The sequence below is a fragment of the Spea bombifrons genome, chromosome 5 (assembly GCF_027358695.1).
Source record: "Spea bombifrons isolate aSpeBom1 chromosome 5, aSpeBom1.2.pri, whole genome shotgun sequence".
Classification (NCBI taxonomy): Eukaryota; Metazoa; Chordata; class Amphibia; order Anura; family Pelobatidae; genus Spea; species Spea bombifrons.
Genome location: NC_071091.1, coordinates 93,007,798 through 93,079,886, shown reverse-complemented (window position 1 = coordinate 93,079,886; position 72,089 = coordinate 93,007,798). Strand labels below are relative to the sequence as shown.

General features: G+C 39.4%; 3 protein-coding genes across 8 annotated transcripts; 1 reads left to right on the top strand and 2 right to left on the bottom strand.

Annotated features, from left to right (window-relative positions):
- Positions 1-11,572: 11,572 nt before the first annotated feature.
- On the top strand, positions 11,573-24,220 carry LOC128497470 (cytochrome P450 2D20-like). Its single transcript, XM_053467562.1, has 10 exons — positions 11,573-11,839; positions 15,666-15,828; positions 17,837-17,989; positions 18,517-18,677; positions 18,927-19,100; positions 19,774-19,915; positions 20,021-20,208; positions 22,334-22,475; positions 22,918-23,107; positions 23,738-24,220. Exons 1-9 carry the CDS (start codon positions 11,639-11,641, stop codon positions 23,094-23,096), a joined length of 1,503 nt encoding a protein of 500 aa, XP_053323537.1. The 5' UTR covers positions 11,573-11,638; the 3' UTR covers positions 23,097-23,107; positions 23,738-24,220.
- Positions 24,221-25,440: 1,220 nt separating this feature from the next.
- On the bottom strand, positions 25,441-37,311 carry LOC128497248 (Y+L amino acid transporter 2-like). Its single transcript, XM_053467216.1, has 9 exons — positions 36,807-37,311; positions 34,201-34,326; positions 30,956-31,100; positions 30,199-30,322; positions 29,010-29,113; positions 28,302-28,398; positions 27,481-27,630; positions 26,190-26,373; positions 25,441-25,771 (listed from the first exon to the last, which is right to left on the bottom strand). The coding sequence occupies exons 1-9, from the start codon at positions 37,309-37,311 to the stop codon at positions 25,689-25,691; spliced, it is 1,518 nt and encodes a 505-aa protein (XP_053323191.1). The 3' UTR covers positions 25,441-25,688.
- Positions 37,214-53,753, bottom strand: RIPK2 (receptor interacting serine/threonine kinase 2). Of its 6 annotated transcripts, none has more exons than XM_053467221.1 (11): positions 53,410-53,753; positions 51,977-52,130; positions 50,752-50,907; positions 49,390-49,547; positions 49,254-49,303; positions 47,740-47,901; positions 47,271-47,350; positions 46,277-46,333; positions 44,678-44,726; positions 44,113-44,184; positions 37,214-37,333 (listed from the first exon to the last, which is right to left on the bottom strand). In XM_053467221.1, the coding sequence occupies exons 1-11, from the start codon at positions 53,655-53,657 to the stop codon at positions 37,314-37,316; spliced, it is 1,206 nt and encodes a 401-aa protein (XP_053323196.1). In that variant the 5' UTR covers positions 53,658-53,753; the 3' UTR covers positions 37,214-37,313. The 6 variants fall into 6 exon arrangements, with proteins under 6 accessions (XP_053323196.1, XP_053323197.1, XP_053323192.1 ...); XM_053467222.1 differs by having other exon boundaries at positions 44,690-44,726; XM_053467217.1 differs by lacking the exon at positions 37,214-37,333 and adding an exon at positions 42,063-42,515.
- Positions 53,754-72,089: the final 18,336 nt, after the last annotated feature.

Below are 72,089 nucleotides of genomic sequence, written 5' to 3'. Positions count from 1 at the left end.
AGTCAGCTGGCCAGCACAGCTCATTGACCTTCGTGTGCGATGCCAGCCCCGTTCAGTGAGGTGGGGGGAGCAAGTATGGCAGAGATCCACGTCTAAGAAGAGCTCTCAATCCGGGACAGTGCATTGTCTAGGATTGAAACTGCCTGGGACGTGGGACATGTAGTCCCATTCCGGGACTGTCCCGGGGAATCCAGGACGTGTGGTCACCCTACCAGGACGTGTGGCTCCAAATTTGGCGGGGGGGGGCAACAGTGGGGGAAAGGAATAACCCCCCTGTAGCGACGCCACTGCCGGCAACACCAAAGGCTAAACTTGGCAGTGGTTTCTATAACTTTTTCACATTATATATATTTTGAGAAGCATTCTACATGCTGGGCTACAGAGAAGGGATATAGCACATGTGAAATCCTTAATGCAGGAGTGGGAACAGGTAATGACAGTAGAAGAGTGATGCAGATCATGAGAGGAACGAAGAGGGGGGGTTAGGCGTGTATTTGGCTAAGAGAGTAGAGATGTAGGTGGTGCAGAGTTGTCAAGGCCTCTGTGGGTCAGGACCATGAATTTCATTCTGGAAGCTATGAGTAGCCAATGGAGCGATTGGCACATTTTGTGCCTCGCCTTCTCTAGGTTTGCAGACAACTTAAAAGAAATTTATAAAACCTGCTGGAACACCTTGGTGAATATATCTGGAGGTTAAGGAGATAGTGTTGGGGTAATAGTAGTGATTGGTGATAGTGTTAGTAGTGCTTACTGTTGGTGATAAGAATGATGATTAGATTACGCCAAAATGGCGTTACTTCTGGTGACGGACTCTTGCCTGATCCTCCAATCGGGAGGAGAGAGGGGAGTAAGAACATCACAGAAAGCGCCATGATTTTGGCAGAAGTTCACCTTTGGCCTAAATGGTGGTGCTTTCGGTGAGGTCCTCTCACCTGATCGAAGGATTGGACATAATTTAGTACAAACTTCCTCCAAAATGGCGGAACCCTAAGATGTGTTCATTATTTACTAATGTGTGCATGTTTTTACCTTATGCTTTGGATGACTCTTTTTGTTTTCTTAACAGTTATCACATATGGGAGGGGAGGGGGGGACATCCAGTGGCTGTCATGATGATCAGATCACACGTATTGGTCAGGAGTGATCTGATCATCCCCAGCTTGTATTTGGTTCTGCAGCAATTTCAACAGGTCAGTGCTGATGAAGGAGTTTTTCTTTTTTTTTTTAGTAGTAGTATTTCAATGCTGGTGCTCCATGGTATGGAAGAAATCCATGATCGCAACACTGAAAGAGTTAAGGGGAATTTTTCCCAATACTCAAGCCACAGTTTGAGCAGAAAATATATGTTTTTGTCCAAGGTTGGAGAGGAAAAGTGTCACCACATGTGAAATATGTTGTTGGCTACTGGGGTCCACTTTTCCAACCATCTATCACATACGTTGTTGGCACTTAATAAGTTAAAGCCCTGGCAAAGCATCACTAGGGACAAAGCCCGCAATTCCACAAATGAGGGCCAGGGTGACATAACGTGACCCTGATACGTTCCTGTCTCCCCGTGTCGGTTCAAAATAGTTTAGAAAGGGCCCTTCCGACCTGGATCACTGTTTTGAATTGATATGAGGAGACAGGAACAAGATGTCGCACCGGGCTCCCTAAAAGCATGGTAGTTACGCCAGTGATTAAGAATTATCATTTTGTTTATGATTAATGGAGGGATTATGCGGTAATCTTAACCCTTTAATGACAAAGCACATAAATGGGTTTAGGGACCGCCCATTGTCCTTAAGGGGTTAATGGTTCATACAAGTTTTTGTTAAACCCCTTGAATTAAAGCAGAAAGTTTTTACATCAATCACATATTGATGGCTTCATTTAAAATCAATTGTGGGGGCATACAGAACCAAAATAATGAAACTGACCACACTGACCGATTATGTCACTGACCAAATATGTATGGACCTGACAGTATCTTTTTTTTTTTATTTTTTTTTATCGCCCGGTATATTTTACAATTAGCCACTACATTATATTGTTACTTACAGACTTTGGAACATACATAAAAGTTTTACTTTACTTTTTTTACTTTTTAATGCTGAGTTCTTAATTTGCTGAATGTAGGTTTTTCTATAACCCAGTTGGCATCTAACATTTTCCTTTAAAATATTACATAAAAAATTTTATAACCTCATACACAGCCCACATGAAGTTGTTCTCATCAAGGAATTTATACAAGGCAGGGAACTATAGCGTGAGAAAGAAGATCTAGGAATTAAATTAAGTCCAGATGATTGGCCAAATTGTTGGAAAGCAGCCTAGGTGAAAACAAATATTCAAACAAAAGAAAATAAGCTTATTCATGGTAAATTTGCTTGTGCGTGGATCTGAAGTTCAAAATATAGTAACGCAGTTATGCAATAAATACAGTCGTGTGAAGAAGAAAGCACACCCTATTTGAATTCTACGGTTTTACATATCAGGACATGAAACCAATCATTTGTTCCTTAGCAGGTCTAAAAATTAGGTAAATACAACCTCAGGTGAACAACACATGACATAAATGCATACAATAACCCCTATTGCATCTAATATAGAACCTCTTTCTATGATTTATGAAATTGCATATGATTGCATTGCAACTATAAGGAAAAGGCATCTTACACTCCAATCATCAAAGTGAGGAATCAGTGAAATAAATACACACAAACACAGTGCAAGCAGGTTTTAACCCCTTAAGGACCAGGCTGTTTTTTTTGTACCCTTTGGGACCAAGGCTCTTTTAACACTTTTGCGGTGCTCGTGCTAAATAGAAACTACTATTTGTCCTGAGTTTAGAAATACCCAATGTTTTTTTTTTTTTTTGCTTTCTTCTGCAAGTTATTGGGAAATAAGTACAACTAGTGTTTTACTATTTCAAAACCAATTTTTTTCCAAATTTGGTTATTCTGCCCCTTGTGCTATTTCAGGTATCTTTGAAGCCAGCCAATGTATTTTAACCCTTTCCATGCATTAATTCTACTACCACCCTTAGTCAAACTTTGTGGTAGTAATTTATTTTGTGTTTTTTATCACAAAAAATGCACTCCAGGAATGGATATACAGCTCCTGGTTTATGTCACTGGGAGGTAAAATGCCACATTTAGGAAGTGCGCATTTTTTAACTTGGAACTTTGAAATCTGGTCCTACTGCCCCATGTCCTATTTGGGACTGAAGCCGGCTAATTAAATTTACCCATCAAACCATATATTTTTGAATACTAGACACCCCAAGGTATTTCAAATGCTAGTATGTTAACCCTTTCCATGCATTAGATTCTACCACCAGACCAACAAAGTTTTTGTTTAGTTTTATTTTTTTCACACAAATTGTACTTTAGGTATAAATGTATTGCTCCAGGTATATGTCACTATCAAACAACACCCAATATGTGTTCAGCAACATCTACCGAGTACAGTGATACCCCCCATGCATGGGTTTGTCGGGTTGTTCGGGAGGTAAAATGCCACATTTGGGAAGTGCACATTTTTCAACTTGGAACATTAACATCTGGTCCTACTGCCCCATGTCCTAAGTGGGTCATCTTTGAAGTTGGCTAATTCAATTTACCCCATCAAATCATATATTTTTGAAAACTAGACACCCCAGGGAATTTCCAAAGTTTTTTAAAATAATTTTTTATCACACAAATTGTACTTCAGGTGTGAATTTACAGCTCCTGGTACATGTCACTGTCACACAACACCCCAATATGTGTTCAGCAACATCTCTTGAGTACAGTGGTACCCCAGATGCATGGGTTTATCTGGTGTTTGGGGGCTAAAAAGCTTCAATGCTCACACACACACACACAAAATTACACATCCACGCTCATACAAACACACAATTACACCTGTTCTATCCAACTACTTCTATCCTGATCTACATTCCTAACTTCCCCCCAATTCAACAGATTTCCCTCAAGCTGTCACACCCATAACACATTCTCATACTTTTTAGCATTTCTACATACATTTTGATTCATTCACACTTATATGAGGTTTGCATAAAATAAAATAAACCAGGAAGTCTCATAGTGTAACACATTGGTTGTAACGAGTGGTTATTTGAGTTACTGTTTCCTTTCTGTCATCTTGAACCAGTCTGCCCATTCTCCTCCGACCTCCGATGCAAACATATATCCTGCCCCCGCTTACCTTTCATTGCTCTTTTCCCTCTGGCTGCTCGAGCACAGTGCGCTAACAACCTCAATTTCCCTGTGAGGACCCTGTGAGGTCAAGTGATGTCTCGTGACTCCTAAACGCCCCGTGCCGTTTCTAAATAGTTTAAATTGTAGTTAACAGAAAAGATTAAGCACTGAATTTTATGCTTACAAGAAAAAAATATTGCCATGGGCTTCCCATTTTAATGCTATTAGTAATTTTGTATTCTCTCCTTTTGTAACATCAATTTGCAATAAAAGGCAACGTAAAAATACTTCCCAACATTGGATTGGCTCCTTGTGAACAATTACCGATAGAAAAAGGGAAGGAGTATGTATGAATGTATGTAAGTTAGTCTAGGTATGTGTAAGCATGTGTATGTGTGTTAGCGTAAATATGTATGTTTGTGTAAGTCTGTACTTTGTGTAAGCCTTTGTGTACATATGTGTACCAATGTGTATGTTGGGGCCAAGGAGCCAGAAGTTGCCAGCCCTCCCCATGAACGTTAGTAAGACATTTTTTGTGGCCTTGTCATAGCTATTTTGTAATTGGGTAAGACATTTTAAGTTGCATTGTGATACAATTATATTCCCAAAGTATTCTGAGAACAAAAAAGTAAGGGGGTACAACATTTATAACTAAAGAAATCAGAAAAACAAAAAACTAGCAGTGACAGGAGAATTGTTCCATGGAGATTCCCTTTTCAGCTCTACGCCTTTGTTAAGGGTGATCTCAGATAACCCTTGAGAAAGACATAGAACTGAAATGTTGGGGAAACTCCATGGAACAGCTCTCCTGTCACTGTGTTATACTTACCTGGTACCCATTCCCACGATTCTCATACTCTGTTAGGTCTGCTGCGTGATGCGGTGGTTCTCAGCTGAGACAGCAGAACCGGGAGTGATGTTTTTAGTACCTTCTATGGGCGCCCCCATTTTGTTTGTGAGTTATGGTATGATGTTCCGGATACTTGTTTGGTGCCAAATTTGAGTATTTAAACCCCTGACTTCAACCTTATGATAACCAATCGTTAAGCTTGTTTGTTGGGTTCGTTGTTTTGGTGATTTGTTAATTTTGACCTTGGCTAGTATTTGACCTCACTTGACCACTGCCTGCCCTGTCCTCTGCTGTTTTGGACTTTGTACCTCACTTCGGATCTGGTTGGATCCTAACCTTGTGTCTTCACCCTTCTCCTGAGTCTGACCTGGCGCCTGATGTATGCTCTGCTTGTATCCTTCTCCTCGTTCTGTCCCTTTGTGTTCAGTCTGTTAACCTGTTCTATCATGCTAATGGTTTTGGTGGGTGCAGCTATGTCCTGGCGGCCGTGGAGTACTCTGGGCTGCAACCCTAGAGGAAAAGAGGTCCTGACTTCACATAGAGGGTCCAGCAGGACTTGTCATAACATGGTGCTTATTTTTCAGTTTTTGGTACTTTTTCATTTTTAGCCCTTGGCTTACTTTATGTATAAGTTTTAGAAGTGTTTTTTTGCTTTAAATATTACTTTTGGAATAAATAGTACATTTTATTTTAATGATTTGTTTTGTGCATGTCTTTTTTGTTTGCTATATATTCTTTCTTGTTGGGGTTACCTTTGGATTGTTTACTGTTTAATCTAATTTATGTATAGGCTATTAGAGTTTGTAGCTAGTATGTGTCTCTTTGCAGGTTATGTAATTTGGCCCACTCTGTTGTTAACCCTGCCTCTTCCTGATCATTGTCTATACCATGTTCTGCAGAAGCTCCGTTCTTCACCACAGAATGGGCAGGTTTGCCATGTGTTTTCTACAAAAACTGCTTTCTACTCAGTTTCCATGCAGTAGGATGATCAATGAGAGGGCTCAATGGTGTCATCACAAATAATTTTATTTTTACATAAAAAATGTGAACAAAAACATTATGTTTCAACATAATCGTATCAGACACACATAATCAAATATATGTTTTATACTAATAACCCCAGTGTCACTATGAACTACCACAGACAAGCAAGTTTCACGTGATTAATCTGTTTACAGTCCGTTATATAAAATGGTTGTTATTTCCAGAAGCTTGTTGGATCAGCTCTGAAAGCTCTAAACATCTGATTCTGTGCTGGACAAAACATGTTTAATTCCAAAGTCTGAAGCTGTCAGATGCCAGCTGCACACTACATAAAGATCTTTGTTTTAGTGATCTATGAATGAATCTCTGTCCGGTGCTTCAGCCGCAAGATATGTTGATTGTGTGTTTATTTGTTAAATAGTGCTACATCAGCAGATATTTGATGGCTATGAAAGTACATTTTATTAAGAACAAAAATGGACAAATATTACTATCCTGTATGTGAGACAGGGCCAACCACTGAATAAGTTATGAGATTTTCACAGAACAAAAGAGTGAGGACAAGACTGAGTGAATGCTTCTTAGCTGCTGTCAAATTCTCTATTTCTATGTTTTTGAATTTGCGACTTGGAACATTGACTTGCCCTTTCAAACTTCCCTCAACTGCCAAGTCCCTCTTTTAATTAAAACAATCACTCAAAACTATTTCAGCAACTGGAAAAAAAGTACAAGCTATAACAAGTTTCAGTAAATCAACTTAATTACATATTGAATGCTTTGTTTTTCATTGCTGGTTAGTCATTTTTGGGTTTTCTGACTAGATCCTCCCATAAATAGTGATATTCAACCTGGGGCAGGTCCAAACAGAGCTGTACCTTGGCATAGGCCGACTAGGCCAGAACTTTATAGGGGGTAGTATAAAAAGCGCCCTCATTGCCTGTTTGGACACCCCTACCCAAAGCCGGCCCTTACGTGGGTCCCAGGGGTTAATTCTGGATAGGGTTGTGGTAAAAGAGAAGTTTGGGCACAAAGAGGGTACTGTTAGGCTGTTTGGGCACAAAGATGGCACTGTATGAATGGCGCAAATCGTGTGTGCTGCCACAAATATTATGCTCACATCATGGACTGACAACAAACTAATTCAACCAATTTGAGCATCTTGTAGCATAGTTGAAATGGTTGAATTTACAGTCTTTGTTATTTTAATTAAGATTATTATGTCTTATCGTTATAGATAAAACATTTGAAATTGTGCACAAAACAACAAAATATACAAGTAGGTACTTGATATCCTTGCCTAATATACAGAAGAAGTGGAACTCAAAGAGGAAAAGGTGGAGCCTAATAAGGAGGGGTGGGGAAAAAAGAGAAGGGTGGAGATTACAGATGAAGAGGTGTGGCCTTGGTAGGAAAGGGTGGGGCACATTAAGATTAGAGAGGGTGTGGGTTTAGTCAGGTCTAGGGATGCACAAAATCTAAATACAACACTGAGTAGAACACAGATTTAGCCTTTAGCCCACAACAACTAGGCTTGCCACCCTGCTGGTAAAACGGAAAGAAAGAAAGAAAGAAAGAAAGAAAGAAAGAAAGAAAGAGAAAAAAAAAATAATGAAGTGATAAGAATAAAGTGAATATATGATGGGGACAGAAAAAACCAGGTATGAGAAAAAAAGCTGGAGAGACCAAGAAAGAAGAAGACAAAACAAAAACAGAGTTGCAGAGTGAAAGGGAAATAGAAGGTGGATGAGGTGACTGGATGGAATGGGCAAGATATTATGGGCGTGAGGGTGCGATGGCTGGTAGGGTTGCCGCCAGCCGGAAAGAAGAGAGAAACCCTAACGAAAGGAGACAGAAGAAGAAGAGGCAAGAGAAAAGGAGACAGGGATGTGAAGTGGTTGGTGGAAAGGGTAGGGAGACATTGAGAGAGAGCAAGTAAGTAACCATGTGAGAGTGTTTGTAAGAGTGCGTGAGAGTGTGAGAGCATGAGTAAGTGAGATAACGAGAGTAAAAAAAAAAAAAGCAACAAAAAATGATGATGATGATGGGAAATGGGAGTTATGCTGTACCACCGTCAATGTCTGGCTCAGCATGTAGTGATGGGAGATATGGCGTACCACCGTCAATGTCTGGCTAATGATGGGAATCATGCCATGATGGCAGAGTTCTAAGTAGCTTAATTAGCGTTTTTTTTTTGCCTTCTTTTGGATCAAGAGTAGGAAGGTTAGGTAGAAGGGTTGAACTTGATGGACTTAGGTCTTTTTTCAACCTTATGTACTATGTAACAATGCTGTACTACCCGCAGGGTCTGGCTTGGTATCTAGTGATAGGAATCATGCTGTATCACCCTCAGTGCCTGGATCACTATATAATAATACGAGTCATGTTGTACCATTGTCTGTGTGTGGTTCACTATATAATGATGGACGTTGTGGTGTAGCACTGTCAGGGAGTATTTGTACCGAGTACCCTCAAGCACAATCTCGTAGGGGCATGTAACATTGAGTTTCTCTGCCCTTTTTGTGGCTCCACCCTCACAGTACCACAATCATGGCCGGTATCTCCCCTCACAGCCCTCTCTCTGCAGAGTCAGGCTGGCAGCCTCTTGTGCTTGCCCAGGATCCAATCAATATTAAAGATGGCCCTGCGTGTAGCAAATTAAATTATATATATATATATATATACCGTATTTGCTTGATTATAAGACAAGGTTTTTTTTCAGAGCAAATGCTCTGAAAAATATCCGTCTAATATTCGTGGTTGTCATATAATCAGACCTCAAATAGAGGTCTGACAACAAGACTAAGATCCAGATTCCCCGCAGTGCTTCAGGGGACCTGGATCCTCCTCTCCAGCAGCCGGTGGAGGTCTATGCGATGCACGCAGACAACCTCCGCTACTGCCAGCACTCTGGGGCTTCTATAACGGAGCACCGGCATCACATGACCTTCCGGTGCTCAACCATAGAAGCCCCGGCGGAAGTACCGGCCAGCAGCAGTGGAGGTTGTCTGCGCACATCGCACAGACCTCCACCGGCTGCCCCCACTAGACACCAGGAAGTCTGACGCACGAGGGACAACTCTAGGGATGCATCGGTAAGCCGGGGCATGTGCAGGGTAAGAGTGGCATGGGAGGTATAATGGTTTTCTGAAGGCAGAGTGGCATGTGCAGGGTAAGACTGGCATGGGGGTATAATGGTTTTCTGGAGGCAGAGTGGCATATAGGTGGTTAAAAGGCATATCAGGGAGGCAGAGTGGCATATAGGGGTGTATAAGGAATATCTGGGGGGCAGAGTGGCATATAGGGGGTTAAAACGCATGGCAGGGTGGCATATAGGGGGTGTAAAAGGAATATCTGGGAGGCAGAGTGGCAAATAGGGGTTTAAAAGGCATGTCAGGGAGGCAGAGTGGCATATAGGGGGTATAAGGCATATAGGGGGGGTATAAGGCATATCTGGGGGCAGATGTGTATAACTGGAGGCAGAGTGGCAAATAAAAGGAAATAAAATGTTTGTATTAAATATGAAAAAATAGTTTACATGTGAATTAATATTTACTAGTAAAACTTTTTTCCTATAGGCTTTTTCTTTTTTTCCTAAATTAATATTCAAATTGTGGGAGGTCGTCTTATAATTGAGCAAATACGGTATATGTATATATATTTATATATATATATATACACACACATATGATCTAGTCAGTAAATACTATTATGTTTTTTACTTGCTTTAAGTTAAATTACAGTGAAGCTTTCATGTTTTACAACATTGTGCTGTTGACACACCAAAGACATTCCAAGTCAGAGCGGTAGATAACTCCTTTTGCACCTGAGGCAAGAATGGAAAATTGTGCCCCACAGCTATTTTTTTTTAGAGGTTAGTTTATTTACACTGCCCTTACACACTGCCTTTACACACATTTACACATACATGCTGCCTTTACACACACCTGCCCATTAACATGCATACACTGGCCTTACACACAACTGCCCATAAACACACACATACACTGCCCTTACACACTGCCTTTACACACACCTGCCCATAAACACACATATACACATACACTGCCTTTACACAACCCTGCCTTTACACACACATATACACACACACCAGCTTACATACAAATACCTATAATGCTCTTGCACACACACACACTGCCAATACACATACACTGCCCATACATACCAGCTTACAAACACACACACACACATATATATACACTGCCTTTATACACACCTGCCCATTAACATGCATATACACATACACTACCCTTTCACACACGTGCCCATAAACACACATATACACATACACTGCCCTCACACACACGTGCCCATAAACACACACACACGTGCCCATACACACACGCTGGCTTACAAACACACACATATATACAACCCTTACACCCCTTTCTCCCCATCTCTTACTTTTCTTATCTTCCATCATCTTCTAGCCTCCATCCTGTCATGGGAGTGCGAGGTCTGTGACCCCAGGCTTCTGCTTTAGTGCTCCCTCATAACTATGCGGCAGCTATTCATGCAGAGCGCTGGGGTGACGTCATATCCCGGCGCTCTGCAAGATGTACCGGCATGTAGTGATTAGGGAGCAGGAAGCCGAGGTCTGAAGTGACAGACCTCGTGCTCCCTAATGTTGGGCTGGTTAGAGGGGGATTGTTATCTCCCCAACCAGCTCTGCTCATCGAGCAGGCATTGCCCACGGGGGCGCCTGATGAGCAGGGTTGGTTGGGGAGAGCACAATCGTGCAGCTGCCTCGGCAACTCCCATGAATACCGACCCAATTTGCTCGCCCCCTCCCCTATAGAAACACTACTTTTTTTTTTAGGGACTTCATAGTGAATCACATTGCTGGCTACCCTCATGGGGGCATGGGGGGCTCCAAAAGGTGGAACCAGCGGGAGAGCATGGGTAGTACTAGACAGGGCTACTAACTACCACCTGGAAAAAGCCCAGCAATCAGCTACCATACCTGATTCCTCCAGGCCACACACCCCCTCTGCCAGGACTAACTCATTTAGGAGACTAGTTTATGAGCACATTGCTGTGGACACCATCACAGATAAAACATTCTGATGGGGGACTGGTGGATTCAAGGATGGACAACCTCACCTCACCTGAAGAGAGGAAACCAATGTGTACCCTGCTGGTGTCTCGTTGCTGATTGGTTCCTTGTTCTTCCTATGGGAATTTAGTGTTAATAACACACTAGTTAACTGGTTTTAATATAAAGGGCCAATCATGGACAATTTCCCCCATCGAGATGGAGGGAGGGTCTATTCCAGCTGCTCGAGTACAGGCATGGTGCGTAGACGAGTGAATGGATTAGTTGGACTGGACGGCCATTGCTTGCATTAATAAAGAACAAGCAGATGATCTGCTTGCAGACCTCAGCGCGCCAATAAGACGATTCTTAATGCTTGTAACGTTTAGCGTCTGCTATGTAAATATTTATATGAAGTGATAAAAGGAAAACGCCCGGCCTTACTGTGTATAAAGTATCAAGCGGCTGGGCTCTGTAATTCTGACCAATCACGGTTCGGGGAGTCTGTGCTTACGACAGACAACCGATGTAGATACGGCGAAGTTTGGGAGAGGTCCCGTCTAAACCATGGAGCTTCTCTCCGCGTCACTGATGTCCCTCTGGAACGGCTGTCTCATAGGACTGGCTTTGCTATGTCTGGCGCTGGTGTTTGATTTTGTGAAGAACAGGAGAAGAGGAGCCCGTTACCCCCCGGGCCCGGTCCCGCTGCCCTTTGTTGGAAATTTGCTTAGTTTGGATTTCAACCGATTTCCAGACAGCCTGGTAAAGGTAGGATAAAATCCCCGTGTATCGCCTCATGTACAAAGCGACTTAAAAAAAAACAGGGAAAAGTACTGTTTCTGGTGAGCCCCGCCACCCGGGAGGCTGCGCCCGCTCCCTCTGCTAAGCCGCAGGGATGCGCTGAGGCAGGCGCCCAACGGGCGTCACGTAACATACGTTACGTGGCCCCTCTATAGTAGTCTGTCCTGCGGCAGGTGTGTGCGCTAGACTGTCACTGTGTTTGTACAGTCTTATAGTCATTAACGTTAAAAGTTTGGGGTCGCTTTTGGGGACATTTCTAGCTAAAACATTGCAAAAGGGTTTTCTAACAATCAGACTTTTAACCTTAAACTTGGATTAGTGAACACAACATGCCACTGGAACACAGGAGTGATGGGAGTGATAAAGGGCCATTGGAACACAGGGGTGATGGGAGTGATAAAGGGCCTCTGAACACCTATAAATATATTCCATAAAAAATCAGCCATTTCCAGCTACAGTAGTCATTTACAACATTAACACCACCTGTGCTGGATTTCTCATCCATGTCATGTTATTTAATGGAAGAAAATGATTTCCTTTCAAACACAAGGAATTTTCTAAGTGATCCCAAACTTTGAATCTGTAGTTTGTGTATATGTGTGTACTTACACATTACACATACAGGACACACTGGAGAAGTTTGGAAAAGCAGATGTCTTGAGGACTAAATACAAAAATACCGTACCAAAGGTTTTTAAGCATGCTTCTGTCTGAAATCAGTCTCTATGATAGCAGATGAAAAGTAAACCTGAAGGGTGGTGTGTGCTATACAACAGCCACCTTCATCACTGAAAGTGACCCAAAAGTCTTTCTACATGATTTGTGACTATTTTATTGTCTATTGCCATAGAGGATAACACATCATTTAGGGGGTCTGTCCCATGTCATTTATATAGTCTGAACATGTCCTAGAAATATGGTAGGTATATGCATTAAAGAACACTGCAGGGCCATGTGCAGGGAATTCTGATGTGTCAGCCACCACACACACACACACAGCTACATAGCCACACAACCCACACTTTACCACACACCACTCTCCGCTACCACACACATCACACTCGGCCATACAAATCACATTGCTACATGCACCACTCTCAGATTCCATATTTACCCTCTGCATCGCCGTTCTTACTGATGAGACATCATATCCTGGCGCTCCATTCTTAAGGGAAGCGAGACACAGTAGGGAACTATGGAGAAATCCTGTGACTTGGCACAAGACTCCATCCCCAGAGTTAATGAGCTGGTTGGGGAGATGAGTGATCTCCCTTTTAACTGTCCTATTGAAGAGGGTCATCAGGCTCCCTGCTGAGCAGGCCCTAGTCAGTCTATGCCACTTCTCACCTCCACACAAATAACACTTTACCACACAGATCGGTTTATCATAAACACGACTGTCACATAAACCATGCTCTACCAAATGCATCAGTCTCTGGCCTGTCAGGGTCAGTGTTCTACGTGCTGCTGCAGTAGCACACATCCAGTTCCCGCTGTCTGCTTTTTTATCTATCCTTACCCGTTTCGTAAACACACTGGTTCTGTTTTAGTTTCGGTGTTCTGTTTTTTTTTATTTTAGGGTTAGTGTTAGGACCTTCCTGGTGTGAAGTGGTGACAAGCTTACATCTCATGGCCATCCAGTAAACTAAACCTTCACAAGTTTGCATTGGTGACAGGTCCTAGAACTAGCCTGTATGTTTCATTTGTATCCTTGTTTTGCCTAATGCTTGCCTATAATCTCTGTCCTCTGCTCCTGTTTGCCACGCCTGCTTGTCACCTGGATCTGCCTATGTACCTGTGCCACCAGACCAAACCAGACACAGATCCTGCAGGTATGGTTTGCCTATTTCTTTGGCTTTGTACTGGACGCCTGCCACTGCATACCTCTGTACATACTGGACTCCTTCTCTTGACTGCTGACCCCTGTGGGTGGTGACACAGTACCACACGCTACCGTCACACACACAAACCATTCTCACCTGCACCCACCGCACTTTACCACACACCACTCCCAACTACACAGATCACACTTTACCAAATACAGCACTTTCAGACACATTATGTTTTAGTTTAATATGGAATAAAAAAGGGATAATGTTCATAGATTCAGGGACCTTAGCATAGTCCTCCAGGTCAAAGTCATCTTTTTTGATAGTTTTTATTACGCCGTTAAATTGTGCATATTCAAGATTAAGTAAAAATTATACAAAAACCCAGCCAAATCCATTCGCCGGCAAAACAAAGCAAATTTAGCGCTCTCTGCCTAATGTATCGCTCTGTCTAAGTCTGTCACCTTTGAATATATGTATTTGAATAAATTCTCGGCGCTATATAAATTAATAATAATGTAAGACGGTAAACGCAGAAGCCGCAATTGAAGATAGCAAAGTTTCTTCAAATGCAGCTCTCCCCTCCCAGCTACCTGGAGAGGTATGCGAGACACTGACCATTACCTGCTCTAACCTTTTTAAACCAATTTATTTAATTGGCTTAGAATGTGGTTAATGAATACTACCTGACCTGTGTTATATGGATGTGTACCCTGGTGGGAAATTTTGTTTTCTGGGTGAGACCTTGTAGAGGATACAAACTACCGTATTTGCTCGATTATAAGATGAGGTTTTTTACAGAGCAAATGCTCTGAAAAATACCCCTCGTCTTATAATCGAGGTCGTCTTATAATCAGACCTCATTCTGCTGGGGCCAGGCTGCTTACCGGGCTTTGGTCGCGAGCAGCATGGCTGCTACTAGCAGCAGGAGAACAGGAAGCTAGCACAGTCCTCACATAACTCTGCCTCCCCCTCCTTCCTCTGGGGGCGGGGCCAGAGAAGTTGCTTGCACAGCCGGACCCCTGCAGAAGTCTGCGAGTGGGAGATCTGCAGTTCAGGTAAGGGGGTGGGGGAAGGGTTTTTGCGCAAGTATGGAATGAATGCGTATTTAAATGTTTGTGAATGAGTGTGTGTGTGTGATAGCATGGATGTGTAAGGTGGGTGGTGGTAGCATGGCATAGGGAGGCTGTAATCACACTACTATCATCCCCAGGTTCCAGCATGTACTGGCTGCCTTGGATTGATAGGAGTGTGATTGCTGTTAGCAGTAATATATATATATATATATATATATATATATATATATATATATATATATATATACCTCCAGAAATGCATTTTAACCCCCTATATGCCACTCAGCCCCATGATATGCCTTTTAACCCCCTATATGCCAGAGTGGCATATAGGGGTATAAGGCATATCATGGGGCAGAGGGGCATATAGGGGGTTAAAAGGCATATCAAGGGGCAGAGTGGCAAATAGGGAGGTATAAGGCATTTCTGGGGGCAGAGGGGCATATAGAGGGTTAAAAGGCACATCATGGGGCAGAGTGGCAAATAGGGGGGTATAAGGCATTTCTGGGGGCAGAGTGGCAAGCCTGGGGGCAGATGTGCATAACTGGGGGGGGCAGGTTGGCAAATAAAAGGAAATAAAAAATATATATTTTTCTCAATCATAGCTTTTATTAAATATGAAAATTAGTTTACATGAATTAATATTTACTAGTAAAACTTTTTTCCTATAGGGTGGTCTTATATTCAGGCTTTTTGTTTTTTTCCTAAATTAATATTTTGATTTTGGGGGGTCGTCTTATAATCAGGGTCGTCTTATAATCGAGCAAATACTGTATTTAGTAATCTAGGTCTTAATCACCCTCCATCAATAACCAATTCTCTTACACTGCGAAAACATGAACATTTGAATAATTAACACAATAAAACAAATTGTTTTTGTTATTACAGTTGAGAAGAAAATATGGGAATATATTCAGTTTGCAGATGTTTTCAGAGAAGGTTGTGGTATTAAATAACTACGACACTATTAAAGAGGCGCTTATCACCAAATCAGAGGATACATCTGATAGACCCCCAACTCCTATTTTTGATCATCTTGGATTTAATAATGGTAAGTTTTAAGCCGTATGAAACCTAAAGTACACAGTTACTTTACATTCTTGATCATTAAAGACTCCATAGGCATTAGGCTTAGCTGTACTCATTGGCAACATGGGCCACTTTCCAAGAGCACCCAATTTTTAAGACTCCAGTCCTCATGCAAACGTTTGAGGCTAAGGGACCTTAGCCCTGCTGGTCTAGTAGAAGACAAAGACTATAGCTCAGCTGCTGCCGCCTCCATTACTGCGCTTATCTTTCTCAATAATGTGTAACAAAAAAATTCCAACAGCAAAGTGACTGATGATGCCATCTGACCCAAGATCCAGGTGTATAATTATCTGTGATTAGACACATCACATTACCTAACAGGTTGTACATTACAAGTGCAATATGAATAGTCTACACAGTCCTAGCCTTTAAACGTTTCACTTTTGCTGCCAAACATACATCTCGCCCAAGCAGAAGATGACAAAACAGTGCACATCAAGGTAGATATCATTTGTCAGTGTTTAATGGTGTTAACGTAGAAAACACCAGGGACAACAATAGGTGGCTTTAAATGCAGATTTTCAAGATTTCTTGGTAGATATAATGCGCAAAAAAGACTCTACATTCCCAATATTTGTATTAAAGCAGATATTTTAACATTTTCTCCAGGCACATGTGATACAAACCTTTAGAGACCAAAGAGGTGATGGTGGTTGTTGTTTTGAATTCTCAAGAGATATAATACTTTGTTATCCTTAAAACGTTTTTAGTTTTTGAACATTGTCCACGAAGAACGTTTTCTGTAATAATTGGTAACTATTACGATTTATGTGGAAGAAGCACAGCTAGAAAGAGTCTCTGCTGATGTCGGGGCAAAATGACAATGGTGTATACCCTTCGCTCCAGAAATTCATCACAAAAGTGGCAACTAAACTTAAAAAAGGAGACCAAAATGCTCTATTTGTGGCTGTATTTTCCCCAAATATAAATATATAGATATTCAGTTAATAAAATACGTAAAAACCGCTATAAGCGCTCCCTGACCCTACACTTTCTGAACGCGGCCAGGGCCCTGATTCCTCAGCTCTGGAGGTCGCGTTCCACACCTCCGATTGGGATTTGGTTGCGGAAGGTTAATTTTCTTTGTCATATGGAGTCCCTGGTCATGGCTTCTAGGGGCTTGTCGCATAAGCATGAACTGCGTTGGTTTCACTGGAAGTCCTTCCTCCTATCTCCGCGGTTTCCTGCCATAGTGGGTATTGATGTCCCGTTGTCGCTATGAGGGCTCTGCTCTCCCTACTTCGCACATGCACGCTCTCCTACACTATTGGTTTTTTCTCCCCTTATTGTTTTTGTCTTCTCCTTTAATTTTTGACATTACTGTCGATACCGCTCACGTTTCGATGTTTGCCGTTTGATTGTTTTGATTTTTACCTCTCAATTCTGTGTTTCCACGCGCTGAGGCGGTGTGCACACGTTTATTGCCAGTATTTACTTGATTCTCACAGGCTTTTGCATCTACTGCGTTTGCTGCCTCAATTGAACCACATTTTATGCAACTTACTTGGTGTCACCCTGTCGCTCGGGTTATGGGTACTTTGTATCGTATGCATTTATGCCGCTGGCCCTTTACTGTGGTTTCCAGTCGTGTTTTGTACACCTCGATTTTTCTGTACCTCTGTTTCTCTTATGCTCCTTCATTTTGTGACTGTGTGCCATTGTGGTTCTCTTTGCAATAAACGGAATTGATAAAAAATAAAATACGTAAAAAGTATATAAAATTTTCCCAATGTTATACAATGGACTGATTCATGTGGACAGAGAATAGGCAGGCAGTGGGCATAGACTAATCCTGCTCACTTGCCTGGGGAAAGAAGAAACTGAACTAGACAAACAGAATGAGACGTTTAAAACATGTATGTGATAAGATGACCGTAGATATATAAGAAAACAAATAAGTTCACATATAAGTGAGAATAATGGGAAAATTGATGTTAATAATGGGAAAAAATGTTATTGCTTCCATCCAGGCATTGTTTTTAGTAACTACACTCAACATTGGAAAGCACGGCGAAGGTTTGCCCTACACACGCTCAGGGATTTCGGCATGGGGAAGAAGACTATTGAAGAACGAGTGAGAGAGGAAGCTGGTTATCTCTGCTCTGCTTTCCAAGCCGAAGAAGGTGAGACAAAAAGAAAAAAATGGGGTTTATGTATAACGAGTAATTGTAATGCAGTTTAAAATGTGGCTGCCTTCTATTGGCAACCAATGGAATGGTACTCTTGATGTGTGTGTCTGGGTGTCGGTGATCACTTGTCAGCTAGAACCAGTTTTTATACATAATCTCAATAATGCCTTTGTTGCTTGAAATACATGTAGTAATGACAGGTAGTTCCCCTAGTGGCAAGGAGCCCCCACTTGCTGCAGTGTAAATTATGTGTTTGCATAAGGAGTTTTTCAGAGACACAGAAGGACTCCGTTACGGGAGTATGATCAGTTATGGCTGCTTCTACTTCCTGGTATCCGAGTCTGTTTGGAGCTTTCCATTCCCAGGCTGAATTGAGCTATGAATGTCTGTGAATGAGTACTTGTAGAAGGGAAATGGTTTTACTTTGAACAGATTTCCATAAACACCAGATACTTATAAAGTGTCATCACGCCATCATTTTAGTGGGGTATATCACTCCTAATGCTGTTGACTATCCCCAGGACATGCTTTCGACCCATATCTCCTGCTTAATAATGCTGTGAGCAATGTTATCTGTTCCATTATTTTCGGGGATCGCTTCGATTACAATGATAAAACATTCCAGAGGATAATTTACCTGTTAAAAGAGATGTTTCAACTGGAGACTGGACTCCTGCCTCAGGTGACGTATGGAAACCTTCTTTGATTTATGTATATTTTTTTGTCCCATGGTAGTGATGTAGAATTTGATGGCAGATAAGAACTATTTGGCCCATATAGTCTGGCCATTTTTTCCTGAGCTTCAGGATAGCCATACGCCTCTGAATTTGTTTCTACCACTTTTGGTGGAAGGCTGTTCTATTTATCTACAGCCCCCTAAGTAAAATAAAACTTGATATCTTGCTTGTTTTCAATGTGTTTATTCTTTCAGGTGTATAAAGTTTTCCCTTGGCTTCTGAACACGCCCGGGCCTCACCAAAAGCTCTTCACTGTTCAAAAAATGTATATGGACTCCATAAGTGTTATCATCAAGAAACACAAGGAAACATGGGATCCAGCTGTCAAAAGGGACTTCATTGATGCATTTTTGGAGGAAATGGAAAAAGTATGTGAAAGTATTATATTTATTTACAATTTTGCAATACAGGAATACGACTGCAGCTCCAAAATGTTCTCACAATGGAACTTCATATATTTTTTGCTCATTCCTTTATCAGTAACCGGCTGTTCCTGAAACTCTAAAACGCATTCATGTTGCTACAGCCATTTTTAAAGTTAAATATGAACGCCAATAATGAACCTTTTACATGACAATATTTTACAGTTTTCTGTTCCTGTAAAACATACCTCTGCCTATTTTGACATTTAGTGTAATAGAAAATTTAAGAACAGAATAACACTACTAAAGTAGATCAATATGGAATGGTACCGAAACAATTTGGTTTCTCTGATTTTAATCAAATGTAGGGAAATAGATAAAATAAACTGTACAAAGTTAACCGAAATTTGCAGGTCATGTAAACAAGCAATAAACTATATATATATATTAAACTGTATTACTTTAAACTTATGAAAAAGTAATATAATTAACTAAAACAGTAGTAACGTCATTTACACATATCATCTGTTATAGGGATAATTCCACCTTAATGTAAAGTTATGTTTTATTTGTGAATTCAGATTGAACAGTGAACTTCCCCAAAAATAAAAATGTTTAAATAAAATGAAATCCTAGTACTTAGTGTTTGCAATTAAATTTTGTCTCTTTGTCCGGCCAGACTAAAGGTGACCCCCAAAGTAGTTTCAATGACGTTTCACTCCTTTCAACAATTTCTGATCTTTTTGTTGGTGGGACAGAAACTACCTCCAACACACTGCGATGGGCCCTCTTGATGATGCTTCTCCATCCTCATATCCAGAGTAAGTTTTCACATGGTCTAGATTTTGCCTATAAATCGATCTCATTCAAGTATGCCAAAATCTAGTTTTATTATATTAACAGTATCATGTTTTAATGTTATGTAGATCGCGTTCACAAAGAAATAGACCAAGTGATTGGCCCTGATAAAATACCAACAATGGAAGATCATTTGAATATGCACTACACTAATGCTGTTGTCCATGAAGTCCAGCGGTATGGAAATATATTGCCAACAGCTATTTTCCATATGACACAAGCAGACACCAAAATAAAAGGCTTTGATATACCCAAGGTATGAGAGAATGGATTCAAAGGAGGATGCATTTTGTAATACATTTCATAAGTATCTAAGGGGGAAGTGCATCATGTGGGACAAGGTTAGAGGGAGGCAACAGTGCTTTTTTTTAGGTATTGAAGCAAGAAAAAGCGCCAACAATTTACACAGCGATTCTTGCCATGCCCCTTAAATATATGTATTGTAAGACTAGAATTGACAAGACCCACCGATACATAAGGTGGAGAGAGAGCTCTGCTTGCAACCTTACAATCTTGAGGGAATGGGGTGAGGGCAACCATACGGAACATAGAAAGGTGAGAGGTATATACAATTGAGTGTATAGTTACAAATGTTTGTAATTTATTTTTGAATATAGAGAAACTGGAAGTTTTTACCGTTAACCAACATTTTGGGTATCCAAATTGGGACACCTGTGTTGAGGTTTGTGGAAACAGTTGGCTTGGAGCAGAGCTGGCATTTGAAAGTGAAATCTTCACCCCATGTATGGAGAGGGTAACAAGATTAATAAGATGAGAGAAACCAAGGTAGCTTTGAAATGCACTACGTTTGGATGCGGTGGCAGAAAGTATTGTGGAGGGTTTCAAGAATAAACCTGATCGTGTTTTGGTAAGAAAGTTGTTGAGCCAGGGTTTAGTGTCACTGCCCATGGAGCCCTGAAGGATTATTTTCACACTCCTGGGTAAAACTGGCATGTGCTTAAAATGTGTTTTAATTTTTTGGCCACTCTTTGGAGAGAAGAGAACTCATTAAACCTTTTTATTCCTCATTTGTGGCTACAATTGATTTGCTTCTTTTAAAGCATTACTATCTATGGTTAAAAAAGGGAAAACTTTGAAAGTAATAAAAATGTACAATGCAGTTTTGTGTACTTAAATGCAAATGCACTTCCATGGAAGTCTTAACTTTGTCTTAACTCAGAATGAAATAGAAGTTATATAGAGATCCACCAGGTTTTTGGTCCATTAATTTTCGACTCAATTCAGGGGGGGTTCCTACTTGCTGTGGCACATTCAATGTCTACCTACCTTCTCCTCCACTCGGCTTCTCTGGTACCCCGCTTGTCCCAGCTCTCTGCAGCGTTATCTGGGCCTGGTGTAGTAGTTCTGCGAACCCTCGGAGCACATCACGAGGGCAACCTTAACCTCTCAACTGATTGAGGGAAAGGGGCTATGTTCTGACGCTCTACCCTTCACCTTGTCGCTGAACTACTTCACCAGGCTTGAGTAGCGTTGCAGAGACCTGAAAAAAAAAAAGGGCCACTGGAGAAGACTGAAGACCTGGAGATGGTAATGAGACTCAGAGAGCATGTAAAAAACCTCAATGAAATGCAAACAACGAAAATTCAACTTGCTTTTGATTATTTCATTGGAGCCCAGGCTCATTTTCAGACATTCCTACAAATTGCTGAAATTTGAAGGCAAACTTTGTTAAAAATTACAATACCTACAATATAGCGTGAAGTCACTTACACATTTCCTTGTTTTTGAAAGAAAAGCACATTTTGTCCATTAAAATAACATAATGTATCGGAAATGACTATTGTAGCTGGAAATAGAATAGAAATATCGCCACACCCACCTGGGGGACGCCAAAAAAATAATGTTTGCACCCAGGATTCAGTGACCCTAAGGTTGGCTTTGTGTGTTTCATAATGTTAGCCCAACATCTGATGACTCAGTATCAGACTGTCTAATAGGATCGATGCAAATCATTCTTCACATGTTACTTCTGTGGACATCTCGCCTCATCTTTCTCTCTGCCGCCCCCTCCATTCATCCATGGCACTTTTTCTTTCTTTCTATTCTAGTTTTGTCAAACACCTTGAACGTTTGTATTGTATGCAGCACTGTGTAAATCAAGGTAGTTCGTGGTCTTTAAGGTTTGTGTGAAAATGTATTAATTGTAGAACCCAACTGAATCACTGAAGATCTCCATTTTCCATCAATTTCATTAGTGGTCTCAGTCTAGAATCCACAGTCACATGAGTCAGGGAGGTAAATCTCTAACCATGCATTTTTTCCTCCACCGTTACACAAATGAAGGTTTAGAAGGCTTGCTGAATCAAGCCCAAGTTCACTGATACAGGCAAAACAATAAACGTATTTTATTTTCCCTGCAGGGAACAACAATCATACCCAACTTGACGTCGGTTTTAAAGGATGAAGACATTTGGGAGAAGCCATATCAGTTTTATCCAGAGCATTTTCTGGATGCACAAGGAAATTTTTTTAAAAGAGACGAGTTCATTCCATTTTCTGCAGGTATAGTAAATATTTCATCATGGTGTAAAATGATGGACACTTAGGGAGTCAATGTTGTTGTGATAAACACTGTGGGTACCCTAAAGGAAAAAATTACAGCTAAACATGAGCACCACAAAATTGTTAGTAGCCTTGATGACCCAAAGGTTTAAAAAACAAAAAACAAAAAAAAACACAGCCTGGTCTTTAAGAGGTTAAACCTTCACTTCCAGTTCAGCTTTGCCTTTGGATGGCCTGGTTTCCGATATTGATTATTGTGTTCTGGCTTTATACCTGTTTATTCTGACCCAGCTTGACCTGGTTTGTTTTTCCTCCGGTGAACCGACCTTGGTGTACCGACCTTGTTTTTAAGGTTATTGCTGAATATCATTTGTCACAACCTTCTGTGTGACAAATAAGTGGGAAGCAATGTTCAATCTTCCTATCTTCTCCTGTCCAACAGGTCGGCGTATATGTCTTGGGGAGCAATTAGCCAGAATGGAGCTATTCATCATCTTTACGTCTCTTCTCCAAAAGTTTGAATTCTGCATTCCACCAAAGCAGCCTCCACCTCGGGATGACCCAATGTATATGTTTAATTTTACCCCACAGCCATTCCAAGTCTGTGCTAAAGTGCGCTAAACCCTGAGAAACATGATCACAACAATATCAATGCACTTTTTATTTTTCCTTTAAATTTGCTCTGATGCATTGTAAAAAGGTATTACAACTAAATACAGTTAATACAACGAATAGTTTGAAGCTACGTACTTTTGTAAAACCGTGAGATGGATATTGTCACGACATAACCTAATGATGGAATTGTGTGGGTTCTATTGTACAGCTATCCCTAAAATCTTTTTCGCTGTACACTTGTGTGAAAACATGCTTTCTGTATCTAGATATTGCAGCGGGGAATAACATTTTAATTTTCTTAAATAAGAAACATTTATAGTTTCCACATTTATGAACATATTAAAGATTATAATCTTTGTATTGGAAAATGCTAGATGATGTGATTTATAATCATGAAAATGCCAGTAATAGGTAGTGAGAGCTACAATTTAATGGTCTCTTACTGTGAATGATCCCAGCAGCATTTGAGTCCATGCTATATGAGATGATGTGTAACAGGATCCTGCATGTTGAGTCTATTCACTAAAGAGGGAGTTTGCATGAGAACGTTTAAATTGCCTGATCTCACTCTGCAGAACAGAAGCCAAACCCCAGTGAGATTCTCATGCAAGATAGGCTAACCTAGCCCTGTAAAATGCATTGTCAAATCAGTGAGGTTACATAAATGGGGTCAAATCCACTTGACCATATGCTATCTTGAAATATAAAATTGTATTCTTTTTTGTAAGCAGTGCAGTATATTGATCTGCTAAAAAACATGTACACGATTTTAAGCTACATCTGTTATAATTTAACCAATTAATTTCTTGATAAATGCTCCTGCTTTATTTTAGGCTCTTCATTCTCAAATCCAAAATTAAGGAAATATGTTTGACTATATAATTAAGACAGTTGCTACAGAAGGTTATCTGAATATATCATCTTATAACTTTATAGCTTTGTTATGACTTTTTTGCTGCTCCTTAGTTTTATGGTACTTTGCATGATATTGTATACATGTTTTCCTTACTGTATTATGTGTGATTAAATGGTGATCTGTTTCTCTTACCCGAGTTTTGTCTAAAGGCTGTCCTGTACAGCGGGCAATTACTTTCAAGGCATACATGTATAAAGTGGATATGGAGGCAAAATGTGATCATTGTTGACCTTATTTGCATGCACCTACCCAGAATCCCTTGTGGTTGCGGCAGCACCATGAGATTTTTGAGGAGAAAACAAGCCTTCTGGCTTGTCTGGTGTCTCTAGATGAGTGTTTAATAATGCTTCTACTACCCCCTTAAGCATAACCTTAAATTAGATGCCTGCTCAGGTACAGTCTGGCACAGATGTCAATGTTTTATTTCTTCAGAGATTTACCTAGTTACCAAAAATTCACAAAAACATATTCATGACATGCAAATTGCCAAACTGTGGAATGCTCTACTCAATTTGACGAGTGATATAGGGGCGTTATAACCAGACACAGTGTATCAGTTTTTAAGATGCTTGTCATTGTCATGATCGTACTGGAATAGGACTCCTTATGCATACAAGGAACAGCTCAGAAGGAATAAACCAGGTCAGGATTTCAGAAATCGGCAACAAGATATTTGGAAATGGTCCCAGAAAACTACCACCAAAGGACAAACTGAAAAGAGCTCTCTTTAAATAAAGTGAGATGGCTGAGGTTACGGAGGGGTCACCAATCACATTCTCTGACCTCTTTGTGAGATGTCAGTGCAGAGGACCTCTGTGATCAAGCAGGTTTTAAGGCTTCACAGTCCTAAAAAAATTGGTTCCACAGGAAAAAACCTAGTTCTGATGACCCCGACCAGGTTGTCACCCTTTGTAGCTTTCTGTGTCACCTAATTGCTAGGCCCAGCAATGCAGAGAACTAATAAATTGTTCCCTAATAAATAAAAATACTTTCAATATTCTTTCCACAATCTTGGCTCTCTTTTATGTTCACAACTTCATCAAAGCTTCCTTTGTAAAACACTTTCTTATTTACCTTTCAGTCTATTTACCTAAAAAATATGTAAATGGGACGTATAACAAAGTTATCAATTATGTGAGGCTATACATCCCACAAACTACAGGACAGCACTTTACATGTGGTGGTCAGCTACATGTAAAGTCTATGCGTGTCACCCTACACCCACACCCAAGACAATAGTCTACTAAGAAGTAAAAGCACTTCTCCGATGCACTCAACCCTGTTCAACATACAACAAGAAGGCAAGGTAGAAAACGTCCTTAAAATGTTTTACTACCTTTCATTTTACGTTACTGTTGGTCAGTCGTCATTCAAAAAAATATTGAAAAATAACTAGGGTAATCAAACACATGAATACTATCCTTTGGAAAGATTTTCTTTTGTGAAGGAAAAGCCGGTTTCACATAAAAATATTTTATTACATTTGGTTCTTGAAGAATATTGGCATGAGAGCTTAGAGGAAAATAAAAAGTAACAAGATGTAACATGATATATTTCACACTTGAGACCAACTATGGCTCATGAAATAAAGAATAAGTACATTGTAAACTATATACAGTGTAATACTTCAATGAATGATGCTTATTCTAAAAGGAAGTATTCTGGGGCAATGGAACAGGGTTTTATGTTTTCATTTCTTCTCTTTCATCATCCAGATCTGTCAGGCAGCAGTTGCACAATATTTGCGTATATTTTGTTAAAGATTCTGGGGGAAGAAAAAAAACAAACATGTTAAAATACAATGGGGGGGCTCTAACACCCATCTATTCCACAACTCCCCATTGTGATATAGGGATTAAAGTTTCATTAACCCTCAGGACCCATCACATGCCTTTCCCCTCCCTCCATCTTCTGTGTTCTTCTGTCTTTCTGTTAAACTAATGCTGTATTCCACACATCAGATAAATGATGTATCTCATGAAAGGCCCAAGCTCTTGTAAGCTGTAAAGGTCGTGGGGGTGTTTATATAACGTTTTATAAATACATTTCATAATTGTTAATACTGAATTTGGTGAAAACATAAAACCAACGCTACATATGATCTCTTGGGCTGTTCGCTATTGGTTAATTTAAAAAACATGCTTTACACGTTTTACTAGTCAATGCGCAAGATGAGTACTCACCACAGAGCTGAGAAAAAAATCGTGGCCTCTTTGCAGCAGGCAAGTAAACTCCTAAGAAATAGGCTGGAATGCCAGAAAGAGCAATCCCGATGCCAATCAATGAATTAATTGCATCACAATAGATTGGGACTATAACGAGAAAAAGACTGCAGAGGCAATAAACCAGCGGGAAGAAAAGGCTGACCTACAGAAAAAGTTTGACAATTCAGTAACAAAAACAATATCCTATCTATATATTCTGTGAAGCTGCATTTTAAAACATAATATACATATATATACATATAAAATTGTTACAGTACAATTAAATGTTTGAGTAATAGCATGTCCGGGAACTTCTCAAGTTAGACTACTTGGAGCTCTGCCTCTTTTTAGGGAGTGGCTTCATGTAGAGGCAGGGCTAGCTAAATTTAGGAGTGGGTCTGTCTCCGGGCAGCCAAGGATATTGGGCAAGCAGTAGGTAGGATGTGGCTGGGGAGTGGGCACGGTCGCACACCACTTCCATGCCAGGAGACCTCCACTGTAACATTTATTATTTTATATAAACGACCACTGACAGGTGAAGTGAACAACAGTAATAATCTGGTTATCATGGTGTTTACTTGGCCTCCAAATTTCCCAGATCTCAATCCAATCAAGCATTTGTGGGATGTGCTGGATAAACAAGTCCGATCCATGGAGGGCCCACCTCGCAACCTACATGACTTAAAGGATCTGCTGCTAAAGTCTTGCTGCCAGATACCACAGCCCACCTTCAGAGGTCTAGTGGACTCCATGTCTAGACGGGCCTGAGATGTTTTGGCAGGGGGCCATAATGTTGTGGCTGATCAGGGTATGTGATATGTAAACCTACCGAATAAAGTAACTACTGGAGCGTTTGTATTTTGTGTTCACTTACCTCCAACATACTTGCACACCTAATAACCGATATACACTAAAATTATGTGCGCTGTAAGTTCAGAACAGAATCCTTCCCAGTGTGCACCTCATATATTCTTATTGTATCTTGAAGCATATCATAAGTTTTTGTAACTTGTTTTATAACGAGATTAAATCATGAGTGGAATGTTGGGTAAATATTTGGCTTTTCTGTCAGCGGTTATGTTGTAACCTTTGTAATAAAACACTTAAGCAAATGCAGAACATGAGGAAACAAATAAAAAGCTATTACAGCATATGGACTGTTTTAAATGGTACTTGTGGCAAATTAAAAACCACATTATTTTTTTCTATGCAGAAATGTAACAAGATTATGCAAATTGCCCCTTAACCACAAAGCGTAAAATCTTCTTACCTTCACCGGGCGTGATCGCTCAGGTTGGGTAACCCGCAAAACTATTAATCCAGCAACAGACAGTCCCACAAACAGCCAGTAACTAAAGCTGTAGTAGTTAATTAGCTGAAAGACATCTTCCACAAGCAGATACATGATAGCCATTAGACCCTAAGGTACAAATGTAATAACAGTATAATTGGCAACGATTAAAACTGTGAAATCTACAAATTGTCTATGTAAAGCAGATATGCCTTACAGCATATTATTTAACGTCAAATACTGTTTATAAGCACGTGGGGCCTACACCATGGTGTTATTGAAAATCTTGGAGGCCTAGGGCTCAAAATAGCCCACACAAAGTCCAGCAATTATATATAACACACCTGTATACTCATCAAAAACTAATGCCCAATCAGACCTAGTGAATTACCTGTGATTTGCAAAATACTAAAATTGGTGCTAACTTTAAATATGCAATGGAACATTACCAATGTCATGTCTAATTAACACCCCACAATGGAATGTTGCCTGACTGCACACCTTTTTGATTTACAAATCTAAAAGTAATGTAAATATTGTCCGTGTCAAAATATAAGGTTGTGTTGTTTTGATACTTAATAAACAATCTAGTCATGGACTTTTAATTTAAAGCCATGAACTGAACCATGATTTGGACGTCGGTTGAGGAGAGATATAGTTTGGTAAAGTCACCTTGTCGTAATTTGGGTTTTATTAATTTCACACCACAGACTGTTTTCACATTGATGTTGATCCATAGAAAAAAAAATGGCTCATAAAACCTGGGAAACACAACACCACATAAGAGTTTTTACACTCACATTAAAGAGAAGAGCAGGTACTGGTGTAAAGTTTTCGAAGTGAATCAAACTGAGACTGGCAGGTAGATGACCTTCTCTTGCTCCAACATAGAATAACCTATGTAAAACATTTGTTACAAGTTAGATTATCAGTTACTAGAGTGCAAAATTCTACCTTTTCTTAGTCTAGAAGCAATGGCATCTAATCACAAACCAGAGATGATCCTTTTTCTTTCCTCACATCTATAGTTTTTTGTTCCACTACCAAGAGCCCTGGAGGTTTGTGGCCTATGTGGTAATACAAGGCATCATAAGGAAATAAATGCCATGGTCACTTTTCCCTTTGTGCTCCCTACAATCAGTTTAGAAGGTGCTGAATATCTGTGCCACCAATGCCAGCGATGCATACAATGGTCAGTGTGTGTTTGTCAATGGTGCGGAGTTTGAAAGTTATCTTACTATCATGAAAACTAATGGAAGATTAGGGCAGTTTGGGCCATTGCATTTGCTGCTATGGTGACAAGGTCACTTTTCAAACTAGAATCACTTTTGGTACATAACTCCCATCTGTTTTCAAAGGTATAAAATAAAGTCTAATACTGTGAAAAAATGGTTGCATATTAGTAGTGTATTAACAAAATGTTATTTATGAGAAATGTAAGGCATTCACATGTTGGTGTGAATATTGTTGTATGTAAAACAAAACGATTGACTACTAATTTTTCTTACCTTGATGCTGCAATTATTGAAGAATTTAATCCTCCATAACAAGACATTGCCACTGCAATGGGAATCAGCCATTTGGCATAGCCAAGAACTTCATTACCAAATGTCTAAAAAAAAGGGACAGATTTGAATGCAGGAAGTATTATTATGAGCTGTACACAGAGGCGTATCTAGTGAAAATAGCGCCTATGGCAAGCACTGAAATTGCGCCCCTGTCCAAACTTCCACACATTAATTCACACTCTTTACTACCCCCTCTCCCTCCCTTGCCATTTTCTAACCCCTTTCCCTCCCCTTTCCCTACTACCCTCTTCCTCTCCCCCTTTGTAGTTCTCTCACCTTGAGGTCCAGCAACGGGAGTCTTCTGTCTTCCTGCACTGCTGCGGTGCCCGCTGCTTCACTGCTGAGCGCCGTAATATGACGTCATATTTCGGCACTCAGCAGTGAAGCAGCGGGCACCACTGAGCGGCTTTTAAACGCTGTCTTTTTTTTTTTTTGATGCGGGGGAGAACGAGGGGCGCCAAGCCGTTGCTAGGCGTCCCTCTCTCTCCTCCGCATAAAAAAAAAAAAAGACGGCGTTTAAAAGCCGCTCACTGGCGCCCCCTTTCAAATGGCGCCTATGGCACGAGCCATAGCTGCCATACCCTAGATACGCCTCTGGCTGTACAAAAGTATAATATAGAATTAATAGAAAAGTGTTTAATGGAACTAAATGAACATTAATACATTTAGACATTACAGCAATTTAGGAGCATTACGTTTGTCTTATTCCAGATATATTACTACCTAACAATGAAATAAAATGATCACTTCCAAGTTGCGTGGTAAAACCTGGAAACGTAAAAATGAATGCATGTCAAAATTAAAACATGTTGGTAATGCGCTTAGCAGGTGGACCATAAAGTGGTCAGGTTTATTTTGTTTCAGGATATATCCCAAAGGAGGTGAAAAGGTTTACATGAGGGACTGCAAAATAAGTTAAACTCAACGTATGAGCCAGGAACGTATGTTTATTAGCCAAGTCAGGGGCGATCACAGTGTGTGGTGAGGTGCAATTTTTAATAGATGTGAGGAAATGATTTATTCTGAATAAACATACTAAATTAACATACTGGAATTGTGAGGCTTTTGATTAAATGCTAAATTTAGCAGTAGCAAAACGACAACAGCATTATATTAATGTACTACTTACCACAGCTACAGCATCACTGGTTAAAACAGCTGGCATATTTAATACAACGTAATATGCTACATTAGTCAGTAAATATATTATTGTGACGATAGGCATTGAAATCGCGATAGCAAGGGGAAGATTCCTGTTTAAAGAAAATGAAATCATTTTAAGTAATAGAAACCTTTTGTTACCTATTGAACAACATTCAAAGATTATCACCAGGAAATGGTATAGCTGAGGGGGCAGGAGAGCAAGTGATCCCCAGACTGTTACAAATGTTTTCACACTCTCAGAGAAGGTAGCACATTGGGGTCACGTAAAGCAATGTTATGTGACCCTGCTGTAACAGCGTGGTTCCTTGCACAGTGGGCAAGCAGCCATAAGGAGGTGCTCCAGGCAATGTAAGGGTGTGAGATGTGAGATTTCAGAGTGTGATGTCATGGGTATGATCGAGTGTGTATGTTTTAGTGTATGTAAGTGTTAGAGGGAATTTGTATGTGTAAGTGTGTGTACTAGTGTGTGTTAGTTATTTGGTTGGGGTAAAGGACCAGGATGCACTCCCCTCTGACAAGTGGGTGCTAGTCCTACCCTGATCGAATTTTATATGTAGCCAAGTGTGTGGTGCCATGTTATTCAACAGGACAAAGGATATTTTCCTCATTACACTATACACTTCTTTCCATATTCAAGTGCCCAATGACTACTCTCTCCCATAATAATCCAAGACATGTAAAAATGGTAAAACCATAGCATACACTTATCTATATTCTCAGACCTTTCAGGATTCTTCATTTCTTCTGTCACAAAATTTAATGTATCCCATCCTGAGTAAGAGTACAGTGCAGAATAAAGGGCAAGTGCCATAGATCCAACATTAGTTGTAGAGCCTTCAAAAGGAGCTTTTAGGTTATCCATTTCACCTGGTAAAATACAATACGAGGTTCAGCCTCTTGCAGCAATTTAAAAATATGTTAATCACAGTTTCTTTCACAATAGTATCACAATACTTTATTTTGCTTAATTATTAAGGTTTGTACTGGTTATTTATTAAAAGCCCGGACAGAGTGCTTAGGCAACTGCTACAAAGTAAAGAACAGCAGATATACTATATATATTTATATATTTCCCCAAGATTCCCGTACGTCTGATTGTAAGAGTCAATTGACAGGTTTATTTAATTCAGGTGAATTGTGGGAAGATGAAGTATTTTATCCTACCAAATTAATTATGTGATTTTGTGTTTCTTACTTTCCATGGGGTGCCTTGGGTGAGCTTGTGTGCTTTGATCAATGTACAGTTCTTAAGCCTCATGCTTGCTTAATGTATATGTTTGCAGTCGGCACAAGTCATAATACAGCAAGGTGACATTTTAATGTTAAGAATGGATCCCAATGATCTAGTACCCAATAAACTACAATTTTCTGTTAAACAGTTACCTATATTGTATCTATATAACAAATAAAAATTAGCGATTAATAAATTAATAAAACAAAAGCATTTGAAAAATAATTTATTTATTTACGTTTTAATTTATATACACATTTTCTGCTGTTTCTATACACTTTATTGATATAAAACTTTTGCCGAGGTCCTGAAAATGTACGTGACTTTATACCTTTTCCTGTGTTGGAGAAACTAGTTTTCATTATACTATAATGGAAACCATGTAGACCGGATGGACGCTGCTCTGATTCCCAAGTAAAAATGTTCCTCTGGGGGAAAATATCTCCCAAAGAACTGTGCCACCAGTTATGACATGACACACAAGTCAGGATGCAAAAGAACACATATTTTATTGGGACTGGGCATAGTTTATAGAGCCACATTGCCAGGGGAAGGAGAGTTGAAAACAGAAACAGATTAACACAATTAACACATAACACAATGTAAACGGACATCAACAGCACCAGACTGTAATATAACACAGTAGTAAATGGATCAGGAATGCCTCACAATCTAGTCTAAACTTAAATCTGGTATAGACAGTGAGACATTCTTAATACGCATATAAATGGGAACGAGTGCAGCAACACAAACTATTACAATTTAACTCAAACAACTCAGTGTAAAGGTGCAGTCCCAATCATTTTACTAAAACATAGTCCCATCCATTACACATACGGTACATATTATTGTGACTTTGAAGACTGCTAAAAACTGCATTTACAATAAAATATTTTCAGGGATTTAGGTTCTCCATAGAGAGGGCGGCATGGTGAGTTGACTTGTAATGGGTTAATTAGCAGTATTAGAAAGGACACATGGAAAGCATTTATCTGCTGTGCTGTTCAATAGACCATAATGGAATACAAACAAAATATTGTTCCCATAAAAGTATGTTGCAATGTTCAATTGATTAAAAATAGATTACCAATTTGAGATAAAATCATCAGCAAAATGGAACCTCGTTCATACAGCATAACACGATATGCAAGTAGTAATATTTTATTAACACTTAAAACAAAAAGAAATAAAATACATTGCCCACCAGAGTTACAGTGGAAACCTCACATTTTTACCTGCTCCCTTGGTAACTCCTGCAGGGAACTTGAGCAATATGAAATTAGGATATAGACAAATCTTTTTGCCCATCTCTAGTCCCAAGTGTCCCTATTTAGGAGGAGGAGTTTCTCTTTGGAACTCAAATCCCACTGTTCCTCTTTCCTCTCTTGATGTCCCTCTTTTATAGGAGCTGTGAGCTGTTAAGATCACACAAAATCAATATAGAAATAGCAGAAACTGGGTTTATAAATTAAACTATGTAAATCTAATGTGTTATTCCTCTTCCAAATGCCTCAGTAACATGAATTGCTACATTTTGGGGCAAAAGTTTACATTCATTTCAGACACAATTTTTCAGGTTTAATCTACTTCCAGTGAGTCAGAAGTTTACATACACCAAACTGTCTGGGTCTTTATAGTAGTCTGGAAGGTCCTACCAGACTATCAGGGCCTTTTTGTGCTTGAAGCCATGGGAGCAAAGACAAAACAACATAGCCAAGACCTCAGAAAAAAGATTTTGGACTTCCACAACTCCAGTTCATCCTAGGAGCAATTTCCAACCAACTGTAGGTACCATGGTCAACTGTACAAGCAACTGAATACAAATATAAAAAGCATAGGACCACACTGAAACTGCATAATTTAGGAGTTCTACATATTCCATCATTTTAGAGAGCCAGAATGAAGTTTGCAGCCATTAAGTAGGAAGAAAACAGCCTTTTAGAGGAATGTTCTCTGGTCAGAAGAATACAGTTGAACAATATGTTCAGTCCAAGGTATAGAGGAAAAATGTGAGGGTCTGTCAGCAGGACAATGATCCTAAGCATAAAGTTGTAACATTGTGGCTTATAGACAAAAAAAGTACTGGAGGGGCTATCATAAAGCCCTGACCTGAATCCTGGAGAAAATTTGTGGAGTGAACTGAAAAAGTATGTCTGAGCAAGGAGGCCCACAAACCGGACTAAGATAAACCAGTTCTGTCAGGAGGAATTGGCAAATATCCCTGCTAAGTATTGTGAAAATCTTGTGTAAGGCTACCCTAACCTTTTGATGTTAAGCAATTAAAAGGCGATGCCACTAAACACTAACAAAGTATATGTAAACGTTTGACCCATTAGAATTCTGGAATAGTGAATTCAAGATGAAAGATTTCTGTCTGTAATCAATTGTTTTCAAATTACATCTGATGTGAACAAAGTAGATGCCTTAATTGACTTGCCAAATGAAATGTATGGTAACATGAAATGTGTGGAGTTATGAAAACTTGTGTTTGAATGACTTTAGGCGTCAACTATGGCCTCAATTGTATTAATAGGTCACAAAGCCACATAAAGGGTCTCAGTAATGCCCTGCCATAACCATACCTGCAACCACATTTCCTGAAACAAATGTATCCCTGAACAATTTAGAATGTGACAGCCCATCAACTCCATGTACATAACGCCTTTATACATTAGGTTAAAGAACAGAATATGTGCAGCATTTTACAGGCAGTGTGTATACACAATTAAAACGTACCTTGTCCGAGTTTCACAAGACCAACAGAAATGATCATGAGAAGGGCCAGAATCTTTGCGTAAGTGAATACATCTTGTACTCTTGTTCCCCATTTCACATGGACACAATTAATAAATGTTAAGGTACCTGATAATAAAAACATAAATATATATCATTCTGATGAACACTTCAGTTTAATAGTTAAGTTGTAAGCAAATTAACAAATAATAAAAAATAAAAAAAAAGCCAAAGAATGTTTAGGAATGGTCATAATGTACATAAAGTACATTCCACCACAATCAAATATAGTAAAATATCAAAAAAAAATATAGCACACAATAGTAAATTACACACACATGGCAGGGCCGAGCCTAGGGTCACTGATGTGTTGGTGCAAACATTTTTTGGGTGCCCAGGTGGGTGTTGCTATATGGTTAACACCTTCCCTAACACAACCATTTTCTATGGCAACCACGCCAACTCTTCGGGCCCTCTAACTGCAACATGTCACTACCTTTCCACAGTGCCAGCTTTGCCCCCAAACAGCTTGTCAGTGACATGGTTGTCCCAAAAACAGCATTACACTGAATGTTTCTGTGACATCTGGCGCTCTGAGACGCCGAGTGACAGGGACAAAGCCATAGTTAGATTGTTTTGCACCCAGAAAAAAATGGTTCTCGTTCACTATATTTTGACAGAGATTATTTTGGGGAAAGTAGATCAATAAATAAATAATAATAATAATAATAAAGGAAATTCGTTAGATTAGAACTGCAGAGAGTTAAAAAAAATAGTAAAACAAATTTCCCCCAAATTTCCACCAATGGCATATTCTGGCACCCAGCATCAAGACAGAGCAGTGAGACAGAGGCCTTGCGCTCTCACCGCTATAGTCAGGGCTACACAATGAATAAATACACAGAGGCTCATGTCGGAGTCAGGGCTGCACTGAGGAGTGTGGCAGCAGGCCCTGTGCACCCGCCTCGGCACAGCCCTGCACAGATGTTTGTACTCTGGTACTCAGAAATCTAACTGTACACATGTATGGAAGTTTTTTTTTTTATACTTAAAGAAGTTACCCACACGCATACCAGCACTCTGAGAATGCAGAGATTACTTATCACTGCTGTGATGCCAACCGACACATTCTGGCCTAGGGGATAAATAGACCTCTCCTCTATGCTGCTAATCAAATAGTCAGTTACAAATGGAGATCCCTAGGATGCATTACAAGGTGCTTTGGGACTTTAACACATAGAGCCCTGAGATTGTCAGGACTGGGTTGGGAGCTTTCAGGGAGAAGGAGTAGAAACCCAGAAGCAGGTGGTCCCAAAACACAATATACAAAAACCAACAATCAGTATAGAAGGTCAAGGCAGGCAACAACGAGTTCACAAGCCAAGGTTTTGGGACAGGAGGCAGACAGGAAATCGAAGTAGTAAGCCAAAGGTCAAAATCCAGGAGGCCAAAAAGGTCAAGTAAGTTCAAGTGAGGGTAACAAGCTGTAGCAAGGATACAAGGGGAATGGTGACTGCACAGAGACAGACACCACAGGTTCGAAACACTCAAGGAGCACTCAAGGAATGAAGGGCTAGCAGCGTTTTTATAGGGCTGGAGGTGGTCAGCCCCTCCCAGTAGCTTCAGGTAATTGATTTCCTCAGAGCAAGATTGGCCAGGTATGTCCTTTATCAAATTTCAGCCAATGAGGAATGTCTGAGATAGCAGGCCACACGTGAAGTTTAGAGAATTCTAAAAGATGCGGCCTATTCTGTGGGTGCAATGTCGAATGTGACATGCGTACAACCGGAGGCCGGGGATGCAGCCTATTCCACAATAGCGGGGCTATATCAGGAGTGTGAAAGGAACTGGAAAGGGCTACTGGAGATAAGGTGTGAGCCGAGTGGGCATGGGCCTGACAGGGATATGATGTCATATCCTAGCAATAAGGACAGCGGTTGTGGACGGTCAGGCCTAGGGCAGTGCCCAAGGTAAAGATGTCACTGGTGGTGCTTGCCAGCAATGTCAAAACAAACCAGTATTGCACTAAAATTATCCTCAATTCAACAGCTTCCTGAACTAAATGGTGATCTAAAGAAAAAAAAGTTATTCCGAGTGCAAAATGCTAATTTGAAATTGAATTTTAAAAAAAAGCTATAGTGTTAACACTAATTCTTTTCCATCCCGGCACTTAATTCAGGGTGGTAGCGGTGTCTCCTGGGCTCTATTCATGCAAGAAACTTGGTGAAGGGTCTCTTTATTAGACTAAACATAATTGTGTTTGTGAGTTGGAACCAGTTACGGGAAGAATCACATTAGCCTGTGGATATAACCATACGAGGATGTTTCAGAGACGGGGAGAATTTTGTGCGGACTACATGAGAGAAAATCCAATTTAATGCTGTTCCACTGGTAATTCAGTTTTACTGTGGTTGTTGATCAGTCCTTATAAGGAATAAAACATAATCAGATCATTGATCCTAAAATAAAGCCTACTCCAAGACAATTCTTCTACCTGAGTGTAAAATGGAAATGAAAATCAGAATATTCTTCCGACAAACATAGATATTAAGGTAATGGGTGCAGTATCACTTCAAAAAAGTAAAAAGGACATTAAAATTGATACTTACAGACACAAGCTGCTGCTATTAATCTAACAGCTTCATATGGTGGTTGACAAGATGGAAAAATTGGTTGTACAATATAATTAGCAAATGTTATTGCAATAATGGCTTGTGTAGTAGGCTCTATAATTAATAAGGACGACCAAAGCCTGATGAAAGCAATAAATCCACCGAATGCCTCCAATATATAAGCATAGCTGGCCCCAGATTTCATGACTGATGTCCCCAGTTCTGCATAACATAATGCACCAAACATGGAAAATATTCCTCCGAGGGCCCAGATAATAAGTGAAAGTCCAAATGAGGCACTGTACATCAGGACACCTTTTGGTGAGACAAATATTCCGGATCCAATCATGTTTCCAACTATTAAGGAGATTCCGTTAAACAGTGTAATTTCTTGCTTCATCTTCATTTTGTCATTTGTATTGTGTCCAGAGTCTCTATTTCTGCATTCTTTACGTTTCTTATCTTTTGGCTCTAAACAGGGCAATGTCCATGGTACTGACATCTTCAATTGTTCTTCTCACAACCTATGATAAATAGCCAAAATTCAAAGAAATCAGCAATGGGTTTTCATAGTAAATTAAAAGTATGTATAGTGTGGGGTCACAAAATGTTGTGTTACATGACCCTTCCGAGTGCCCTCTCCCCTTAAAGAACACTGTGAAGGCATGTGACCTGCAAGGTGATGTTCAGCTGGCCCTGCTTGAAGAATTACAGCTGGTCCACCCGTGGCTTGAATGCTTGTAAATTAATTCAGAATATCTGTAATGGTTTTCATAAATCACTAGAATAAAATCGTTGTGATGAACTATAACAGTTCATATTTGAAGAGCCTCATGGTCAACTCAGTCTGAATGTTTCCAGGTATGCATAATGGTATATCACTCTGTATCATTGATGTATGTAAGAAAATGCAATTAGGTACTACTGTGAGGACTGTTCCAGCAAACATGGGACTGTTGGTCACTGGGCAATGGTATTAATATCTCTGCTTCTATAATGGACATCTAATGAAGCTAGTCATTTTATACAGCCGTTTTGAAAAATAAAACTACTGTATTTTATCTCATTGCTGTAAAATATCATCTGTATGATCGTGCTGTAGGATAGTATGATATATTTACCATACTTCTACCCATTTTCTATGATGTTCTTTAGTTCAAGTACAAGGAACCCGAGTCATTAATTCTATGAATTCTATCAAAATGACAGGAACCCAGAGACTGAGATGTTATGTATGTTAAAAATAATTTTGTTAAATAGGCATTTTTACATTTTTTTAACATTCTATTTGGTAATTTGGGCCGGCAGTTTCCTGAGTTTGCACTTTAGGAAAAGCTTTGTAAAAGACTTTGAAGAATAAACTCATCTAAATGTGATCATATATATAATTTTTTGATTTTTATTTTGGTACAAATACCGTATTTGCTCGATTATAAGACGACCCTGATTATAAGACGACCCCCCAAAATCTGAATATTAACTTAGGAAAAAAAGAAAAAGCCTGAATATAAGACGACCCTAAAGGAAAAAAGTTTTACCAGTAAATGTTAATTCATGTAAACTATTTTTTTTAATAAAAGCTATGATTGAGAAAAATATTTTTTTTTTGTTTTTATTTCTTGTATTTTCCAACCTGTCCCCCAGTTACGCACATCTGCCCCCAGGCTTGCCACACCAATATGGCACTGTGGCCCATGATATGCCTTTTAACCCTCTATATGCCACTGTGCCCCATGGTATGCCTTTTGACCCCCTATGTGCCACTCTGCCTCCAGAAATGCCTTATACCCCTATATCCCATTCTGGCATTTAGGGGGTTAAAATGCATATTATGGGGCAGAGTGGCATATAGGGAGGTATAAGGCATTCCAGGAGGCAGAGTGGCATTAAGGGAGTTAAAAGGCATTGTATAGAGCACTCTGCCTCCAGAAATGCCTTATACCCCTATATGCCACTCTGGAACTTAGGGGGTTAAAAGGCATATTATGGGGCAGAGTGGCATATAGGGAGGTATAAGGCGTTTCAGGAGGCAGAGTGCACTATTAAATGCCCCCTTAACGCCACTCTGCCTCCTGAAATGCCTTATACCTCCCTATATGCCACTCTGCCCCATAATATGCCTTTTAACCCCCTAAGTGCCAGAGTGGCATATAGGGGTATAAGGCATTCCAGAAATGCCCTACACACACACACACACACACACACACACACACACACACACACACACACACACACACACTTACTTACCGGTGCTTCCAATTTCCTGCTGTAGTGCCGGGGCAGCGGGTTGACGTCTCATTCCGCGGCAGCCGGAAGGAGGTGGAGTTGGCAGCGGGGGTTTGTATGCGTCCGTCGCAAATACCTTCCCCGGCTGTCAGAGATCAGAGTTCCCCGCACCGGGGAAGGTATTTGCGACGGACGCATACAAACCCCCGCTGCCAACTCCACCTCCGGAAGCACCGGTAAGTGTGTGTGTGTGGGGGGGGGCGTTAAATTGGGGGGGGGGGGCGACGACAGGAGGATCCAGGTCCCCTGCAGCGGTGCGGGGGATCTGGATCTTAGTCTCATAATCAGACCTCTATTTGAGGTCTGATTAGAAGACGACCCCGATTAGAAGACGAGGGGTATTTTTCAGAGCATTTGCTCTGAAAAAAACCTCGTCTTATAATCGAGCAAATACGGTATATCACGTATGGGAAATATTTTGCGTTGTACAGGTGCCAAAGTAGGTGAGACGTTCTCGGAATGGATATTAGAAAAGCAAATGAAGCAACCTTAAGACTCAATGCCAAGTCTACACAGAACGAGAGGATACATTCTGTCATGTAATATAATCTGGTGACATACAGTGTAGCCCTTATGCTCTAAAAATATGGATATCTTCTAGAATTCATCTTCATTTAAAAATATATGTTTAATGAACTTTACATTTCTAACTTGGGGAGTGAGCACCAAACAATATTCATTTTGAAAATATACAAATGTGTTGTTGGCCAGTAAAATTTAACTCTAGGTATGAAGTCTAGAGCCACATAAAAATAATCAGAGCTCATGTTGCTTCTGCTAAAGGGTCCGTTCTCAACTTCCAATGAATGTCTTGGAACTACTTGCTTAATAAATAGATTTTACCAATCTCTCACATAGTCATACTAACATTAGTAGAGTCTCCTGTACCACATTCTGTTGCAACATTTCTGGGATTGCATGTAAGAGCCTGTTATAATGTGTAAAGTAATAACATGTTCATGAGATGTTCCCAGGTTAATTATTTTAACGTGCCAAATTCCACAGGTACAAAAAACAGGAGCATATATGTACTCATGATTACAAGAATATACATTATCCTTAACTCAGTTAACTACAAAGGCACCTTGCAATACAGTATATGTTCTTTGGTATCGATAACATACATGTATAAAAACACAACAAACTAAGGGAATTTGGGTATTACCCCTAATACCATTTACCCAGTGTGCCCAGCCATATGTGTCGTATATTTGGAAGTATATCTGGAAGTATCTCTAGTAGTGAGTGCTGTACATTCTGTTCCAGTGAAGGGTCACTTTGCAAGATATTGGATATATCTATATAAAAATGCAGTTTTATAAAGATTTTGTTAATACCAAATGATTTTTTTTGTGGTATCCTTGAGTGTGTTTTGTTTATTTTGTTTATTTCAGCTATAAAATACCCAAAATTGACCCTAGACTGTACAATACAGGACTAGAGTGTAAACTCCGCCTAGAACCTCAAGGCCAACAGTAGATGTGTGCAGCTGCAATCCACACTTTAACAACATGAAGTCACACTAAAAGTAGGTGAGGGTACAGTCTACACAATAAAACATTTTACACTCAAACTGATCAGTCTAAAGGATACTCTTGTTGGGTCTATTCACTAAAGAGAGAGTTGTTTTTCAGCTCATTGGCTTCATTGTTTTGAAAATGTATGTGTTTTTGCAATTACTAGCCTTGTTAAATATATGTTAGGTATATGTGAAACACTTGTATACTAGTGGCAATTTCTACAAATTCACCAAGCAGCAAACTGCTACAATATTTGTAAATATAATAAAATTTTATTTTATAATATACCAGTGAGTGAAAAAACTGCACTTTTTTTATATATTCTATAGGAGAGCTCAAGAAATGTAGGCGTCACCTTGTCTATTGTGTTTAAACAGAATCATTGAATATCTAATATATGTATAAATATATATATATATATATATATATATATATATATATATATATAGAATCATAGAACACAATCATGCAAATCAGGTAACCTTTTAAAATATAAAACACCATCCCATCTATAGAAATGTAGTTACATACCTTTATTCTAGTTATCCGTAAAGTCTTCCCTTTTTGTAGTTGTGAAAAGGTTATCTATTGTTCCGTCTGCGAGGCGCCCCGTTACCAGTTTGTTCCATATGGAAGATTACTAACAGAGAGCATGTATTAAGCTAACAGCTGACAATATGCTTAGTAAATGATATGGGCATCATTTTCTTGTCAACAAGCCATAAGCACTCATGATCTATTTTTATCAAACAGCATGTACTGTGTGTTAAACACAACAAGCTGGCCCAATGTTCCTAACGGGAAACGTTCTATGCAAAATGTCCATAGAACTATTGCTTTTTGCTTTGCATACGACATAATGCTCTGGTAGGGTTATAGGTTTTGTGATGTATTGGTTCTTCTGACAATGGATTAACTTCTGGTAGCTAAATGACATTATATTATTTAAGTCATTATGATCATTTTTGACTGCAGTTGAAATATGCCTCATTGAACCAAGTATGAAAAAAATAGAACATAGAAATAGAATGCAACTCTTTTCTACTTCATGGCTGCTCCATCCCTAACAACGACACTTTTACCTATCGTGTAATACACCCTAAATCCCTCTAGATTGTAAACTTGTTTGAGCAGGGCCCTCCTCACCTGTTGTCTCTGTAAGTCAATTTGTTATGTTACATACTACTTGTTATGTCCTGTCTACCCATTCTACAGCGCTACGGAATTTGATTGCGCTATATAAAATAATAAATAATAATAATAAATTGCTTATTGTTTTGTATTGGTTTGAGTTTACTTTTTTAGTGATTGTGGTTTAAATGCACACAAAAAAAATCAAATATGGGAACATACGCGTGTATGTATGTATTTATGTATGTATCACAATCCAATAAATCCAATAAATTTTGTCACAAAATCATTTACATGTTCACATACAGTCTTGCTCATTTCATAAAACAAAACAACCTTTTAAGTGTAAAACCACCTTTACCTAAAAATCTATTTTAATGTATTAGAAAAGTAGCCTTTAAATAAAGTAATTTATAATGTTATATTGCTTATGTGTCCCAGCTGAATATTAAGACCAATTATGTCTCAGGGAAAGGCTGAAGACCATTCTGTTTGTTGTCTATCAACTTCTGCACAACAATTCTGGCAAATTGTTCTCCTTGTTTGTCACACGTATCAATCAGCTGCCTCACTTTTGAGCACCTTGTATCTCTAGACCTAATTTGTTCATAGTCTTCCTTCATTAGATGTCCTTTTGAAATAAGGGAATCCAGGCATTGGTTAAGACAAGCTTCAGTCATTTGATCGACAATTTCACTCCTTTTACTTTGAATCCACTTTTCTAAAGATGATGATGATGATGATTCCTGTATGGGACCTGTTACATAAACTAAAAGAATCAGCTTGATGTAATTTCATACATTTAGTACACAGGAACAAAATGCCATTGGGCATTAATTACAATTATTATTGCAATATAACATGGTGTACAAACAAATGATATCGACCAAGCCAAAGCAAGGCACTGATTATATGGCTTGAATATTCCCCGGAAAGACACAATTTATAAGAATGTTCAACAGCACTTTCACAGTTCTTGTTTGCATTGTCTTGGATGGCGAAGTTACAGACACATAGTAACAAACAGATCTATTCACTAACAAGCAAACAGGCAGGGAGCACAAGTTTGAAGCTGCATTATCCCATGAACATGGGTCCAACACACAAATTCACTAATACAAACCCACATGTGCACTGGCTGGAGAGTTTAGTTGATGCGTGTTGAAAAATGTTTGTGACTTCTTTAGCTTATGAGTAGACTTGTGCATTTGTTTTTTATGAATTTTAAAGAAATTTGGCAATTTAGTTAATTTGTACGAATGTCTGAAAACGCTTTCTTACACTCTCTCACGCTCTCTCTCACTGTCTCCCTACCTTCGGCCGCCTCTGTGTCCCTGCTCCTTTTCACAGACCTGCTTCTTCTCCTGTCTCTTTGTATTTTTCTGTGTTTTTCTTCATCCTCTTCTCCCCCTATCCACTCTGTTTACCTGGCCTCTTGGTATCAATTGGAGGAATGGGGAGAGGCTGTCCCCGTGGGTCCACCTTTTTGCTGAAGTACTCAGAGAGGCCGGAATAATACAGACAGATTTGGGAGAAAGAGAAGTGCAGAAACAATCTACAATTTTCTAGCCCCCCTGAGTGCTTCTGCAAAAGGGCAGACCCATTGAGTTTGCCTCTCCTTATTCCTCCAATAGGGAGAAAGGGTGTGTCCAAAGGCTCCATCCTTTTGCGGAAGTGCTCCGAGGGGGGCCTGGTAAACGGAATGGAAAGGGGGGTGAAGTGGGCAAAGACAGGAGACCAAAAAAGGCAAGAGAGGAAACAGGCTGCGGGAAAGAGAGGAAACAGGGACACGGAAGTGGTCAATGGAGAAGGTATGAAGACATAGCGTGAGAGAGTGTAAATGAGAGTGTCAGAGAATGTGAATGAGAGTGTGAATGAGGTGAGTGACAACTAATTTCTTTAAAAATGAATGAACCAAAGGCAAAACTAAAAATGTCCAAAACGTTTTTTGGTCCATTTGCACAAGTCTACTTTTGGGTTCCAAATGTGATTTGGAATTTAGTCATGACTTGCAAAGTTCACTTGTAAGTTACCAAAGTCCCATCACTCAAACAGAAAATGTAAAAATTACACATAACATTTCAAAAAACAAAATAGAAGTCTTCAGAAACCCCTATTAAACTAGAGCGTGCAAACGCAGTCAAACCTGTTTAAGTAACCTTTAACTGACCACTTCACTTATTAATAAATACACCCAAATGTCTATTGTAATATAGCCTTGTCCTATTTGTCCTAGTTTCATTCTCTTTTTCTTTTTTTTTAGGTGGGACCTCAGTGAGAATATATACAAAACTATTTCAGATATAGAAAGTGATACCACAAAACAATATTATTCTAGTATTTACATTTGTAACATGAGAACTTACTTGAAATTGGTATTTTATCGGCATCTGAAGGACCTGGAAAGTAGTACGGTGTGCACGGTGGTGCTATGGGCTCTAAACAGTTAACAAAGCAAAAGACAGTAGAGTTAACAACACCATTCTGCATTTCAGACTTTAAAGCCTAAAATGCCCATAGATTAAATCATCAAAGTCTCCATAAATTCGGGAGCAAGGCTGGAAATTAAAATGTGCTTGATTGTATGGAACCATAACAAGATTTTTAGATTCTTCTGTAGGGGTGAACACATTGATCATGATCAGTTATTAATCCTGATTATGATCGATGCCAGTGATAATCAGTGAAGCCTGTTTGGACATGTACTGTACCTTTCATCTTGTTACTGTGTCTTTATGTTTGTGCTGATATACTTGTGTAGCAAACATGATTCTGACTAGCAATGTGAGTGAGAGTATAGGCTTTTCTTTACAAAGCCCTAGCTCTGTTGACTACTTCGGACACTAAATATCTGATGGAAGACACTGAGAAATAATTTTCTTTACATTATTACTGTTGCATTATGACAAACAATAGCTGAATAATGCATACCATTATACTTGCTTTCATCTGAAGGGGTTGTGTACCTTGGTGGTTTCTCCTAGCACACACAGATGGAAAATGATTACCGATTACACATCAAAAGAATCAAACAGAAATATGCTGATTGTTTATAATGGCCCCAATACATCAAAAATCTCTGAAACCGAATTTTAAGGCTGCCCAGGATATCACACAGATGATATGCTAACTGCTCCCTTTAATGTAATTTATTTCATAGGTAGACTGTAAAACGTATTATGTTAATTACATTCCAACAGGTTGGGAGACATCCTTTCACATTTTGACTAAATATATATAATGCTGTTTACAAATTAAAGAAAGCAATATACACTCACTGGCCACTTTATTAGGTACACCTTACTTGTACCGGGTTGGACCCCCTTTTCCCTTTAGAATTAATTCTTCACTTTCTACAAGGTGCTGGAAACATTCCTCAGAGATTTTGGTCCATATGGACATGATGGCATCACGCAGTTGCTGTAGATTTGTTGGCTGCACATCCATGATGCGAATCTCCCGTTCCACCACATCCCAAAAGTGCTCTATTGGATTGAGATCCAATGTTGTCTTCTGCTGCTGTAAGCCATCTGCTTCAAGATTTGTCGTGTTGTGAGTTCAGAGATGGTATTCTGCATACCTTGGTTGTAACTGGTTATTTGAGTTACTGTTGGATTTCTGTCATCTCAAACTAGTCTGCCCATTCTCCTCTGACCTCTGACATCAATAAGGCATTTTCTTTTTTTCAGACCATTCTCTGTAAACCCTAGAGATCAACAGTTTCTGAAATACTCAGACCAGCTCGCCTGGCGCCGACAACCATGCCACGTTCAAAGTCACTTAAATCCTCTTTCTTCCCCATTCTGATGCTCAGTTTGAAATTCAGCAAGATGTCTTGACCATGTCTTCATGGCTAAATCCATTGAGTTGCTGCCATGTGATTGGCTGATTAGCTATTTGTGTTAACAAGCAATTGAACAGGTGTACCTAATTAAGTGGCCAGTGAGTGTATATATTTGCTGGAAACTTCACTAATGCGTATTTATTAATCAGTTAAGTCCCATCAGCCTTACTAGTGTGATGTTAAAAATACGTTTTCCAAAATACTGTGCCATTTTCTCTTTTTTATGACAGTTCTTAGCCTAATAAACTAGACAAACACCCTGAGTCTTTATCACACTACCTGTGGTAAACAAAAGAATGACTAATAATGAGTCTTAATCTCCCAGCAGGACACCCTGACTACAGGAAGTGTATGGAGGAAGGGTTTTCATTAGCATTAGCATACAGAATCTGCTCAGTGTGGTGGTTGAGCAGGGAAAGTCACCGAAAATATCAAAACTGACAACAACGGCAGCCTCCCAGTCTGCAGATAAAGTTAGTTTATTGAAACAAAAAAAAAATCGACAATAATTTATTTCCCTAAGACTTCCTCTTTAACTTCTAAATTTATTTAAAATGTTGGTATATGATATGTATTCAATGTCATTTATGGTCTGCAGTTCATACTCACAATAGGACCTAGCTAAGTTATTTCATATTATTTGACAATATTGTCTCACAAACTTAGAAGTGTTATTATCAACCTACTGGTGTGTATGAATCCTTCTGTGATTGCCCAGAGTCTGAATTAACATTACTTCTAGCCTAAAAAGAAAAGTTCAGAAAAGTTAATAACATTAAATGTTGTCTTAGTTAAAAACAAAATATAGGCATGAAATGTTTATTTAAAGGTATAATAGCGCTCTGCCTTCACCAATGGGATTTACTTACTGACAGTCACTGGTTCATGGAGGGTTCCGGGAGGTCTAACAAGAGCAGAGGAGAAAATGCTCCCATTGATTTCCTGCCACTTCAAGCAACCAATCAGTGGCATGAAAATGGAACCATAGAAGCGGTGTTACAATTGTATTATTTCTTTTGTTTTTACAGGTTGCCTACTCTTTCACGTCCCCCTCAAGCTCACAAGACCAGTTATTGTTTGTGATTTTAAATTCATCCTACTGCCTCTGATTGTACACCTCTGGAGGTGTCAGAAGGTGAACACACTTCTAGAAGGGCCAGGTTGTTTGCATCTCTGGTTTGCAGGCTGGTCTACAATGTGATAATTTTGAATCATTAATAATTTAAATTGGAACCTTGGTTTAATTTCCCATATTTTCCGCTCCATCTGAGGTTGGAATAGTCCTATTAAGTCTCATGTATCTGATAATATGTCCATTTTGGCAAAATGTTCTCCCTCTGTCTCTTGTTTTTGATATAGGATCTGTGTGAATTAAATAATTTATGTAGTGGTTGGCCTGTTTCACCCACATATTGTTGGATCGTTGGACGATTGACACGTGATAAGGTACACCACATTGGATGATTTGCAAGTAAAGGCACCACTGACCTTCTCAATGTTGTAAATGTTTGTGCAGGTTTTACTTTCACTTTGTAGGCAGGAAGAAAAGTATCAGCAGCTTACAAACGACAGTACATCTTTGGTCAGGGGCTTGTGGTCGCATTATATGCCTGGGCTATTATGTTCTTAAAAAGCTCTGTAGATGTCTAATTTGTGTGGAGCAGTGAAAAGTTAACTTACTTTCTTTATCTGGAGTATTCCTTCCAGTATAGAAATCTCATCATAATTTTGGACCACTGGCTCAAGCTCCATCAAACATTCTAGCAACAAAAAGAAAACCATAAATGCTCTTATTCTAAAATTTTCAAGCTAATGCATAGTATGAAGAATGTTTTACTTCTGTTACAACCAATTAGTATAAACTGATTGATATGGCAATAAGACCACTGTTCAGAATTTTCCTCAGAATCACTATTAATAATACCCAGCATACCTAAAATTGTGTAATAAGTTAACTAGGGTTTCACTTTGAATTAATATCCTTATAATGGTACTAAATACTATCTTGTCTTAAAGTAAATTTATATTTAATGTCTGCAAAACCTCTGTACAAAGTCAATAAATTCATTTGATATATTTGTATTACATATCTTTGTTGTCTACTACAATAGCCCATCTCTGCACACTCACATTTACACTAAAGACTTACTTAAAAAAGCTGGTCTTTCATCTGGTTCCTTGGACCACCCTCTCTCCATAAACGAGACAAATATATCTCGGTGAGGTATATTGAAGGGCAAGCTTTCCTCACTAAGGTCAGGCCGCTTCCCTTGAGCAACACTGTACATAACTTGCAAAGGGTTTGTGGCACCTAATAAGCACACAAAAAGGCAGATAAGGGAAAATGTAATATATGACAGTTTTTGAAAGAGTACCAAAAGCAGGATACATAATATTACCGAAATATAATACATCATTTTTATTACTTAGTTAAACTATATTAATGCCCACAGGGGCCAGCATTGGCCAGAGTGGGCCCTGACTGGGATCCCGAGCAGGGCTAGGCCTTAGCGCCAAATTTGGTAGGTTGGGGTGGGGTTTAGGGGGTAGTTATTTAAGGGGTTGTGACACAAGGCTGAGGGCCATTTTGTTGTCACCTTACCCTGTGATGTTTGTCTCACCCTCCCTCCCTGTTTATTGTGTTTGGGTAGGGGTATTTATGCTGTCACAGCCAGGTTGGTAGCTTACCAAGCATCTATGGGTTGTGAGTGCTTTGGGGAAGAGCATTTGGTTCCCGCCAGGTGGTGCCGGGAGCCTCAGGTTTGGGCATCTTGGTACGTCATTCCCTGTGTGCCTAGTTCCTAGTTCGCACACTAATATACCCAGACACACACCCTAAGATACCCAAACACACACACACTGTCCCACACACTAATACACCCAGACACACACACTAACACACACACTAACATACCCAGACACACACAACTTATTTACAATTGTGAAGCCTCATCCTGCCTTTAGTGCAGCTTGCAGCGCTGCAAAACAACGTGACCTCGCTCAAAGTAGGGGATAATAATGCTGCCATCTTTCTTGGTGGGGGAAAAAGTGTTTTACAAAATCTCCTCCCTACCTTTTCTAACCCGTTTTCTCTCCCTTTAGTGTCTCTCCTGTCCCCTTCTTGCAGTCTAATTTACCTTGGATCTCCGTTTTTGTCAATTTATTCTTGTACGATTTCCTTATCGAAGGCAAAAGAGACTCCAAGAAGTATACAGAAAAAGAGAGCTCAGAAAGAGGAAATGAGGATAGAAAATGGGGAGAGGGCCATCAAGAGAGCAAAAAGATAGAAAAAGAGAAGAGCAACTTGTAAAACAAAAAAGGATGAGGAGTAATTAAAAGAGGTGCAAAAAAAAAAGAGGTATAGCAAAAAAAACTGTAAAATAATTAAAGCGACAGAAAAGCGAGATCAATGGGGAAACGTAATTTTTGCAGTCTCTTTTGTCTTTGATCTTGCATGAAAATAAGGCAGGAAAAAAGAGGGCAATAAGAGAGCGAAAAATGATAGAAAAGGGGCTTTCTTCCTTCAAGGAGAACTTGGTTGACCCTACACAGTCTACACACAGTTTAATCAGTCAGCTATCTTGCAAATTATCTCACCAACTTTAATCAGTAATAAGTAATAAGAAAACAAGCTTCATTCTTAATTATTTTTATTATATTTACCTTCATAAGGCTGTTTTCTGGACAGAACTTCCCACATAATAATCGCATAACTATAAAATGAAAAAAGGTACAATTATATGAAGAAGAAGAGCAACAGTGTAAGTAACAGGAAAAGAGGGCATTCTAAGCAACTTACCTGTACATATCATGTTTGACGCTTCCTCGCCTGTTTTTGATACTAGGTTCGTACTCCTCTGGTGGCATATAAACAATTGTCCCCCTAGGTGAGCTCTGATCACTTAGAGAATGTGATGATGAAAACATGCGCCATTTTGAGAGACCAAAGTCGGCAATCTGTAGAAAAACAGTTTAATTATTACAGCTAAACAAAATAAGTAATGCAAGGTAAATCATACATCATAAGGCTTCATTAAATTATACTACCAAATAAGACCTCCTTTATATTGTTGGAGCTGTTGGAGTTATTGGAGTTATAACATTATGAGAAGCTCGGATACAAAATTTAAACTGTTGAGATTGTTGGTTCTTTTACTCCTGGAAATTCAGATTTTATAGATGCATATACACATTTGACATGGGCATCTTTATTCATCTGCCATAAAAACAAAGACACCCAGTAAGTAAAATGTGTTAATTTACACCAGGGGCATAAACTAAAAACCACGGGGAGTGCAACCTTTTCACCCAAACAGCTTTTGAGAGATACCTAAGTCCCCAAACAGCTTATCAGTGCCCTCAAACGGCTTATCTGTGTCAACTTTGCCCCCAAACAGCTTGTCTGTGCCATCATTGCCCCCTCCAACATATACTCTGGCACACATATGAAAATACACTTACACAAATTTACACATGCTAATACACACACTTACACATACTGACTAGCATACATACTCATTCTAACACATACACCAGTCTCACACCACTCATGCTAACACACACTCCATCTAACACCACTTATACATACATGGTCACACACAAAAAGTTACATATACATGCTCACACACAGACACTTAAACAGACACATACATGCTCTCACACACACATACACATTCATGCTCACATCCACACTTATACACAGATATCCATGCTCACATACACTTATACATAAACATTTATGCTCACATACTTACAAACATACATACCCCCTTCCTGCACGCTCAAGTAAACAGGTCAGGACCTCTGGTTATACTGACCAAACAGAATAAAATTATGCAATCTAACGAAATAAAATAGTTTTCCCCCCCTTGGATTATTTATCATAGTCTTCAGTAGACCCTAAACAGTGCTCTTCATTGTCGGTATGCCTGTTTTGTTTTCTGTGGTATTGTCACTGTACAGTAGGTTCAGGACCAGACCCCGTAGGGCAGTGGAAGGTGAACAAGAGAAAGTTGAAACACAGCACAATCACTAATACTTCACACAGAACCCACTATTGAGCACACGCCAAAGTATAAAGTATTTGGTCTAAATCACATCATCTCCCTGAAGATCTTAATTAGAGGTTTTTGTTGGAGTTATTAATCAAATATATACATACCTTGACATGAAACTCACTGTCCAGCAAAATATTCTGTGTCTTTAAGTCATGGTGAAGCAAAGAAGGTTCCATATTGTGAAGGAAATTTACTCCAAGTGCAATCTCATACAGTATACGGAAACGCAATGGCCATACTATTTCAGGAGCTGGGTTTTCCTGAAGAAGAAAAAAAAAAACTTTTTGGTTATAGACATATTGGAAAAACACTTACAGAAGAGGTACCTCAGAAACGGAAAGTATGGCTCCTTACAATTTAGGATGGGGTCTATTCACTAAAGTGGGAGTTGGGAGGAAAGCAAGCAGAAGAGTTTGTAGGAAAGTCACAATACATTACATTCAGTAAGCTATAAGTTTATTTGAGTTGGCTAAAAATGCGAGTTTGAAGCATCAAGATCACAGAGTTGGACAGAAGTCCAACTTATAAATTCACTAAAGCCAACTCACATTTGCACTAACAAAAAGAAAAATCACTTTCAACTAGTATACTCTTGACTGCAGCAAGGGGAAGTCTAGTCTCTGGGGCATGTAAAACAAAGTGCCCCTCTTATCACCCCAGTAGCACACACACATACATACACTTAAACACAGGTACACTAACACACACTTAAACACAGATACACTAACACACACTTAAACACATTCATCCTAACACAGACACTGTAACACACACTAACCTTGCTTGGAACTTTTCTTCATAGCAAGGTGCACTGCTACTATTACAGGGTCACAGAATGGTGTGTTATGCTAATGCAGAACACATTGAGAGCATAAAGTCTAATTTAATACCAAGTCTCCCTACAGAAATATTTGCTTTACTGAACCAAAGGGATTTTTGCACTTAAAACTGCTAGCTGATTGTTGAGGGCACAACATGGGCGCATCTGTTAAATTCAGATGGCCTCCCTTGCAAGATGATCCTCAACAGTTCAATCAGCAATGCATAGTCATGCTGTGCTCAGCTACAGTGGTGATCACAGTGAAAATAAGTGAAAAGTAGCAGAAAGATTTTTTGAAAATAGCAAAGAAAAATAATAATGTGTACCTCTCCCATTAGGAATATATATTAAAAAGATACCTTCCCTATTCCCAATTGTTAGTAAACATATAGTAAAAATGTCAAAAAAAGCTAAGGTCACTTGGTCGGGAGAACCTTTGGTCATGAAAGGGTTACCACGCTAGAACACGCTAGAGCACTACATGAACAGTCAGCGTACAACGTGCACACCTGGTGTAACATCTGGTTTAATGATCCATTGGTCATGTATTCCGTCACTATTCCAAGGTAATTATTCTCATTGCAAATTCCCAGTATTGGAAGAATGTAACTAAATCTGGCTTTGTGTAAAATTTCAGCTTCTTTTAAGATCTTGTCTCTTTCCCTGCAAGGTGAAAATAACATACAGGTGAGAATACATAAAAAAATGAAGACTGAAAACAAACAATTATGAAATTCTAAGGTAAAAAGACTCTACCATTAACTGTGATCAAGCAATTGTTAGAAAATAAATCATGGGGTGCTCAGATATAATTAAATGAAGGCATCAGCTTCAGAATGTGGCATTGAGTGTAGTTATTTTTAGGGGTATTTTTGGAAGTCAGTAGATATGACTTAATGTTTGTTCAGCCACCTTGAAATTATAATAGAAATTATGGATAAGCATTATATTTAGGCATAGAAATAAAGATAATAGCCCAAGGGAAGTTAGGGAACCAGTATCTATAAGAATGTAATAAATTAAGACCCTGTCAATCAAATCTGACAGAGTTGCATAGAAACTTTAAAAATTGTGATATCAGAGAAGGGCAATTTGGTCCATCAGCTATAGTGTCTGAAACTTTACATAAATGGTCTAATTTTGCTTAACCCATGTAATTCTAAAATTATTAAACTGTATTAACCTCCACCACTTCACCAGTCAGCTTAGTGAATTCTGTTGGGGCTGCGTCAAACAGTATACAACGTAACACTTACATAAGGATATCCCCCAACTGAAAAACCTTTTTTGCAAGGCAGCCTAGATTTTTATACACAATCCGGCCATACACCCCCACTGTCTCAGTTTTGATGGAGTGAGGGAATTATGGGTGTTTTGGGGGAGAACCTCAGATATCCCCTTACTAGCTCCAATTTATATCTTTAATACTTCATTTCAAAGCATACATAAGGTGTTTTGTTAATATAGCCATGCCTCCTGTTGTAAGCAAAATTTATTTGGCCCACACTGTGTGAAGACACAAAACAAGTCATGTAGGTCCAAAACAGGATACAGATACAGATACATACAAATGTATGTATGTATGTGTGACAGAATGAAATCTTGTGTAAAATAATCTTGAACTAGGCTGGTATCTTTCTGTCACACAACAGAACATATACATACTTTCAACTAAATGTATACATAATTTGATTACAATACGAACATAAAAAAAATCATGAAAAAAAATGATTCTAAAAGGATATGGAAGAAACAGATAGCTATAAAGAAAAGCTGTACCCGGGAATCATAATTTAACTAATAACCTTTTAGACTTGCTTTAAAAACATGCATCATACGTAATCAATCGCATATAACAAAATTAAGGACGCTTCCGCTTAAAGCAAAAGTCGACATGTCAGACATGATTACACACAGACCTGTCTCTGTCCCACACACTCACCTTGCCTCTAGGTGGCGCTCCATTGGAAAGAACTTAACAGCCACTTTCACTCTCCAGTCTGCATGGCAGGCTCTGTTTACCGTCCCATACGCCCCCCTATTAATAAACGTGAGGTTGGTGAGCTTGCTGTAAGGAATGGACTGCAGGGAGCTGCTGATGCTAGCAGTCTGAATAGTCTCAGTCTCCTGGCTTGAAGAGTAGTTACTACAAGAGGAATTTGAATCTTGGCTCCCTGTGCTGAAGCTCATCCTTGCAAATCAAAGCAAGAGGGGAAAGAAACCCCCCAAAAAGTTACAAGCTCCCTGAGTGCCAAACTCAAAAATGATCCTCTTCCGGGAAAAAGAGAGAACTCTAAAGCCCCCACCCCCTACCATTTCACTAGGAAAGTGAAACTAAAAAACCAGAAGTTCCTGTTATTCTTCTTACACAGCATACTCTCTGATAACAAGCTTCATGGCTGCGGTGGCAAGGGAAAGAAAAAAAGGAAAGAAAACCCCCCAATATATTTATAGCATAAACCCACGTCATGTGTATACCATGGGTGCAGCCATCTTAAGATTCCCTTTTCAAGTTATCAATTTTTCAATTATATTTTTTCCTTTTTGTTAAATCTCTTTACCGCTTTGATGCCAGCTGTATTTCTCTGGCACCCATGGCATAAGAATGGGAGAAAAAAAACAAAGATTCCAAATTGATTAATATGCTGGTTCTGACTGCTTCATTCCCGCCGCACAGTTTTTTGCTGATATTAATGCCAGTGGAAGTTTGGAACTTTTCAGCTAAGGAATCAGCAGAGCTTTGGCAACTTTTACGTACCATTATTATTTATTGTTTTATATAGCGCCATCAAATTCCGTAGCGCTGTACAATGGGTAGACAGGACATAACAAGTAGTATGTAACATAACAAATTGACTAACAGAGACAACAGGTGAGGAGGGCCCAGCTCAAACGAGCTTACAGTCTCAGCACTGGTTGACCCCGCTCTTTGACTTTACATGGTTTTCTGTTTTGTGGCTGAATTGCTGCTGTTCCTAAACGCTTCCCCTTTCCAATAATGCCACTTGTAGCTGGCCGTGGAATATCTACCAGGGATGAAATTTCACAAACTGACCTATTGCAAAAGTGGCATTCTATCACAGTATAATGCTTGAATTCCTTGAGCTCTTCAGAATGACCCATTTTTGTGAATGGAGACTGGATGGCTAGGTCCTTGATTTTATGTTGGTCTGATTGAAACATCTGAATTCACTAATTAAGGTGTGTCCCAATGCTTTTGTCCATATAATGTACCTTGAATGTGATCATACTCTAGGGCTATCTCCTGAAATACTAGGGGCCTGGATGGAGGCTATGGGGGTCATGTGCATTTCATGTGCATTTTCAAACTAAAGGCAGGGTTGTGTAAGGGCAATGTATGTGTATATGCGTGTTAATAGGCAGGTGTGTGTAAAGGCAGTGTGTAAGGGCAGTCGTGTGGAAGGGCAGTGTATGTGTATATGTGTGTTTATGGGCAGTCTTGTGTAATAGCTGGCACAATTTTCCATTCTTGCCTCGAGCGCAAAAGGAGCTAGCTACGGCTCTACCCGGCTGTATCATTTCACCTACTCCTTCTTCCTTGTTTGCTCCTATTCTTCCATCTGCATGGTTTAGGTACTGAAACCATGGATGCCTGGTTAATGACTGTTTACTGGGTATTGACACCAATTAAAATTCCCTGGGAAAAAAATGGCATATTGGCAATAAGAAATTCCTGGATTGCTACTTTTGATTTTTCAGTAATTTTTTCTCTTTTTTTAGATTAGATATATTGTAATTCTACAATTATGCCTGGCCTACTTTTAATATACATAGAAGCAAACATTTGTTTCAGTTTTAAAAGGTTACCTCATTAACTGAGCACATTAATAAACATAAGTTAAATATTATGAGCCATTGCTTCACGCAAAATGGACTAAACTTTTTAAAATAAAATTTGTTTTTAAAAGTTTTGTCCTTTTTTTTGACCATTATAATAAACTGGCCAATTAGAATCACTGCTAGCCAGACCTAATTATTAAAATGCATTTCCTGCATTCATATAGTTCCATCTAGTGGCTTTTACAAAATATTGCAGATAGCACTTTTGTAGAGAAATGAAAGCAAATAATGACAAAATATTAGGACCTGTAAAAATTATCGTAAATCCATCAGTCAAAGTTGTTTTTGGCGGACTGTAAGTGCTTGCAATCACATTTACTTTTATTTTCGATTTTGAAATATCCTTTGCTGAAAGTCTTCAAAACATTGCTCTTATTTTCCCTTTCCTAACACAAGATGCCACTAGATCTCCTGCACTCATCATCTCCCATATTTTCTACAGCAACTCAGTCATAGCTGGTCTGGACATACTCATCTTACGGTGCATTATGGATGTTGCTGCCAGGCTTAGCTTCTTATCCTTTTACTAAAATGTATTTTCTTGGTCAATCTCTTCCTCTAGTTGCCAGTACACTTTAATTTAAAATCTTGACACTCAACTTCATAGCCCTTCATAGCAGTCCACCTACATGCATCTCCTCGCTAACCTCCAAATAAACCCCTATCCGACTTCTCAAGACCCTTGGAATGTCCTAGGACAGCTTGCCAGAACCTCCACTAGTCTCCAGTCCTTAAAAAAATATCTTAAGAGTCACTTCTTCAGAAAAACAACTGGCAGGTTGAGTTCCTCCACTAACCTACCACTAACACTGAGATACGGTCATGTACCTGGTCACCTTCTTCATGAATCCTCAACTCCTTCTAACTTGGAAGCTTGTTTGAGCAGATACCTCCTCCTTTTAGTTCTGTAAACGCAAACTGTTATGCGATGCAGTATTTCTTATGTACTTTTTACCCACAGTGCTGCTCTATGAAATATGAAGCTGATATTTAAATCGGCAAATTAATAACTCTCATACGAAATTTTCAGAAAATGATCCACTTGCTGGTCACAATCTGTTTATCCAATGAAAAACAGTACAGGAATTATAAATGTGATCTTCAGGGTGGTTATTTTAACGGGCAGCAATAAACATTTGCTATCATTACTAATACTAACATACTAGATTTTTGCACAGCAACAACATTTTGAAATGTGTACAGAAAATGAAAAGATAGATAGATAGATAGATAGATAGATAGATAGATAGATAGATAGATAGATAGATAGATAGATAGATAGATAGATAGATAGATAGATAGATTCACATTATTGTCCCTTTAAATAATTATGGTACTTTTCCAGAATAACCATTTCATTTGAAACCATTTTGCACAGTAAGACATTTTCCTAATCACCTTAGCAGCCATAAATCCCTAGGTGGCAGCACCTGACAAAGCAATACTGTTTTTGGCTCCTTAGCGCAGGAGAAATGGAACACGTTCTTGCCAGAGTTCTTCTGGCCAGAGATTAGTTAAAATGACTGCAATGCTTATACAGGTGTAGCTTTCCGCTCCTCTCTCTTCCCCCAAGCAAACAACATAATTGAGGTGCTTAGAGTGATGTAGTTCCACACTGTCCCCCAAAGCAGCCTTCACTTTCTTGTGTGGACAAAGGAGCTTTTAAAAATGAATTTTAGTTTATTATTTCTGTTAGCCTGCAGTGAACCGGATGTAGCAAGGATAAAAAATCTTGTTACTCTAGATTTAGAGATATTATTTTCAGTGTGTGTGTATATATATATATATATATATATATATATAATAATAATAATATAGAATAATATATAATAATATATAATATTATATTATATATATATATACACTCATGCACTACCATTCAAAAGTTTGAGGTCACTTAGCTGTTTTCATGGGGGGGGGGTTGGGTTTTCAAACTATCAATTAGCCTTTTAAACTTCAATTAGAGAACACAGAGTGCCATTGGAACACAGAAGTGATGGGACTGATAAAGGGCCTCTGCACACACATGAAGATATTCCAGCTACAACAATAGGCATTAACAACGTCTTTGTGTAATGAACAAAATTTGCTTTACTTTCGAAGACAAGGACATTTTTAAGGGACCCCAAATATATATAATATGCCCCAGTGTAATATAAGAATTGTGATATGTAACTAAAACATTTTGTCACAATAAATGTAACCCAGAAATTTCTGTACTTTAAATTATATATTTTTTTTGGTATGTAGGCAAAAGTTTTCTCTTCTGCTACGTTAGCTTCACACTGATTTCTGCATCAGCTTGGTTACACGGTGAGATGAATCATCCTGCTCTATAGCCGAGTAAGATCTTGGTCTTGATATTAGCGTTGGTTCTATCGTGCATTGCCCATTGAACCTGAATTGTCCTTTGCTTTACACATTTTGTTGTCTGTTTGAATTTGGCACGCTAAATAAACTTCACAAAATCTATTTTTTTCCTGTTATGGCTCCATAAAATTACTTTAGGCAGTCATGGATCAAATGAGACAAAGGTTTTAAAGGTCAAAGTAAAGAAAAAGAAATTGCAGAAAAATACACAGTACTAACTGCTGAACGAAATTTCATTTAGTTTGAGAAAAATATTTTGGAGCATATACTGTTTTTAGAAGTAAGAAAATATATTTTGTACGCAAGTGAAGAGAAAATGCACAGAATACAATTAAGTAAGTTTTTTTTTTAAGTAGGCTATTAGCATGTTGAGAAATCTTATAGGACATTGACTTGATTATCGGGATTTACACAATAGGAACTAATGTGTGAGGTCTGGTTTTAAGATGATCTTTGAAGCTACATGATTCAGGGTACAAGCTTTAACAATATTTTGTAACCAGACACTATCAGTAGTGGTAATTCTAGAGTATTGGAAGCAATCATAGTATCACTTAGCAAAAAAAAGATAGTGGGGACAATTCTGCCAACTTAGACCAGTAAGTACTATATCTGTGATGGGGAAATTAATGGAAACCATGTCAAGGGAAAGAACTGTTATAGATCAGAATCAGCATGGGTTTACTGCACGGTGATTTCCAACCCAAACTAATTGAATTATAGACTGTGTAGCTAAACCTACCCTACTATTGACTAAGAGGGAAAGCAGTAAATATAGTCAATCTAGATTTCAGTAAGGCATTTGGCTCTATCCTTCATAAAAGACTCATAACATGAGAGTCTCAGTGGGTAAAAAGTGCAGTCCCACTGGTCAGCAGTATAGCCATGTAAAATTAGATGGGCTTGCCAAAACTGGGACACTTTGACGTAGTGGTAGGCTAAGTAACATATGGCCATGTAGTATGATGCAATCCTCAATATTTATGCCTTATGTAAGTCGTATTTGAGACAACAGAGGAAAGGGAATTGGAAGTAATAACTTCTGAGAACTTCGAGGACGGCAGGTAATGTAACAATGCAGTGGGAAATGCAACCAGGGTGTTGGGTTTTCTGGCTAGAGGCATTAATAGCAGAAAGAGAGAGGTGAGTAATGCCATTCAGTGCATTCCTTGCAAGATGTATGAGTTTTGGAGCAAGTTCCTCAGGGGCCATATGGCTGTTGCAAGTGTAAGCAGGTTGCGGCTTTGTTATGTAACATACTAGATCTAAAGAGGAAAAACTGAGGGACATAGACAACGTGGAGAAAAGCCAGGAAGAAGCCTCGATGGAGTGAAACGCGTTGCGTGCATCAACTGATATAATTGGTTTATTTGCCTCCAAGTTATCCACATTTTCTGAGAGAGTTGCCAGTAATTACAAAATGTTGCTTTATTTGGGGTCATACAGGCTTAAACAAGCTATGATTAACATTTTGGAAGCATTCCTAGAAAAATGTGGTTATGGTTCAAAGGTGTAGCCACTTTGAACCTTAACCACATTTTCTGGGAATGCTGCCACAATGCTGCCACAATGCTAATCATAGTAAATGTCAAGGTTCTCATCCTTCCCCCTACTCCATTCCTTGCTTTTCCTCTGGTTATCATGGTTCTCATCTTCCCCCCTACTCCATTCCTTGCTTTTCCTCTGGTTATCATGGATCTCATCCTTCCCCTGCTCCATTCCTTGTTTTTCCTCTGGTTATGATGGATCTCATCCTTCCCCTGCTCCATTCCTTGCTTTTGCTCTGGTTATCAGGTCACACCCCTAGCTGTTAATTAGTGAGCCCCTTTCCTGCTGGGCTCTGGCTATTTAAGCTGCAAGGTTCAGTACCTCCCTGCCCCTGGTGGTTTCTGACCAGCTCCTCGTCCAGTCCACTGCAAAGGTGGTGTCTGCTATCTTGGCTATAGGTACTGAGTCCTGTCAATGGATACTTTTGGGAAAAAGAACTACACAAAAGCAAACTAAAACCAATGTGGCTTACCAGTAGTGTAAGACATTAAGTAAAACACAAGAAAATGGCATTTAAACATTCTAAATGCGAGAGATCAGCAACATCATTTATAGAGTACAAAGATGCCAACAAAGCCCGCCAAAAGACGATTAAAATGGCTAAATTGGAAAATGAGAAACAGATTAAGGAGTAAAACTAATCCTCATTTTCTTTAGCTATGTAAATGGAAAAAAATGTTTAAGATGTTATTCCTTATGCACTGTACTTTAACACTCCTAGCCTGATTTTTCCCTAGTCTTGCCCCCCTTGCCTATTTGCCTGACCTCCTTTGACCCTTTACAGACTGATTCCCTGGCTTCTGACTTTTGCTTGTATATGGATAAGCTCCTGGCTGCCAGTCACCTTCTGTGACTCTTTCTAAGCTACTGTTGGGCCAGGCAGCATACACATAAGCAGGCCCGGACTGGGACAAAAAATAGGCCCGGGCATTTAAGACTGAGCAGCCCATTTATATTTATTTATTTATTGTTAAAGCCCACCCTTCATGTACCATCTTTGCATTCCCCCAAATCACTTAAACATTCATGATAGACACAAACACTTACTTACTCATTCACACAAATCATTAACACATATTCATTAATGCAGTCTCACAAATCATTCAAGCAATTCATCCACACATTTATTCATTCATTCTTGTACGCATTCACACTACCCCCTCTCCCCATCCCCTTCTTATCTGCCCCTTCTAACTATGTTCCCCCTTATCACTATGTACCCCCTTCCCCATTTCTCAATATGTATCCCCTCTCACTATCTATCCCCTCTACCCCTTTCTATCTAACCCCTCTCCCCCCTCTGCCCCTTCTCACTGCACCCCCCTGCCTTAACCTACTTACCTTGTTGCCGGAGTAAGCAGGAACTGCGACCGGGCCCGCCACTCTAGGGGGCCAGGCAGCCCCCACCAGGGCCGGCCTTAGGGGTGCGCGGGGCTTTTTTTGTTGTTTTTTTTAACTTTATTTAACATCCTCCATGTTAAATAAAGTTAAACAAACTTTATTTAACATGAAGGATGTTAAATAAAGTAAACAACCCCCCCCCCATGTTTTAATTTAAGCCCTGTGCGGCCACTCACCCCTAAGGCCGGCCCTGGTTGGGGCTGCCCGGCTCCCTAGAGTGGTGGACCCGGTCACAGTTGCTGCGGGCTTAAGGGACAGGTGCCCCTTTATGCCCTGCGTTAATGCGGCCGCATAGGCCCAGTCAGTCCGGTCCTGACTGAGCCTATTTTAAGGTAGGGGCCTGGAGCTGCAGCTCCATCAGCCCCTACGTCAATCCGGCCCTGGGCCGCCTGGCCCACCGGGAAAATGCCCGGTGTGCCCGATGGCCAGTCCGGGCCTGCACATAAGGAGGTTTTTGCTCTCCAACATTGAAAAGGGCTGCCTGTAGAGGGGAATGTCATTTTAACACCTTTTTGTTGTTGTATTTGTACGTTCAAAGGCATATGAGAGGTTAAAGTAATAGGTACATTTTAGTAATATATTTAATTATATTAGGAAAAAATGCCTTATTCTTATGTCCTCAGGGGGTACTTGTGTTAGTCTAGAAAGAAAACAATTAATTGCTTGACATTTCTCATCATGATACGTGAGCGGCACCCCTGTCATTAAACCGCAACTCACTCAACCGCTCAGATGACAATTACTCTTAGAAAGAAATTTCAAACTTTAAAAAAGTGCTACACATTGAATGCTTGTCCATTTAGCAGAACTTAATCACTTGCAATCATGATTTGATTAGCTCATAATAGCTTCCGACTTGTAGTAGCTATTTTAGAAGTGAAATAATCAAGAATGCAAAACAAGTATTTGCTTTCTTGAATGATTTACTTGTTCAGCACTTTTAAAGTCCCAAAGCAATCAGACTTAAAGATAAACTGTCATATCTTAGATAAACCCTTTATTAGTTGTAGTTTTAGGAGTATTTTAGGTGTATTTCAATGTAATGTTCTGTTTTGTATTTGCAGCCCCAACATTCACAAGCAACATTACCAGGGCATTTCATTTGTTTGATACCTCAGTAATGGCTGCATTGGAATCCTACTGTCAACCCAACAGTCACTTTACCTATGAACTTCCTATAAGTGGATCCGATGGGATTGGCAACGGGCCATTTGCCCCCACGAGAACCGGGGCATTTCTGGAATAAACAGGTAAATCCAGTGTCAAAAATATGTATTACGCACACCCCATCATTCTGGAAGATGACGGGCATCTTGGCGCTACGGCATTATTATTCTGCTGAGAATTAGTGCAGGTTGCAATTTTAGAAAGACAGTCCGAAATGTATGTTTCTTGTTGATATCGCAGTTGGATATACATGACCTTTTAACAAAAATTAGATTCACTTTCCTTGTAATCTCACAAAAGTGCCATTTTTGTGTGCAAATACTCATGGGCAAAGAGTGCAGTAACTAACTTAACGTTTGCATAATATGTAGTAGCTTTTTATATAACAAACAGATAATGCTACATGTTGTAAAACTTTTATTTGTCTATTTATTAATAGGTCAACTGATCAGTCAGGAGATCAGTCAAGATAAAGTCTAACTCAACTTGGGGGGGGGGGACTGTGCTGATGATCACTATTCCTGCTCCCCTATACTGTGCTTTATATTGTAATTAACTAGTGCAAATAGGTCAAAAACGATTCGGAAATTGCCCAAGTTAGGGCAAAATGACGGTGCTTTCACTGGACGCATGGCCATCAATTAATCAAGGGCATTTGATTAGCAGCACTTGTCTGCTACTTAGCATCTTAATTCCTATGGAAGTAGTAAGCTTTACTTTTGTCAAATAAATAACAAATAATAAATACATTTTCAGACCTACTAAGGTATGGACGATTGTTATTATGTCCTGATATGTAAAACCATAAAATTCAAAGAGGGTGTACTTTTTCACACATCTGTGTTTTCCATTTATAGGCTTTCTATGTTGTCTCTTTTGTTGTATGCAAAGACTGGATACTGCATTGAAGTATGCAAAATGTGCATTTTCTTTGAACATGTGCACTAGGGTGTTTAATTTTTAATTAACAGAAAATGTATTGAAGTTTAGTTGATCTTGCCCTGCTTTTGCTATAAACATAATCTGAGGGGGTCCTAAAACGTTCATACTCTGGCACCAAGAGAGCTTTGTGACATGGTAGCCATCAGAAGATGGTACACTGTGGTCATAAAGGGATGCACATGGTACAGCAACAATACTCAGGTAGGCTGTCTCTTTAAACGATGCTCAAATGATACTAAGGGGCCCCAAGGTGTGCCAAGAAAATGTCCCCCACATCATTACACCACCACTAGCAGGCTGGACCAATGCTTCATGTTATTTACGCCAAAGTTAGACCCTGCCATCTCTCCCAGTCTTCCATTGTCCAATTTTGGTGAGCCTGTGGGAATTATAGCCTCAGTTTCTTGTTCTTGGCTGACGGGAGTGGCACCTAGTGTGATCTTCTGCTGCTGTAGCCCATCTGCTTCAAGGTTGGACATGTTGTGCGTTCAGAGATGGTATAAAATAGACAGGATCCCGGCATACAGTGACACTCTCACACACACTCTCATTCACTCTCTCTCACTCACTCTGTCAATGTCTCCCTACTTTCTCCACTGGCTGCTTCTTTGCCCCTGTCTCTTCTTTCACAATTCCGCATTTTCTGTATTCTTACTTTGTACTCTTCTCTTTTTTATCAACTCTGATATCCAGGTACGTCAGCAAAAGGGTGGAGCATCCGCACCAGCCCTCTCCCCAATTGCAAGAACAGAGGATAGGCTCATCATGTCTCCACCCTTTTGCTGAAGTACCTGGATAACGGAGCTGATACTGGAGAAGAAGTGGAAGAAGACAGAAGAACACAAGGAGGCAAGAGAAGAAGCGGAGCTGCTTCCACAGTGACATGAAAGAGGTGGGCGGAGAAGGTAGGAAGAAATTGAGAGAGCTTGAGAGAGTGTGAGAGAGCATGAGAGAATGAGTGAGAGTGTGAAAGAGTGAGGCTTAGTCCATTGTGCGGAAGTGCTGTGGTTTTGAGATCTGAACACAAGATGACCTCGATTATAAGGGGTAATTTCTTACAACCTTGTCTTATAATTGAGCAAATATGGTATTTAATAGTGAAAGCTGTACACTATTTACACACATCTGCCAAACTAGGTTTCTTTCAGGGTCCACTTTTTCGCTGCCTGAACCATGGCTTTTTCATACCTGTGGTATATAAATCTGCTACCACTAGTGGCCACCCTCCGCCCTCTGGAGCACTCAGAACTCAATTACCAGGATCAGGTGTACCTTATTACCTGAGTTGAGCCTTAATCAATACATCCAGCTGCGCCTTGTTTCCAGGATTGAATCCTGACTACTTCATCCAGCTCTGCCCTTCAGTCAGGGCCTTTGTATTGAGGTCTGTGGACCTTTCTGCACCTGCACCTGCACCTGCACCTGCACCTGCACCTGCACCTGCACCTGCACCTGCACCTGCACCTGCACCTGCACCTGCACCTGCACCTGCACCTGCACCTGCACCGGTCCTGGTTACCTGCTTTGTGTCCTGATCAAGTGGGCTCCCTGCCAAAAGATTTATTACCGGTATTTATTTATCCTGCCATACATCCGGTTTCTTGCTTACAGACTGTATTACCCTTATTTGCTGGTCCTGTTATATACATACAGTACGTTGCATTACCTAGATTTCTGCTTGTGGTGTCTTGTTTGTATAATCATGCATCTTGGGTTACAGACCGAACCCCCAAGTATCCCCTGCACATGGGCTCCTACCCGACCCGATCACCCGAGTCCTGACAGTTTCACAGATCTGCCCAACTCAACAAGTAATAATCAGGTTTGCCACACATATACAGAAAGAGACAGTCTGACATTTCTAGTTCAAATTAAACACTAAACATTAGCTTTGTGATGCTAAATATGGTAATTCTACATATTTCAAAATACGCACATCTGTTATTACATTTACTATTCAAATGCCTCATTCCTTACAACATTTGTTTTGTCCAGAAGGATGTCTTTTTATGTAAATGTGAGCCAAATATCATCAGATAATTCACAGACAGCGAGGTGCACCTTCTGTTAGTGTGACTCAGATGTGTGTCCTTGTCTGCAGTAGAGTAAAGCAATACATTTGTATCTGTTTTATGCCGGCGTTGTTTAATTTCTATGCAATTCACCACGGTACATCAAAATATCTGAAAGTGATGAGACCAAATATTTTCTAACATTTCTACTTCAGCAATTTCTACCACCTATCATCGTAAAGGTGGCCTAACCATTTAATCATACTGATGAGTCACAGTTCGGAATATCTTACTCTGCAAATACTAAGGAAAATAAAGTGGCTTTTATTTGTTTTTTTTTATATATATACCGGTATATGTTGCTGCAACGGTGTATTTGCATATTTGCAGTTTTTGCTTACCGTGTATATAAAAGTTCTGGAAATAATATTCCAAGTAAATGGAAATGAAGTTAAAGGTGGGATATTGCCAGGAGTGAATATTTATTGTAGACTGCTTCCTGTTGAGTAAAATATTAAAACTGCCAATAGAATATTTCATATATATTACATTTTGAAAAATAATTTTTGCAGGATTTTTGGCACAGGCAGTGGAGCTGTTTTCTCGTATTGTTTACGGTATGTGGATTACTTCCACTGCCAACCATTCATTCAGTAAACCAAAAACATGCAATCATTTAACTCTTCTCTCATTTTACCTTTTTCTCTTTGTCATTTTAAAAAACCCACCCTTTTATTTATTTTCATTTTTCAGTTCATTAAATCATCCCTTTATTTTATACCAATGTTTTGCCACTTTATTAAATACATTGAACTACTACTCTGTGTAAAAAAAAAAAAAAACCAAATACACTTTTATTTCACCTTCTACCGTATACTGTACCGATATTTTTCGGTATCAGTTTGCATACATAAATATATCTAATTTAAAAGCAATTTTGAATGTTCCAGCAGACTGTTTGTAGTTTATAAATTATGCAGAACTCCCTTGTCCATTATGTTTATTAAGTAATCTTAACTTGTTATTTCACCTTGGCTTTATTTAGGGATTATCACTTTGGGTCTATTCATTTAATATTCTGTGTTTTGCCTGATTTTTCAATGACTATGAATATTATTGAAGACATGCTAATGATGGCATTTTAATAATTAATGTTCATCTCGATCGCTCCCTCTGTGTTCCTGATGAGTTGTTTTATCAATGTTAGCTGCTAAACAGCATCACATATTTATAAAGACCCCATCTTCCATGTGACCAACATGGCAAATTCCATTTTATTGGTACAGTTGTTTAAATGGGTCATTTATGAAAAAGTGAAAAAGACTGACAATGCAGTATCTTTGTCTATTTCTCAGAAAGGATGATTTGCCGTATTCTATTAATAATGCAATGTTAACCATCAAAAAACAAGGAAAAAACTATGTGGTTAAATTGTAGAATATATTCATATATCTGCAGCAAATTAAAAGAGGAATTAAATACATTATGTGGGGTAAGTTAGGCAATAATTAAATATTGAAGAGTAAGGGGAAATTATAGTGACACCAGGCTGTCAACAGCTAGAGCTATTAAGTATTGTGGTATGGAGAATATATGGTTATGTCTATTTTAGAGCCCTCAATCCATCCGAATAACCCAATGGTAATATTTCAAAACTTAATTTTCGTATTACCATGCCCAAACATAAGTTTCCCAATGGCATGTAGGCCACCGCTGTACAAATACCTTACAATGGTGACCAGGGGCGTAACTAGAAACCTCAGGGCCCCGGTGCGAGAATCTGTTAAGAGTCCCCCCCACCCCCAACCCATCTATCCCTTTCTCACGATCTATCCTCTCCCTCCCTACCCCCCTTCTCACGATCTACCCTCTCCCTCCTTACCCCCCTTCTCACGATCTACCCTCTCCCTCCTTACCCCCCCTTCTCACGATCTACCCACTCCCTCCCTACCCCCCCTTTGTAGGTCACTTACCGTCAACTCCTGTGTTGGGAGCGTGAGGCGTTTGTCTCGGGTGCCGGCGCTTCACTGCTGAGCGCCGGCATATGACGTCATATGTCGGCGTTCAGCGTGAAGTGCCGGCACCCGAGACAAACGCCTCACGCTCCCAACACTGCACTCTGGGCAGCGCTGAGGCCGGCGGCAGCGGCGACGGCTGCGCCAGCAGCAGCGGGGAGCGGAGGCATCCTGGATTTCTGTCAGTCAGGGGGGGCCAAGAGTTGCCGAGCGGTCGTTTTCAGCAACCACTCGGCACCCCTTGGGCCCCCCTGACTGGCAGAACTCCAGGGCCCCGTCGCAGTCGCGACCCCTGCGACCCCGGTAGTTCTGCCACTGACGGTGACCTGACCCATTAAGTTGTGATTGAAAGAAGGGTGACTGGGCTCTTTTCTTACTTATTTACCTTGCATTACAGTTAACTCATCTAGCATCAACTCAACTTCTGGATAGTCGTCAAGCCATGTGGGATAAAGGGGTTTACACACTGAACAGAAAAATCTGTTTAAAATATTTAAAAATAAATAAATACAATCCTCTCTACATCCTATAGAAAGGTCCATCCAATACATTACATTGCCAAAAAAATGTTTGGCAGTTTTCATGTAAGATTATCCAGTGTGTGTATGATCAATACCCTCAAACTGGGCCATGGTAGAGCCACTTATTGCCTAGGGAAGGGTGTATTTATACCACCATGCACCAGTGACATCAAGTGATTGGAGGATATAGTGTATTCACCATTAACTGTGATGGAAGGCTAAAGAAAACTTAGTAATAATGGTTATTTAGTTTAATTTAACTGGACCTCTAAACATTTTTTAAAAAAAATATAAAAATATATATGAAAAAATACAAAAATTTAAAAAAAAATGTAAAAAAGATGATGATAAAAAAATTAAAAAACCTTACATCCCATTGCCCTAGCATAACATCTACCCAGTATAACCCTCCTGCCCCCGTTTACAACCCCCAAACATAATAATGTACACCTTATAGTATGTTCCCTGGTGCTGGGAAAGTATGGAAAATCTATGTAAATTAGGTATTTCTAAAATCAGGACACCTGAATTGATAAACTTGGAGGGGATTTTCCATCAATTTACCTAATTTTATGAGGATTCAGAGGGAAATTTTTTAAAAAATTAGGTGTTTATTTTTTTTCTAATTTCCATTAGTTTTTACTAAATTTCTCATTCTAAATTTCCAGCTAATCATCCAACTATGGTATCAAAAGAAATCTCTATCTCTCCTTGGAAAAAACAATATATAGTTTACATGGGTACACTATTCACAGGAAAAGAGAATAATCGCTGAACAGACATAGCACAAAAAAAAAGCAAAATTGCTCTGGGACTTATGGCATAATAGGGCATTGTTAGGTAACAACCAGAAGCAACTGCAATAATGTGGGATTTATCTGGAATAGTATTTTTATTATGAACCAAAAAAGGAAAATCAATGCTATGATACAGGAGGGGAGTTTGGCACAAAAAAAACCTGCATTGATCTGTTTGCTAAAGATGTTCCAGCTGCTGCATCCTTTAATTTTACAAAACTGACACTAATAGTTGTTGCATCTATTCTGCTGCTATTTACTTTTCAACATGATTGATTGTGTGAACACTTATACATGAAAATATGGACCGTTTACAATAAGAATAATAGATTTTTAACTAACAATATTAAAAGTAGAAAAGTTAGTCATTTTTTATCCAAAGGTTCCACTATTAACCATAGGGATGATTTTTTCCCCATCCTCTTCTATACCCTGCAGTGGGGTTGACGTCATTAAAGAAACCAGGGGGTATTGCCCTAAAATCCTCCCTTACCCCCATTCCGTGGACAAATAAGTGGGGGAAATAGTATATAAAACCCTTAAGGAAGGCATGGCTTGTGGTGGGGTGGGTGGTTAAATTAAAAAGATTAACCCTTCGGCTTGGAGCATCTTTCACTGTGGGGATGGAGGGAGTTAAGTGTATAATCGAAACACATCTAGAAACATAAAACACACATACAAAAAACATTTTTTTAAAAGATAGACCCCACCTTTTCCCTATTCCCTTGCCCTCTTTGGAAGCCATTAAGGTACCACTGTGGGGAAACGAATAGCACCTTACTTTTAATGACCCAACCAGCAATGATGCACACACAGCCCTCATTCCTCAACTTTGCCCAACGGAGAAGTGCCATCCAAAAAATAAAACCACACAAAAAGATTAAAAAAAGGTGCAAGCACTCACAATTTAGTAAATAGACCTGAAGTTAATTTTCAATCTAGTATGAGTAATAAAATCATTTGGTTGGAGGTCCCCTTTAACTCTGAAATTTGGTAGCTCCTAGTGTCCTCTATATTGTTATTCCAAAACATTTGTAGACCGTAAGAATGTTGCTAATGCCATGACCTCTTCAATCTCGTTTTTTTTTTTCAGCTTTGGCAGTAAATTAACAGTTTGATCTTTTATGATATGCGTGGGTTTGTTCCATCAAGAATATTGAAATTGAAGCCTTGTTAACCACACAGCCTGTATAATTATGTATCTAAAAGTGCATAAAATAATTTTTTACCAAAAGCTTACATTGGAGCTTATTTATGTTTTCTGCTAAAGAACATATTATCTAAGATTAAAGACGTTGCTTAAATGTTTTTGCTCGCAGGGCAGCTTGTGCTAAGGGAACTGCCAGTAATTGCAAATATATGTAATTCATGACTTATTAAACCATATTGGACTAGATAACTAACTGGATGTTTTTGTCCACAGATGTTGTGCAGAAGGTTGGCTTATAAGTTTTAGCACAGAACATAGTAAAGCTATTCCCTCATTTGTCATATAAGTGCCACAAAGTAAAGGTTGGACTATTTTAGTGTGACTAAAGAACATGTGATCCATCTGCTGGTTTTAGAGGAAGATTTTTTTTTCCTGGTGATGTCAAAAAGAACATGTGTTTTTGTTATATAAAAATAGAGAGGTCACGGTTACTATTGTAAAATCCATTTTTTTTTGAGGCTCTAGGCAAAACATTACTTTAAACACACCCATTTGCTACCAGTGATCCCCTCACATACACTTTCTCAATTTACCACAATCCCAACCTTATTACCCTCATTCATATACTTGCCATGACCTCCAACAATCAAAACATCTCCACTTGCAAAGGCCGAGCATATGATCTAATGCAATAAATGTGAAATAGGATATTACATTGGAGAAACCAGTTAGAAACTGAACTTAAGGATGAACCTATAAAGACATCCAATTAACAGACACCACAAAAATAATACCTGTACCCTGGTCGGCCACCACTTCACCCAGAGGGACCACTCCATTGAGGACCTCAACATAAAAGTACTGAAGGGGAGCTTCAAAAACGCACAAGCCAGAAAAACATTTAAAAATAAAGATGATAATCCATTTCAAGATTAAATATGCGCTTAGGATTCCTGTCACTTTACCGCAACTTCATAAGACATTTCTGTGATTTTTATCCTCAGACTTCACTTTGTTTGTCTATTGATATATGAGTGAGTTTTTTGTTTTAACACCTGTTATCACCCTCACTCCCTCTACCGCTTCAAATTCTTCTCAAACAGGCTAAACTAGTTTACGACTAACTGCTGTGACCTGTACTGCTGCCAATGTCTTACTTTTGTGGTTAGAGGCACAGGCCACATTCCATATGTGTGCCACTTTCCATCCAAGTGCCAAGTGCCACTATCTGGGAGTTGACTAAGGGAGTTAATTCTGCTGATACTCATCCATACACATCATCGGTAACTAATTTATCATCTCTCTTCTCTCCATCTTAAAAACATTGCCCGCATCTGTCCCTTCCTAACACAGCATGCCACTAAGGCTCTTGTCTATTGCCTGATTATCTCCCATCTTGAATACTGTAACTGTGTCTTAGCTGGTCTTCCTCTTAACCGTCTCACCCCTCTACAATCCACCATGAATGCTGCTGCCAGACTTTTCTTCCTCTCCCATCGCTTTACTAACATCTCTCCCCTCTGTCAGTCTCTTCACTGACTGCCTGTGCGCTTCAGGATTCATTTCAATCTCCTCACTCTTACTTTCAAAGTCCTTCACAGCGGTTCCCCTCCCTACATCTCCTCACTCATCTCTAAATACACTCCTAACCGGTCTCTCCGCTCATCCAATGATCTCCTTCTATCCTCTCCTCTGATCTCTAGCTCTCATGCATGCTTACAAGATTTCTCCAGGGCTGCCCCTATCATCTGGAATGCCCTCCCCCGGTCTATCTGTTCCCCCCCCCCTGCCTTCGGTCCTTCAAAAAATCCCTCAAGACCCACTTCTTTAAGGACGCTTATAATATTGCACATTAACACCCCCCCCCATATTCCCCTAGCTCACCTCTCCTAGTCCCTCTAATGCAATACTTACAATGGTCTGGCTGGTCTATCCCTTACAATGTTATCTATTGTGTAATACACCCTAAATCCCTCTAGACTGTAAGCTCTTTGAGCAGGGCCCTCCTCACCTTTTCTCTCTGTAAGTCAATTTGTTATGTTACATACTACTTGTTATGTCCTGTCTACCCATTATACATCGCTACGGAATTTAATGGCGCTATATAAAGCAATAAATAATAATAATGCTTTTGACTTGACAAAGGGAGGTTGATACTCTCTGAAGCTTGTCTAATTGAGAGCTTGTTAGTCTAAAAAAAAGGTATTATTACTATTGCAGTACTAATTTTTTTTCTTCATTTTACAAATTTACCCTACTGGACTGACACAGCTATCACAGGCTACATAAATCATTATTACTTATTATTATTATAACACATACAGATATCAGGAGTTGAGAGCCTTGCCTGTGAGCTTGCCATCTATCATTGTGGTACTTTTTTACAAAGTTCCTGGCAGAAATGGTGGGCTTTTGAGGACCTGCTCCACAGTTTGCCATCTAAGGTAGCAGTATGGGTAACTGAAACAAAAGGAGATGGTAAAAAGATGAAGTAGTAGCTGTCTTGTAGCAGTAATTAGGGCTAAATGGTTTCAGGATGCAAAAATAGGGTGTATAAATAAACTGAACAGAGCAGTGGGTGGGTTAGTGCTTGGGGTTTAGATGGTGGTTTGCAAAGTGTTTGGGGTGTCTCAGGAAAGCTACAAGAGGGGAAAGAGAAAGAGATATTGTAAATAAGAGAAGATAATTTTTAGGTTACAAAATGGGCTATAATAGGACAGAGGGGGAGGTAAAGGTCCTTCTATAGCCATAGGGGAGGCCAAGGTAAACAACATTTGGCCAAAAAAGAAACAATTTCCCCAAAATACATATACAATAAAAGTCATGCATAACCCCCCC

Bases quoted from the DNA above. Each gene is read 5' to 3' on its own strand.
- LOC128497470 (XM_053467562.1), top strand. From the start codon at position 11,639: ATGGAGCTTCTCTCCGCGTCACTGATGTCCCTCTGGAACGGCTGTCTC. The intron at 17,990-18,516 runs GTGAGACAAAAA...GACTATCCCCAG, and splicing joins TGCTTTCCAAGCCGAAGAAG to GACATGCTTTCGACCCATAT. The intron at 22,476-22,917 runs GTATAGTAAATA...CCTGTCCAACAG, and splicing joins GTTCATTCCATTTTCTGCAG to GTCGGCGTATATGTCTTGGG.
- LOC128497248 (XM_053467216.1), bottom strand. From the start codon at position 37,311: ATGTCAGTACCATGGACATTGCCCTGTTTAGAGCCAAAAGATAAGAAA. The intron at 29,114-30,198 runs GTAAGTAGTACA...CCTTTTTTTTAG, and splicing joins CCAGTGATGCTGTAGCTGTG to ACATTTGGTAATGAAGTTCT. The intron at 25,772-26,189 runs GTGAGTACTCAT...TTCTTCCCCCAG, and splicing joins ATTTTTTTCTCAGCTCTGTG to AATCTTTAACAAAATATACG.
- RIPK2 (XM_053467217.1), bottom strand. From the start codon at position 53,657: ATGAGCTTCAGCACAGGGAGCCAAGATTCAAATTCCTCTTGTAGTAAC. The intron at 52,131-53,409 runs GTGAGTGTGTGG...TTCACCTTGCAG, and splicing joins GAGCGCCACCTAGAGGCAAG to GGAAAGAGACAAGATCTTAA. The intron at 46,334-47,270 runs GTAAGTTAACTT...TTTTCTTTTTAG, and splicing joins GAATACTCCAGATAAAGAAA to GCTAGAAGTAATGTTAATTC.